Genomic DNA, 61,656 nt, shown 5'->3' on the forward strand with positions numbered 1-61,656 from the left:
ATTAAAACGGAACGTACATTGTGATCAAGTTTACTTCTCAATTGGGAAATCCCCTTAATGACGTCATCAGATCGTTTACAGCTTCTATAAACTAAACGTTTTCTTGTGTTCTCTCCATATTGTTAACATACCATCATTGTTGGATGCCAAGTGTTCTTCCCGTGTCGTCTCCGTACTGTGTAATATGTGACATGGTGTAGTTTCCTTAAGATCTATGTTTCATTGTAAATTATTTATGTGAAATCACTATAAAGGTTAAAGTGATGTGTTGTGTTGGACAATTGCGACGATTTTTTGATGTGTATAGTCTACATCGTTGCGTAATTTATGTTGGTGACTTTCTGTTGCTAGAAAAGTGAGTATTTATCTAGATTTAAAAATATATTTATACATACTATAAAAAGATTAAAGTAAATTGAAAATAAGAAGAATTCAACAAAAAACGAATCCATGTGGTTGTATGTTCTAACTACAATGTATGTTCCAATAGCTTTGAAGTAATATTTTTTTAAAATTAAATTGGTAGTATCATGATGTACGTAAAAGTTTTTAGATATTAAATATTTATTTTTATTACATCTTAACATACTGTATTATACTAACAATAAAAATAAATATAAAATAATAATAAATAAATATAAATACATTATTATACTAAACCAAACTAATGGTAAAACAAAATATTTAGAGACCACTACTAGCGACGTGATCTAAACATTATATATGTATATTTCGTATCGAAGGCCTCGGTCTAGCGGTTTCGCACAACGCTTTACTCCTCATGGTCGCGGATTCGATCCTTCACACGGTGCAAATATATATATTTATAAGTACGATTGTTTGTATCAGTTTGTGTGTTTTCTACGCATATTATGCATTTATATATTCTACGTATGTACGTACATACAATTAGAAAAATCACGGAATCTTACTACTTTTTATTTATTTTTGTTGAGTTCCCGATACTCCGTCAGTGTCATGATCATGGCGAAACGTAGACTTAATATAAATAAAAAAACATGGAAATATCCCCCTTTCATAATTCTACGTATAAATATTACGTACGTATTTGCAAAAAAAAATCAAGTATTTATATCAGTTGTCTAGTACCCATAACACAAGTTCTGCTTACCGTTGGACTAGATGGCGCTGTGTTAATTGTCCAGGGTTATTTATTTATTATATTTCGTATACTCAAAACTATTCATTTATTTAAGGTAACTATGTAGGTACTGTATTGTATTTCTCTACGTATATACAATTAGAGCTGCATCATTAATATGCAAATGAAATCAATCATTACAGAAATATAACTTTTAACCCATCCGTTGACAGGGAAATTAATAAATGAATTATTGTAGGAGCGATGCGGCCTCAATACTACCAATGTAATGTACATTGGTAGTATTGAGGCCGTATCGCTCATTAGGTCGATCTCCAGGAGATCCCCCCTGGTGACCAACGTAGATAATTCCAGGTGAAGTAGCTACGATGAACCCATCCAGCGCAGTTTCTATCAGCTAGGTACGATGGCTGGACATAAAATTTCTACAAATTTAGGAAAATCCAAATTGAGTATTGAATGATGCTGAACCATTATTTTTTAATAATGCATTTCGATTTTTTTATACATTTAAAATCTACGGAGAACTTTGGTACTCGCCCTGTTTCAGAGTTGTCTTCATAGACTAAAACAGGGATAAGAATCGAAGGATGTTTTTAAGTGCGATGATTTTTATCTCCTCATTTAACTAACTGCAAATATTTTAAGAAGGTCCGTTAGCATTTCTGGAACATTTCGTCAACAACATAAAAATAATTTGAGAGTATAGGCAAAATAGAATCGACTATACTGTAATTTCATGTCATGATCACTATTGTTCTTAACATTATCATCATCATTACATAGTATAAAACGAAGACGAAGTCGCTGTCTGTCCCTATGTATGCTTAAATCTTTAAAACTACGCAACTGATTTTGAAGCGATTTTTTTAATAGATAGAGTGATTCTAGATGATGGTTTATGTATATAATATATATACAGCCGGGCGAAGCCGGGGCGAGTAGCTAGTAATGAAATAAGATATTAACTTCAATTACAATTTCTATGGAGGTTTGTTTAATGAAAACGAATGACATAATAAGCATGTATGTATATTGTTTATTTACCTACATCTGTAGATGTCAAAAAGCAAGTCTGTCAAGCATGAAAATGTTAAAGAGACGATATGACCGAAAATAAGCAACATCCTGGCGACCCCCGAAGTAATGTTGCAAAATTTGGTGCATTCGATCCCGATAAGTACCTAGTTTTTGTGATTATTCATAATACGCTAAATTCCTTAGCAACTTTAAGGACATAGATAAATTTACTCTGACGGTGTTTTCAGATATGTTATTGACAGCGCCTCCTTTACTGTTCGCACAAATGAGGCTTTAACACCTGGATGCCCACCTTATCTTACACAGCAAACGATTGGGAAATTCCTACAACCCCTGACTAGAGAACTAGTCGAAGTTTCACCTAAGTAAATTACTTTTTACATACTCAGGTACCTTTATAAGCCGTTTAACTTTGCAATCTGTTTCCTACCTAGAAGCTCACAATTATAATTTAATAATAATCTACAAGCAAGGGAATGACACTAAATGTTAGAGGTTACTAAAAGTTACACAGTGCTTCAAATGAAATCTCCTTAAATTAATACATTCAAAATGCTATATTGGAACTATATTGGAACAACCAATTAGTTATTTTTTCGGACTACTCTAGGGCTGTTGACCTCAGCTGGCCATTACAGCTTCAACGGACGAGCAGATGGCACTCCAAACCTGCGGAAGGTTTTATGGAGCGGCTGAAGGCCAACTTCCATCTGACAGATAGGATTTTAGTCTGACGTTACCATTAGGGGTCCGAACCTAGGTTCAGGCCATCGTAATTTCGAACCTTGTTTGAATTGTTCACAAGGACTCAGTAAATAGTCTTTAATTCTTATGAATTATTTATCTCAATATTATTATTATACACAGACCAACTATCGATGAACTCCCAGATGCCGTAATTGACAATATGGTGCGAAAAGACAAAGCCTTCTGGGTTGACAGGCCGGGCACTAACGCATACACGCTTCATGATGCCTATTACAGTTATGACATGAGAGCGGAGATCGTTAAACCACGTAGGTTATATATGTATACATATACAAATAAATATTAGCTAATATCTGAATATAATTTTCTAAGTTTGATTTTTGAAGTTTTAAACGCTTTAATCATAAGAGTAATTATTTAGATTACATTTTAGATAGTATTTATTTCAATATGTAAGTTCAAGGTTTAAAATTAATATTGTCTAAAGAGTATATCTTCTGTCTAATGAGAACGTCTCGTATATTACGGTTAAAAGGATTACACCCCATGGAGTCCTGCGCTCGGCACCTTCGGTGCAATAAAGGTTTAATGAGGAACATTATTCTTTGTATACGTTACATTTTTATATCGGCTTTAATTTTATTTACCAGCTAGCCCGACGTATGTAGTTTTTCTCAATTATTAACATTATTGTAAATGTATTAGGGGTTACTTATAGGGTTAAAAACTATTCTATTATGTAATTTGGTCTGACTTGTAAACACGTAAACTCCTAACTTTTAGACATTTTATGAAACTTGTATATATGTATTAGGAATATGATATAGTATATTTTAATAAACTTTTTATTAATGTGGTCATAGCACACCAGGATGTGTTCCCCCGTTCTTACCAGTATGAACTTGACTGTGTAAAGTATCGTAGACTCCATACTTGTGATGGCCTTAAACAAACAGAAGGTGAAAAACAAGTAAGTTGAAATTTACACAGCTGTACTGAAACGTAGACTTTTATATAATAATATGATCATAAAAGAATATATTTTTTACTACATTATTAGAACTACAGAAATACAATTGCCCTCACATCGTCTAACCCGAGGTTCTGTTTCGCTCCTAAGTATGGCATTGCTCAGAAACATAAACGCGACTAGAAAAGTCAGTAGATATAGTTATACGTTATACTTATACGTTCGGTATTCTTCTACGCTAGTAATATTCATAGATACTATTAGCGGACAAGAATGAAACCTGCAGAAAGTAAAAGGTGACATGTGCGAGTTTGAAACTGAAATGAGGTCGTTAAAAATAAATAGCTATCAAGATGTATTGATATGTGTTGCAGCATTATTATACATATGCCTACAACTGGAAAGAAGTGTGATAAACGAGTGTTGATAATGGGAGAGTTTGCCACAAAAGTTTCAATAATCTATAATATATAAAGCTGCATTTTAAATATAAACACTGCTGCTGTTGTGATAGAATCTTATCAGAGATACAATAGTCCATATTTATTGACCGTTGATAAAACTTAATGCGGGTACATGGTAAGGTACATTTTCGTCCGGTATCTACGTAGTACTTGTTAGTAATAGTATTCTCTAAACATTTAGAAATTACTGAGTGCCCATTGCCGAGACTGTCATAGCTTAAATGTTGCTAGCTTGTCTCCGTTGCAACTAGCTTGGATTCAAGATCCCGGCCAAAAAAGATGGAGATATTATCCCGATCTGACAACCAAGCTTACAACAGAAGAAATTCGACTATCAATGAACGAGTAAGAATAATATAAACTATTATTACAATAAAAAACTATATTTTTTAAGTTTGTTTAATACATGGAAGACTGCTTATAATATTTGGATAAATAGAAAAAATAGTAAGGATCTTTATTTTTAGAAATATGCTATATATATATATTAGATATATATAAAATTTTTTATATGTATATATATATATATATATATATATATACATAAAAATTAATTGCTATTTGTTAGTCTCGCTAACGGCTGAACCGATTTGGCTATGTTTATGGCTGGCGTTTAGAAAGTAGCGGTGAAATATGAAAAAATTGCATGTAAAATAGTAAAAACAACAATTATATTTTCCCATACAAGCGGCTGATACCTGTCAAATAGGGTGCGTTCAGAAATTTAGTGCGTAACTTTGACTTATTTAATTTTGAGGCAGAACAGAGTTCGCAGGATCAGCTAGTACTAGCTGATTAAACTAAACTGATAAATAAACTCGTATAAATATTATAGCAAATTTTCTCTCAACTTCTTTTATTTATGGACTACCGTTACTTACACTACATATCCACGTCGCCTGTATTAATATAAATTATTCTAAAAGATACGATTTGACTTGCCATCATCTATGCATTTCCTGTAATGTTTCTCAAGTTGTCGCTTCAATACGTATGTACGTGATGTAGGTATTCTTTCTTCTTAATTACATCACTGCAAAGTTATCAAAAGCATCTCATCTGTGTCTGATGTGAAATCATACCAATGTATAAATAAAGCTAATAGATACTATATTGTATTTTAGCCAACCGGTTAATTTATTTTTGTTACAGAGTAGGACGTCCATTTCAAAGAGAAGCGTGCCAATGGTATAATGAAAATTATCCGTCTACAAACTATAATTGCATTCTACGGAAATTTTCCAAATAAATGTTCTATATTAAATCTGTTTTATTACTAAATCTTTGTTAGTCACCGTCACTACAGTAGTATGTGTTTATATCGCAGGTATTTCTTAAATCATTATTATGCCTTGTGGAATTCTGCGTATGCGGTCAAATAATCCATCTCGTGAAAGGATGCTTGTATGCTTGGTCTGGATTTATAACTGAGTAATTTATTTTGTTACTCAAGAATTTATTATACGAATATACTTTTGCCGTTTTTACTATTTTTTTAGTTTTATATTCACACAAATAAATATGTAATCCAGAAAAACATCTATATAAAAAAGTATATAAAAACATAAATAAGCAAGTAGTAGTATTCTCCTTCTTCTTATGTTGAGCCTGCATTGTGAATGATCGATAGAATAAAAAAGGACTACTAAGTACTTCTATTAAGTTTCTTTGAATAAAGATAATTTCTATTTAAACCTTTGTATTTACCAATTTTAATTTTTTATAGTAAATCACAGATCTCCATTTAGTCCCAAATTAACTTAACTAGTGAACTGATATAAACACATAGATATTTTTATGTAAATACATACATAATATACATATAAATCACCCAGATCAATACAAACAATCATACTTATGAATATAATTGTTTGTACCGTGCGAGGAGCGACCATCAGGGTGGCAGGTTCGAGTAAGTACTACCGTGCCGGTCTAAATATTATATACACAGTTATTCTACCCTTAAGGCATAAGTAATTCCTGAAGAGTGTGACAGCCCCGCTGAATTTTTTTGTCTCTGGTTATATCCCTTTATCCCTGCATAATGGGAAGCCATCTATACTTAACCGATTTCACATATCTGTCATCTATAGAAAGCTATTAGCAAGTAACATAGTCGATGTATTATTTTTATGACAAATAAGTGCAATGATTATATCCATTTTCATAATATGTTCGAAATCGAAATAAGGAAGAAATAAAAACTTTATCTATTATCTCATTACCTCTTTGACATCTATCACTCTTCTTTTGTTTACACTTATCAAAATCCCAAGTATGATAAATGATTTTTGAATAAAATTATAAAAATATAGATTCCCATCCCCAAATAAAAACAGCCATGGCAAAACAGGATGACGGTCTTTTTCTCCTAGAGGTACTTATTGACAAAATAGTATTTGTGAAGAGCCCTTGTTTCTCTGACAAAGATTTTAGAACATGTGTTAATATAGAATGCCCTTCAGTTGAACCTTTAGAAATATGTGACGATGATCCCAGTGCATGTATTGTGAAGAGTGGTGGACCTTTTGTTAAAACCTTCAACAATGGCAAATCATGTCTATTTTCTATGAAAGCATCTGACATTGACCATGCTATTGGAAAGTTTCCTATAAAAGTTTCAGTTTACAAATCGCTTCCATGCGGTTGTCTGCCCACTAAAATAATTATAGGGGAAGCAACAATTGATATGACAAAAGAATTTGTGCAAGCTCGAAAAAAGTTTCTCGATGATCCTACAAATGTCAGCTACCAAGCTTTAAAGGACTCTTTTCGTATTATTGGCACTGATGGTGCAGAAACTGGAGAAATCGTTATGTTTTTACGTATTTCGTGTTTTGGAAAGTTAATTATTACCAGATTTCAAGGAGGAGGAGTTCCTCCAAACTTAACAAGTCGGGGGAGCTCGGCTGTAATAGATCGATCTTGTACACTACGAAAAGATTTTCAAACTTCTCAAAATCCTTGCATTTGTGGAATTGCCCGAGAATCAAATAGTGGTGGAGTTGGAATTAATAGACAACCTTGCACCATAGATGGAGGAGGATTTGGCATTTGTCCACCAGGTATACTACTCATGTACATTGCATCAATTTTATGTAATCTATTTGCGGGTAAGGGTATCATAAATTATAATAATTTACAGCTCGAAATCCGTACAATAGTATGCCATGTGAGGATCCTGATGACCCCTGTTATTGCTCTGGCTCTGTAAAATCCGCTGGAAAACAGCAAATGATCTGTAAAAATACTGATCAATATTGTCTACATGTACCAAAAGGTAAATAAAATCTGCATATAATAAATTTACAAAAACTATAATAGTCTATTAGTGTACGATATCTTGGTGGTAGTTAAATAATTTCTTTTTAGTATAACTTTTTGTGTATATCGGTGCATATTAATATGAAATATCATTTTCACTTGGCAAAAATTGAATGCATGAGAATCAATTTCTTCATGGCCAGGTCGCAGTAAACAATTTGAAGAAATAGGCACAAATTTGGGTGGCAATGAACTTAAGATCAAAGTGCCAGCAAATGCATCGATCATCAAGAAGATTAGTCAAACTCATTGCGCAATGCAATGTCCATATACAAAAGGAACAGATGATGGTCCCTGTGAACCCCCCTGTGGAAGAAATCAAATTAGCCTGGAATTACCTAGTGAAGCTATTTGCTGCTATGGTAGTCAGCCAGCTGACACACAATTCACGTGTACAACAGAAGGATGCATTCAAGCCTCTAAACATGGCCAGCAAACCGCATTAGCACGCAGTGATACTAAACAACGCGAATTACCAAATAAAGAAGTTTTTGTATTGAAAGTAGCTAAAACTGCTATTCAAGGGGACAAGAAATGCAAATTAGAGTTAGAATTAGTTACTCCTAAAGGTCCAAATAAAAAGCCACCAGTGCAAAAAGCAAATACGAGAATACAATCTGATCTTGATTGTGATTGTTATCTCAGACTACTAAAGAAGTCAAAAGCAAAGAGGCGGCTCTGATTCTAAAATAGAAAATATTCTCTTTTGTATTTACACTTTCTAGTTTATTATTTATAAAAATATTGTATTATCATAATTTAACTAATTCCACTTTAAAAAGTAGATTATCACTATATTTTATTATAATACAATAAGCCTCATAAGGTCAACAACTTATACAGATTGCTGTCCAACGGGAAACAAGGTCATATTCCAAATGCCTTCTGACACCTGCGGTATGGGTCACAAACAGCGGGCACATTTTAACATCACGTCAAATGGTGTGGGAGATGTATCCAGAGATGATCCTAGTCAATTGATGTCGACAACTGCAGCAGATTACCCTGGAGTTGTATATGATTTTCCTCAACAAATAATAAAATTAAGAATCGGGAAGACTGTAGAAATGCCGGGCAGGAAATCAAAACTGGAGTACCAATTTATTACACCTGTTCTCACACATGATAAACAGATTCCAATTAGAGATACACGTGCTGCACAATGCACTTCATGTAGTTCTGATTGTTGTTCACCAAAATCCACGAATCGTAATATGTAGATTTTTTTACTGTTAATTAAATGTATAAATCGTTGTAATTGTTTTATTAATTAAAATTAAATTAGCTATTAAAGTGTGATATTTGTTTCTTATAATTTTATTTGTTAGGTAATATAAATTTTAGAAAATATTTTGTTATTAATGTATAATGTCAACTGGTCGTAGGTAAATTGCCGAGCTTGCCGTTTCATCAAGAAATAACAGAAGACCAAAAGCAGGATTTAAAGGCGATGAGTAAAACCTTGGACAACCAAATTAAAATAGAAGAATTTTTAATGTTAACAAATAAGCTTTCCAAAAAACCAACGGCAACTACAGTTAGTGATTATTTGAAAATGTCCGTAGAAAGTATGAATTTTTTATCTAATACGTGCGAGACAAATTTATCATCATCTGAAACGTGTTCTGTTACTTCGTTATATACATTACACTCTAAGCGACGCAGTGTGTCATTTTCTAATACTGTTAATTGTATTTCAAAATCACATCAGTCTTTTTCCTGTCCTCTGAAAGATGATGATAGTAAACATAAATACTACTTTGAAAAAGATTATTTTGGGGAGAAAGAGACCACAGTTTATATGACGCTTTTTGATGACTACTTGTGCCACCGTACGTCAGGTACACAAGCTACAGCTTCAGTCAATAAATGTCTACAAGTTAGTCATAAAAACAGAATAGATATTCGACCCAGCACAAACACAACAAATTCAAACTTATGTTCAACTTGTACTCTACCAACCATACCCAATGGAAACAAAATACTACATAGTAATAGACACGATTCCGAGGTATTTTTCTTTGAATGGAATAAGCACCCAGAATCGAATAAATCGGGGTTGGGAAGTTCTGGATTAAAAACAAAACTAAAAAGAATTTCAAAAGCCACTGTTGCTCCTGTCAGAAGTGAAAAACATACAATTAGAGAAACAGCTTCTATTCAAGCTCAGTCTAGTAATAGCTCTACGGCAGTCCAGACAAAAAAAGCAAGAGGTTCTTCAGCTGGCACATCTACAGGTAAATTAGTTTCTATCAGAGACAGTAAAATGGAAAAACCATGCCTTGCAGTTGGTGGTGTAACAAAAGGTGATATGATGGCAACAGTGTCACATATCAGAATTGGTCCTAAAGAACAATGTCCTATACATGGCACTGAACCATGTCTAGGGCCAAAATATATTATTGCTTCATCAGAAGAAGAACAAGCTCCAGTTAAAATAACGACAATGACTAATCCTCGTCGTGGAGTATTTGAACTAATTATTCGTAGGATAACTGGAGCACCATTAGCGAAAAATGAACTTATGTTAGAATGGACTCCACCACCATCCCGACCACCATCTTGTAGATCTCCATGCCATATCGTATCTTATTCACCGCCGAGAACTTATCGTTCATCAAAATGCAAAATGATTGTACGTCACCCTTCGTCATGCAGACCTAGGCATTATAAAAAGGGATACAAAAAGCCAAACGGACTGGTGCCTTGTCGATATGTGCCTTGTAAGAAATGTTGGAAGCCATCGTGCTGTAAAAAGTATTGTCGGCCTAGTAAAACCTGTTCGCCACTACCACGATGTAAACCCAGCCCACCATTACCTATTTGTAGAACTTGTGCACCGATTTATTATTGCAAGCCATGTTCACCATCACCTTGTTCAAAGCCTTGTCCACCATCACCATGTAGACCTTGCTCACCGTCACTTTGCTATGGATCATGTTCTCCTTCTCCATGTAAAAGTTCACCATGCCTACGACCATGCCATGTCGGTCGCAAACGTCCTCGAAAGACTCGCAGTCACCCTAAAATAAAAGCACATTCAAAACGCAAATCTCCATGTCGCAATCGTTCAAAAACCTGCCCCATGGTCAGGTGTCGTAGCATGCCTGGACCATGCAATGGTTGTTATGTTGCCTGCCCACCACGTAAAAGCTACTCCGTTTCTCCCTGCAAGCCGATCAAATGTTGTAAAAGCATTTCATCAGCTTCGTGTTGCTGTGAATGAAACTAGTTAACAATTATCCATATTATATAAGCCTAAAAATCACATTATAAATAATGATTTGTATTTGATACAATTTTTATATACTTCGATATTATCCAAAATTACTTTCTATATATCATCTTGAAAATATATTCTATACAGCATACGTGTATTAACACAGCACCTATTACAATCTATTGGCTTTATGGGTCCCTAAATAATAGATGACCACTTTTAGTTTACATTCCGGAACAAACAGGAAGAACTTCGTTTTTTAGAATTTGTATGCAATTCTGTATTACATTATTATTTTATTAACAACAATATTATAAGTAATAAGAAGTACCGAATAAAATGTTCCAATACTTTCATAGATTAATTTGTTTTCTTGTAAAACTTAAATAATTATCTATATTATTGAAATATATACTTTAAAACTTGTATATATTTCAATAATATAGATATGTATATATTTAAACTATTCTTATCGTATCCCAATATATTTTATTATAAAAATGTATAAAATGTAAAATGTATAAAAAATCTCTTAGACAACTAATTCGGTATCATCGGATTGACTAATCAGATGACAGTAAGATAGGTATATGTATATTAGCTAGGGCCAAATAGTAATAATAACTCTCATTACCAACAACCCTCTACGGTCCCAGCTAATTAGCTTTATATATTTTAACCTTACAGTATTTATACATTTACAGATATGATAATTTAGGCATTATATTTCTTAGGTATACTATCCAATGTCCATGGTCCATTTGCGTAGAATTATTGGAGATATGGGGCTAGCGGGTAAGGTAAGTGGACTGTATGGAATTGAAATAAAGGGGGCGCACAGTACGTACCTGCGACTGTAGAGCGGGTGTATTCTTGCACAGCTGCTGCACTCGATGAATACTAAGTTTAACACAGGCACGCACACAAAGTTACTTATTGTTAATGTCAATATTATATTAATTAATTTAAAGCGGAGCGGTTGGGACGAGATGTCACCATTCACGTTAGCAGACGAGGTCGTCGGGCGACCTCAGTTGACATACTGTGCGCGGGAAAGGGATTAAGATATAGGGAATAATACCATACCACTTGATATGTTTAATAAATGGCGCGAACAATTATTACCCACTTTCACTACGGAAATTATTAATTGTCCATACAGTATTTCATGTCTTATTCCACGCCCTTCGTGTTATTTTCATAATAAGTAAACTATGTTTGCTAAGGTATAATCTATCTCTGTACCGTAAATCATATAAATAGTTACTAAACTACCGTTTCAATGGTAAGATCCAGACAAAGTTAATATAAAATAGGCTGAGGACTAGAAAAATAACTAAAGCAAGAAAATGGTCTTCTCGTAGGTATCTGCGCGGGTACAATGTTTAACTAGGTATTAACATGAGTCGTACTAAAACATGGTTTTCAGTATGAACTACGTAGAGATTAACTTGACGGCAAGTTAATTGTTAGCAATTATATATAGTCCCGACTGATAATTGTCTGATATTATCCGCGAGATGTACAAATGTACCTATTTTATTGTAGCATGTACACAATAGCAGTCACAGAACATGCATCTATGATATTCAGATTATTATAATTATTTACCAATATACGCATTCGACTTTAAACCAATATTATATTTTTGCTCTTATATTTCACTAATCTATAGATTTGGTTTGGTTTTTTATATACTTATTGTAGGTGGTGGTTACATAGCTCGGTTAGTATATGACCTACTAACAATTAACTCAGGAGTACTAATTACGGTCAAGGACAAATATACATATGATAGCGCAAATTCAATACAATGACTATTTTCATTGTTAATTGATTAATTTAATTATATTTGGCCTATATTGATCAAATCACTGTTATTTAATATTTTACATAATGAAGTATTAAAATTAAGAATTATTATAAATATTGTAAATAGCGCCATCTAGTACTTATAGACCGCACTAAGTTGTTTGTCATAAGATAACCGTTACCCGTGCGAGAAGCACGGGTAACGGTTACGGGTCCCTACTACACTGCAATGACTACTGCTATAAATACGGAGGTCGGTACTTGAATAACTCCCCCTCCGATCGATCCCCCGTCCAATTCAAACGGGGATCGATATTACAACGGCCTGAGCCGAGGTTCGAATCCCTAGTGGTCCCCTCAGACTAAAGTCGTATCCGTCAGGCAGGAGTTGGCCTTCAGCCGCTCCATAAGTCCTTCCGCGGGTTTGGAGTGCCATCTGCACACGCCCCCTAACGTCCGGTGAAGCTGTAAAGGCCAGCTGCGGTCAACAGCATTAGAAGTCCGAAAAAAATAAAAATTTAAATATTTTTTCTGTGTTTTCTGTATTGCACCGAATACATCTCTGGAATTTGATAAAAGTGTTTTTTATTTATTATCGTAACAATGAGTCGTCTGGTATCAATACCCACTCTTACATATAGATAATTAATTCTCGCTTTCAGTAATATATTCAAGGAACTTTTGGCTGATGGCTTCTCGCTAAAGCCTAAAATATTTTAAGTCCGTGCTTGTAAATAAAAAGCCAGACATTTTTTAATTTCTTAAGTCTTTGGATGTGGTATTTTCTAAAATATTAGAATTGCCTAGAAAGCAAATTCTTCTGTAAACGTCAAAACTTATGTCATCACATGTCTCGTATTCAAATTAGAATGTAGTTGTTGTAATATATGATATTATCGTATTCAAAATTATAGTCCTATTAACTACAACTAGAAATGTCTGAAAATAGTGCAAAAAGTACCCAAGTGCAAGGTAAACCAAAACCAAAGAGGTCCAAATTCGGACTATGCCCTTGGCTTTGTAATCTGTTACCTTCAAACGTGCCCGAACCTGGTGCAGTACAAGGGATTCTACATCCCAGGAAAGATGTCTTTGTACTGAAGGTATGGACTGTCTGATGTTATTCAGATCGTTAATGGGAATTGTTTTAAATTTACTTTCATGTCTTTTTTCAATTCAATAGCAACTACATGTATTTACCCATAATGTTGCAACGACTTTAGCGCAGTCGATCATATTTTTTAGATCCTCCTTCGCACGGGATGATAAGCACGAATTACTAGAGAGTATATGGGCCTTAGTCTGGGGTGGTCTTAGTCCTGAAGTGACACCCCATTAACAAGTGGTACCTGCAGGTAGATAGGAGTCTCCCCGCGGTGCCTCTGGGGACAGCCAGTGTCTAGGCTGGCTAATCCTCTCACCATAATGACAATCCAAACCATATACCTCGCTCTGTACATTCACTTAAAACCAAAATTACATATGAATCCTTTTTTACATCTATTGCATGGTTTTTATAAGTATATATAGTTAATTTTATAACATTTAAAGTAAATTAATGAACGGAGAAAAAAAAACTTTATCTTTTATTTAGAAACTCACTAAGCTAGTGGCAATTTTATGTATTTTTGTATACATACTATAACTAAACGCATAGGAAAAACCAGACTTCATATAGGTACTTTTGACTCATTCAAGGATATATAAGCAATATTATGTAATTTAGGTAATTTATTACACATTCAAAAATTTCCAATAATAATAACTATTCAAGTGTTCTGTAAAATATATGTTTGATATATTATAATCTCAAATAATACAATACTTGCTCAAAGGTGGCGAAAATAGGAGCTACTGGTGACCGACGATGTAAAATGGAGCTCGAACTTGTTACTCCCAAAGGCCCGGAGAAGAATGCACCTTCTCGAATTGATACTAGAGAAACCCAATGTGACCCCGATCCTCAACCTTGTTGTTGCATGAAAAACAAGAGAAATAAAAAATAAACATGTCGTGATAGTAATAACCAATTCTGTATAATAATGGTGTTAATCAAAAATAAAAATAGGTATAGACAGTTATTGTTTTGTCATAATTTATAGAGTTGTTTACTATATTCTTGTGATACCAATAACGAACATTTATTTTAACAATCCCATTGTTTCCTGCTAGTAATTAAGTTATATATAGTAAAACGGAATTCACGCAATTCCATAAATACACACGACACAAGACTATATAAACCTATTTTATATTGGTACATAGCACATATTAAAATAAATTTTGAGATACAATTCTCCACATTACCTTTACTAGAATTATAAACTAAGTAGAATATTATTTCTGCTGTCTTTAAAATCTTCTTATATGGCTTTAAAATGTCGTCTATGATGCATAAGCACTTACGCATATAAAGAGTCTAAGAATACCATGAACAAGCCGATAAACTTAGTGATGAAACTCTTAGTACGTATCGTATCATAGCGTCTTGAATCTAAGTTGTACAAAAGGTCGAGAAGGATGGCCAGGTCGTCGTCGCGCTCCGTATAATTGAACACAATGATAGCTGTTTCATCAGTTTAATACTTACAAACGACTGCCACTTGAAGAGATTAGGTTGCTCTGGTAGGTCAACTAGCTACAATTGCATGTTGAATAGCTTGGATTTTTATAATTGTACTAATGTAATGTTTGTAATACAGTTGTGAATTATTGTACATATTGTTTGAAAAGAACAACACTCCAGTATCAATCGCTTTGTTCTGAATCTGCTTTCTAAATAGAAGTCGCAGAATATTAAAAAAATATTCATATATTCACAGAAAAATAATTTATAGCAAATACTTTTTAAATGCTTTTTCTCTGATCTATACAAATACAATCGTTCTGTCAGGTTCTGTCACTAGTAGCACTTCCTTTGGTGGCCTGTCTGTTACAGTTCGTACAAAATTATGAAATTCTTAGTAGGTTCCATCCACTATATTGCTATTTAAAATATATATTATATTGATATGGGTAAAACACGAAAACCTTATGAAGAAATTGGTGCAATATTTAATGGAAATGAGGTATTTATACATGAAATCTTTACTTACAAATTATATTATATATTAATTAATTAAATTAGAAAATTAAAAATATATTTTTATATAATTTTGTATTTTCTAATAGTTAATCCTTGACGACTTATACCTACTATATTCTTATTATATATAACTTAAACAGTATATATATTAGTATATATTATTACAGCAGTGAAGAAAGAATTCAGGATATAATTTTTTTTTATTCTTTTTATCTTATGTGTTTTTAGTTTTATATAGTAGATACTTTAGAATGTAATACTTTATCAACAATAATATTTTCATTATAATAGGTCAAAATCCGAGTGCCAAAGAGCACCATAAAACCCTCAAAGTTGACACCTGCCCAACTAAAGTTACAGCAACAGTGTACTTGTGAAGACGACGAATCCGTCTGTTCCGAGACTTGTGGATTTCCGGGCGGTAAAGGTAGTGGACAGGCAAATAGACTGAATTTCCAGGTTATATATCTACTCATTTTATATAAAAATAATATTTATTGCAATAAACTTAATAATAGCGCTTTCGAATAGTGATATTTATATATGAATAGTTATATTATTCTACCACTTATTCGGAACGGAAATTCACTACGTAAATAAATTGTTTGTATATAAAATGAAATATGAACAATATGTATATTGTTAAAGTACAATTTTCAATGAAACAATCTTTCTACAGTTGTCTGTAACTTTTGGAAGACAGTAATACCGTACCGTATTTTCTTGTCTTGCACACGCTTATTATTTCCTATATAAGTAGCTCTTATAGTAGGTTTATCGGATCAAGTAAAACCGTTTTATAAATCACACCAATATAATTAGTTATTTTAATATTCTAATTTTATAGATACCTGACGATATTTGCGAATCTCTAACAAATAGGACTGCATTAAACTCAGAATTGGTGTATAGTAATAAAGAAGCTCATGATACCATGTGTAATGTATGCAATGTTACGCCAAAAGATGCTCCTAAAGGAGTCCATGCTCAAAAACTATTACATCCAGACAAAGATGTTTTTATTTTAAAAATAGGCAAACAAACCGATGAGCCTAATCGTACTGGAAATATAGAGGTATGTATTATTAGAATTGAACTTACTTACTGGTAGAAGTGGAAATTTGGTCTGACCTAATTTTCTTCTCTTATATACTTTCCACTTTCTAGCATTCATCTACATTTACTTTTTCAAGTTTTTTATTATTGTATAAGGTATTAGGTTGCCTTGTATTTGGTGTGCCTTAATGTGATGATATCTCGAATAGCTAATGTTACTAAAGAATTAGTTTTCCTGTGCTTTTAGGTAGAATTAGTAACACCAAGAGCTCCCACCCAAATGAAACCAGCTACTCACTCATGCAAGCAGATACAATGTGAGGAAGAGAATATTCCTTGTTGTGTTCCGTGTAGAACTTGTCGAGGAATAGTTCCAAAGAAAAGAAAGGTCAGACGTCCCAAATTCTGCATGTGAAAAAGGAATAGAGTTATTAATTGAATTCTGCATTAATTGTTATTGTAAACAATACAATTAAATATTACTTAGTCTTCGAAAGTAAAAAGAAAAAATTGTAAAATAGTTTGCGTCATAAACATTAAAGATTATTATTTATTCCATGTAAAACCCCTATAGAACCAAATTATAAAAAAAATATTTTTTTTCAAAAAAGAAAACATTCTTCATAATAACATTTTTAGGTTTGGTACTGACTATATTAATATAATTCGAACTTTATTACCATATTGTATATTTCTGAATAATCTACTACTAGTATGTAATACAAGTACAATTATAATATAAATACAGAAACGGATACCAATACATACTTAATAGCTTCTTTCGAAGTCCAATTTTAATCTAGTGTTATCAAAGTACTAATAAAATGTTTGTAACATGTTACTGTAAATATTTGTTTGAGACATTGATTGGTCGAAGATCAATTAAATAATAGCTATATAATAATATGTTCCCTAACTAATTATATCACTTTAATATCAATTACATAACGGATAAGTATATATAAAGTAATATAATGACTGTGATAATTTGTTACGTCAGTTAATTCTAAAGAATTTAAATAGATAATGTCTATAATCTAAATAATATATGTATATAAAATGCCTATAAACATATTTATTTATATACATATATGTAATTTGATTCCTTTTGTTTGTTTAAGGTTATACTATTGGTATATGTTATATCTTGCAGTAATTACTGCCTTCTCACTACTCCTGGAACGTTTGCTCACATTGTCTCTTATTTGTTTTGATATTGTATTTTCGGTGTAGGTACAATACAGGATATATGTATATATAATATATCTCGTTTGGAAAGGATTCAAACTTGTAATCTGTTTGGATATTTATCTTGATATCATAAAATATGTCTCAAAAAACAACTTTTGTTTATACTTTCCATAAATTCAGTACATATGTCCTCTTATGACTTTGTCACCTATAGAATTGAATAGTTATTTTTCTGTTTACTCATTTTAGATTTAGACATCTTAGCTTGATGTGCTTCAGTTTCATAATAATAAATGTTTTACTAAAACCACAGATAATATGATATTACATACTAAAACCAATAAAAGGAGGTGTCAATGTTATTAATAAGCTTAGGATCATATTTTTAGTTAGAAGTATTTCGTTCAGCGCCTGTGAGCTTACTCATTAGACAAAACCTCATAACTTTATAGGAATACAGATTTAAGAAATGGAGTCATCAGATTGGACTATTATTTGAAAAAACAGATTACCAATATTATACATTACCTTTCCTTATTACACTTTAATTAAAAATAAATTATATGCCTAATAATTTTAACGCACTGTAAAAAAAACGCAGTTAGTACAATGATACAGTACGTACTAAATTTAGTACAGGAAAGAGGGTAATTAGTAATGACCTAATTGCAAGCAATGTACCATTTCAGAGCGGTTTTCTGCCGAAGCTTATCCGAAGGCTGAAAACTATCATGGTTAATGCTTGGTGTATTTGTCTCGAACAGCTAACAAATCTCATTGTAATTTTTCACTAGTTATCCGCCAGAGAATACCATGGTAGGGTCGCGTGCATCTTTATTAGGTACCCATTGTCATCAATTAATAAAAAATAGCCTATGTCGTTCTAATATACCTGAACTCTATAGGTATGCTATGAACTCTGCTCACCGTGAAAAATATACTACTTTAAATATTTTGTAATCCTACCACACTATTTCCAATTCTATGTTACGGGGCTACATTATTTTGGCCTTTAGCCAGTGTAATGATCTCCAAGACAAATTATTTTTGGAATAAAATTGTTTTAATAATAGACAGACTAAAGGGTTACTTCGTTACTGATTCTTTGCGTATTTTGTTTACAATGGGAATGACCCATCTAATGGTATATGACCATTGGATACAAATGACAACACACACATCTATAAATATACTGTGCCGACAGTGGCTACACCAAATGCATTATCACTTTCGAGAAATGATTTCAATTGGCAAGATAGCTATAACAAAGACTTAAATAATTATTAAAATTGTTTGTCAATTTTTAATATAAACGAGAACATATCCATCTGTTATTTTGTTTAGTGGAATAAAATACAAAATTATAACTAGTCAACAAAAAGTAGTTACCTTACCCTCTATAATATTTCTTTATTTTTCTCACTAAGATTCTCTGAAATAATGTCTCACAGGGTTTTCACTCCAATTGTAGAATATAAACTGTTATAATTGACTATGTTCCATCATATCAGCAGTTAATTTATTATTAACTGATATTGTTGACAAAATATATTTACCTATATGATAGAAAAATGTAGAGTCACAATATAGCGCCATTGCAACAGCACAGGCGCATTTCATATTGTTATTTCTAATTCAAGATTATTATTTACTGTTAAAGTGAGGGAGAAAATCCTGTTAATAATAAGGGCGGGGCTGGGCTGGGCAGTCCGAGAAACATGAGCGATGAAAACGTACGTCGGCGCCTTAAACCTACGCCCCGGTCTCAGTCCGGGAACTGCCCTCAGAATACACGGAATCCTAAAAAGTTCGCCTCTCGAATATAGATATTTTATCAAATTTATACATAATGCAAATTGTTGCATCACTTGTATATGCACTAACAAGGTTAACCTTTAAATTGAAACATAATGCATTCATTGGTGCTCCACTGCAGTCCAAATAGGTAAGTGGCTCGTTGATTTTGATTAATTTGGCCTACTGCTAATAAACTGCCAGTTTATTCCATCTGCGTTCAATAAGGGTCGTGACTTTGATCGCTTGACTCGACCTCCTTTTAGTACAGAATAAAATGAAATAACCTTTAGGCATTAACATAACGACTTCCCAAATGCAAACAACTTTATATATATAAAGTTGTTTGCATTTGGGAAGTCGATATCTAGGACCATATTATCTAATAATAATAAAAATATATAGTAAAACTATATAGTTTTACTATATTATATTGTATAATAATTTTATTTTATATACGAGTATATGCAATAGGCAAAAAGAAATCTATAGAAAAAGACTTGAAATACGGAGATATATTGGGAAAATGATTGACATTACAGAATGAAGTATAAACAAGAATATACTGTAAAAGAACTATAAATTCAAATACAAAATTAGAGTAAATACGTACATCTCCGATTAGCCAGATACATCATATTAAAAAATAGAAATGTCAATTGATATAATTTATAATTCGTACATTTCATAAATCCGCGAAATCAAGCAATAAGCCACACCTTGTTTGCGACAAGTGTGTTTTGCAGCTGTATAGATAGTAAATGACGTTGAAAGTATAGAAAATATTATTGTAAGGGTAACATTTGGTATGAGCACGTGGAGTTTGCCTCTACTGTCTACCTAGGTCGTTTAATTATTTATGCACAAGAACCGTTAAGTACTTATATAAAAATAAGTAATATATCCTCAACACTGTTATCCCATTGTTAACTGCCGATGTCCAGGTGAAAGTTACACTTGATATTCACACATTTGCTGAGTATATTTGTATCTTATATGGCAGGGTGCGTCTATCGATCCATCAAAGATTTTTATTGTTTTCATATTTTTTATTTTCGTAATCTCAATATCTTTAATATTTTAGGCAAAATGTACGTTTTTTATTTAGCAAAGATAGTACTTATATTATAAATATTTAAGAACTTCGCTATATTATTGGGAACTAACATATTATACGTTTTAGGTATGTGTAAAACATCATAATAAATTATTTCGGAATATTTGTATTAAAATAATATTTGAGCATGAATGATCAGCACAGTAATAATATATTTTTCGCGAGTGTGCTTTTTCCGCGTTCAATGTTAATAATAAAATGTACTATATATAATAATAAAATAATACGGAAATAGGCAAATCTAAAAAAAACACATAATAATGAAGAGCAAGACTTTAACAATAAAAATATCGTAAGAAGAGAAATAATTGAACTAAACTTAAAATTGAAGATTTATAAACGAAGACGCTAACTAAATTATTGTAAGTTAGAAGCATTGTCTAGTCGATATATAGACTGTTTTTAAAATCTCCGAGAAAGCTATAAACGGATTATAGAAACAAAGTTATAGATTCTTATTATATAACTGAAATAGCAAAACTGCCGATAGTCCACCTGTAACAAACCGCTACCTTGCACATGAATATTACGGACATCACGTCTTTATATTCACCTACCATGTAATTTCACTACTATATCACCTTCCGAAATACAGCTTACAATGTAAATTATCTGAAATACACAAATGTGAATAGGTATTATTTGAGCTTGCGTGTAACAGCTTAGACCACATCATCACTTAACATCAGGTGAGATTGCGGTCAAACGCGCTCAAATTATGATATAAAAAAAAAATGTCAGTGTAAAAGCTGGATTGGTAAATATAATAATATAAAAACTCGCGAAGGTTGTGGACTTATTGATTATTTATCGAAAGTCCTAAACAACGTTACGATTTTCAGAAGTCAATATTACGAGTATATTTTGTGAAGAGCGTATGACGTACGGTGCGTCAAGGCGTGACACCCTTTATAATGAGTAATACGCTATGGAGTTGCGTCAGCTCAACAAACGGTGAGCCACGCTGCGCCGTGCCGCGTCGCGTCGTTATCGGACGCCTAGTCGCGCTCTGCCATGGATATAAATAGATTTTGCATGTTTGCATACAAACTTTTGGAACTAACTATTTGGAAGTAACTAAAGCGTATACCAACTCGAATTCCAGCTATAATATTCGTGGAACTGTACAAAATTCCCCGAAAGTAAAGGTGGAATACAAATATAATCTTTCAAATTTAATTCGACTAGTTCTACTTTGCTTCATGGTGAATTTCATGAATTTATTATAGCTTGCCTTGAGTTAGTATACCATCGTTGATCTTTACCACTTCCTCTGTATATATACGTACGTAGTATATGTACATAGAAAATAGGTTTCACGACCTGTATATGTATAGAAAATAGGTCTTCATGACTCGGCACCTATGACATTCGTGCAAAAATTTGTTGTTGACTAACTTTTACAATCATAGAAGTAGTATGTCAATAAAAATAACCTTGACATGATATCAAACCTTAGCAAGAGATAGATAAATAATTAATGCTGATAAGAACAATGCAGTTATACTATAATCTCTACCAATTGTCTAATATTTTTGTTTATATATAAATATATATATATAAACAAGTTTTACTTTATGAAATTTTGTTTTTAATTAATAATTTACTTATACGCTAAGTAATAGTGTAAATATAAAAATGGGTTTGCTTATTTGATACAATTTAATTAATAATATCTACCTACAAGCATTTTAATATATCAGACACAATATTTAAAATGGAAAACAACATAGATAGATGTATCTGCTATACGCCCCAGGTTTTTAGCTGTAAGTGTGTAGAGAAGCAATCTATTCTATAACCACTACTAAATGCTCTCTAAACCAGGGCTTATTAATTCAGATGCGTGGATAGACGTCTAAAACTTAATAATAACAACCGGTTTATGAATGAATAACATTGATCTGTCACGATCAAGGATCTATTGTTCCAATTTATATATTTTTCTCTTCACAAGATAATAAACATAGTAATGTTCAACTTATGTACAATAATTGTAATATTTGATACAATATATGTATATAGTTACATAAAATAACCATTTAATTTGTAATAGTGTAATTTTATTTATTATTATAAATAATTATATACAATTGTAAATCCGATATATTTATGAGATTTTACTGTTTATAGTAGTGACCATTCTTTTACTTAACATATCGTTATGAATTTACACTATTATTTTGTTTTACATCACTGAATTAGTAAGCAATCCGACGGTCCACCTGACGGTTACAACTTGTAACCGTCGCCTATATACAAGAACAACCATGTTGTGATACTCATAAAAAATGCCATGCTTTGATATTCTACAGAAAATAGGAGTCATGCCATCATACTCATTACTAAGTAATTTTTAGTACCTGAAGTCCCAAACATGTGTAATAGAGGTAATACTCATACCCACACTATAACCTAGGAATCTATTGTAGAAAATTATTAAAACTAATAGATAAAAAGGCTCGAGTAATAATTTGAGTCTACAGTTAGAACGAACGAAATATAATTATTCAAAATGGTCCAAAGACAGTTTTTTATTAATTACAATTGAAGTAACGTATTCAGAACTAGTCTAAAAGTAATAACCTTTATAAATTATAAGATTAAACAAAATCATGTAGGTCAAGAACGGTGTTGATTACATGGAGTACTTACGCCAAGATAACCATATGTATTCAACGATACATTAGTTAATTAGTTGATGACACTCCTATTTAACTACAGTATCAGGTCATTTCTAAACCAAAACTTTGAGAATATTCGAAATTCGATTCACCGCACAACTCCACAATTGACTCTACATTACCCATATCATATCACAAATTTTATATCACAAAATGTTGATGACTCTACAATTCAATAGTAAATATTTTACTAATGTAAAACATATGTTTCACTATATTTATATATATATATATATAAATTACATAACTGTAATACTTGTAATGTAAAAACGTGCGATTCTTAGTATATATTTTGCATAATGAAGAGATTCTTTCCTCTGTCAGTAAAAACTGAGTCAGATAATTTCTACGGTATTTGTATATCTGTTCACATGATAAAGGTGCTCTACATATGTATTATTTATTTGCGAACGTAAGACTACTAATTAGGGAGAGTAATTTTTTTGATACATATACTAATTTGACGAGGTAAGGTGCGGTATTCACTAACTTTATTGTAATGTTTACATTGCTGATAGAAAATTGTTTTCATTAGATAATTAATTAAGATAATTTATAGATAATTATGAAATAACATATTATGTATTTGTGTACATAAGACAACTTTCTTTGAGTATGCCTTATATAGATATATGTATCTGATACTAGCTGTGCCCGCGGCTTCACCCGCGTAAAATTTAAAGGTATGTTATTCTGATGTATGAGCTATATTACTGTAATGTTTCATGAAAATCCGTTCAGTAGTTTTTGCGTGAGAGTAATAAACATTAATACAATATACAATAAAAACATATACATATGTATATTCAGTTAAGATATGTTATATCATTTATTCTCAATTTTTAAATTATTTTACACTTACCGGATGACAGGCGTCTTAGGGCATCCTCAGATGGGTTTGAGCGTCCCAGCATGTTTCAAACTAATCTTCATTCCTGTGCAGCGACTCTCTCTCTCTAGGTGTATATTGGCGTCTCGTACATCTTCCACCCTTTCTCCTATTTATTCTTCCTTTCACTTTCCCTAACATGGCAGTAAACAAGAAAAAGAAACCGTTGCAACATCGTATGCATGGCCACTTAAAGTGCATCTCGCTAACATTCGAGGTTTACACTCAAATATCAATTTCATTCACTATAATCATGAAACCACCTCATATACCTCATAAACTACATTGTTAACACACAAATCAAAAATCCAGCAGACTCATCCCAATTGCGCAAAATACTTATTAAATGCAATTTAGAGCGGTGTAGTAAAAAGCTAGTTTTTAATATATTATTAAATAACATTTTATCTATTACCTAGGTTTGCATAATTTATCTACATATAAATAAAATTGGAATGTCTGTTTGTAATATTCAAATAACCGTTTTAAAAACACCAAAATAATTTTTTTTACAATTTTTCTGTCTGTTTGTTCCGGCTAATCTCTGAAATGGCTGGACCGATTTTGACGGGACTTTCTTTGGCAGGTAGCTGTTGTAATAAGGAGTAACTTAGGCTACTTTATTTTATTAAAAGAAAGCTAAATTCCACGCGGACGAAGTCGCGAGTACATCTTTAATTTTAAGATTAGATTTATTTTTAAATATGTATCTATTGATAAAATATTGTTTATATATATCATGTTATAATAATTTTCATCCTTCTATAATAAAAGTACATGTATTGGGAAGGAACTGGCTTCTGTCATACGGCTAATGCTAGTTCAGAAGCCAGGACTACACATAAATACTGAAAGGATTGATATTGTCTGGAATGTGTACCTATTGTATAAATAATATTGTAACGATCCTTCTGAATTTAATAAAGATTATTATTATTATTATTATTAATCTAGTTATATAAAAAATACCTATAATGTACCTAAAATGCCGTCAGTAGCATTGTCAAAAGTAAACTCTTTTCCTGTACAATTTGTACCCGGCTTAAAATCATGAGTCAATTCTTTACATAATAAATTAGATAATCTATATGTCATAGGTATGTATACAGTTACATTCTACAGCATTCGCACTAAAATGATGCAACAAATTATTGTTATTTCACCTCATCATAAAACAGTAGACTTTAAGAAGTACTCAGCTATAGAGCTGAATAATTTGCTAAAAATTGTCAAATTCCTTTTCTTATCATTATTTTTGGAAAAATCTACTGATTCATTCATGGGCACTGCTATATAAATATCGCTGTATGTGCATGTGGCGCTGTCATGAACTATTTTTAGATGCCACATATTATTTTCAGTGTTTGAGTCAAATTGAAACCTGTTAAATATCTTCTAAGTTACGTCGTTGCTATAACGACGTGTTATCAGTCAACAAATCGAATTTGAATTACTAACTTTGTTATTAAATAAGTTAGTATAGTTATTGATAGTGCAAAACGTACTAGGTCACAAAAGCCACTCATGCATTATCTATTCTTCATGGTTGTCTGATATATCATATGCATTTTTAGTTAAGCTAACAACATAAAATGCTAATATTTTATGATGAGGCAATAAGGGCAGCGTATTGCTTTTAGCGTACAAGAAAGTCGCTGGCTCCGATAGCCGACTGCTCATTCTCATTATAACTTGCGTGCGGTGCGATCGTGTGCTGCCGCTAAATTTAAACACGTGGCTAGTCTTGAATCGGGCATTAAATCTAACCTAAAACTTCATCGGCAACATCATCAGCATCATAGTTTGTTAAGGTGAGTGAATTTAATTATGTTTTAGATGTTTAAGGTTTGGTAAAAATAAATGTATGACATATTTGTGTAATCGATCAAATCGTGTGAGCTTTGACGAACCACATGACAATATTACCACTAGTAGATACATCGCACTGTGTGTACCACATTCAATGGCTTTTTATATAATATATAATGAACGAGACATATTTTAATTTCGTATATTCTGCTTAACTGTATTTTTATACTACATAAACAATGCGGTTGTTTATATCGAGAGTAATGTTCGAGTTCATATAAAGTTAGAAAAGGCGGAAATATGATATCCAACATTTAAATAATAGAAATATAAAAGGAAATTAATGGCTGTGCTTGTGATATCCTTAAATAAATAAGTATATTTTATTCATGTCTTCATTACAAAAACATAACCAGCTTAACTTTAAATTCCCGAAAGAAGCCACACAGTTTAGTCTCTACCTGCGAACGAGTTCTACGTCTAAACAATGACTGAATTCTTCGAATTGCATTCAACAGACTTTTACAAATGTATTTCTGTGAAATTTTAAAGAACTTTACATTACTTTTACTTTAGGTATATTTTTTAACATAATGTTGAATGAAAGATGTGTTCTATAGAATCGTAATCAAGTAAATTGTTTTGGATTTTATATTACCTAAATGACACCGTGTTGAAGATACCGGATTTTTCTATGGTTTTAATATCGTGTAACATTAATGAAAAAATCTCCAAAATTGGTTTAAGCTATGGTTGATGTATATGTAAATGTACAAAATTTGTTAATAAATTAAGTGCAGTATTTTTACCCGGAATACCCAGTTACCTACACTACTAGAATGTTTAAGATAATTGAAATTAATACCTACTCACTTGTATATATAATAATTTATATTATGCAAAATAATCGATCACACAATGAAAGAAATATGTCTAAATATGAAGCGAAATTACTAGTAAAATAAATCAAATACCTATTGTATTCTTCCTAAAAAAATGTTAATAATACATGCAAAAATGATTTCTGATATTGTTCTAAATTAGTTAATACCAATTACTATTTGTAAAACAACATTCGTTATAACATAGATCACCAAAATAAAAACAACGTTAATATACAGCGTATAAATATACTGGCTTTGGTTTAAGTCTATTATCTTATTTTAACTATTTATTATATTATTACTACATATATTATACTAATTTGTGAGTGCAGCAGGCACTCAAAACCCGCGGAAGGACTTATGGAGCGGCTGAAGGCCTATTCCCGCCTGAAGCATACGATTTTAGTCTGAGGGTACAGCTAGGGTTTCGAACCTCGGTTCAGGCCGTCGTAATATCGATCCTCGTTTGAATTGGACAAGGGATCGATCGGAAGGGTGACCGGGGGCACTGGTGTGTAGCGCCCGACTGATTGAGTGAAATAGTGTGTTTGGAGTCGTCGTCTTCGCCAGCGAGGACGGTGTCGTGTGTGTGTGTAAAAGTGTGGTCGGGACGGAGGAAGGTTTATATGTATAATACATGTACACCCGTGGGAAACCGGGGCAGGTAGCTAGTAGTAATATATTAATAATAGCGGTACGATGGAAATAGCAAACAGATTTAGATGTATGAGTGAAAACTATAATATTATCTGATATTGTAATAACAAGATATCATTAAAACATTTGAAACTTCATAATCTTAAAGCAAAAATAAATTGTGTAACTCATATAATGAATAATAATCACTGTGTGTAATCGTTATCTATAAATTTTAATATGTTTTGTACTCTGATTTATAACAATTTTATGAATAAAAACAATATAATATCTTGGCAGTTGTCATATAAATTATATACTTAATATAGCAGTCAGCAATGAAGTATTACTTGACACTAGGTCGCTATTGTTTATGTACCCATCTGTACAAAGGTAGACAAAACATTATTGAAAACCAAGGTAAAGATAGACATTTTTTTAATACTTTAAATTGTTGTCATGTCAATGACTCGTAAACTATACCCGCCCATGGCGGCATGGTTTTAATAAATTAAATACCCTACATGGATAATGCATTTATTACAACTAGTAATGAGAGTAACCAGGGTGCTACCTGGGGATATTGAGTTTATTTGAATAAAGATTATTTCTATTTCATATAATTGCAATTTAAATGAAATAGAAATAATCTTTATTACCCCGAAAAAAATCTAATAAATTGTAGCTAATAACAAACTCGTTCAAGTCAGAAAAAAAATTAAATATAAACAGGCATTATAAAATCATTCGTTTAGTTTTGAAGCTAGACATCGACATTTACATACAAACTTATAAAATTCCTCTTTATGTGTCAGGGGTTAAAAAGTGATGACATATAAATATTTATGATATCCCATTATTTAACTACAACTGTCTAATTAGAGTTAATTTTTATTATCGAATACGTTATAATTGTCTGTGTTTGTTTGATATAGTCACAGTTAAAAGTAGCGAACTTGATAAAACAAAAATGGGTGGCTGAAAATAGTTATTGGCGATTTCGCGCCAATAACATATGTATTTATAAGTACGGATATCTCGCATTGGCAATGAAAATATTACAGAATAGCAATACTTTATATTATTTACTGAAAGTCAGTGGAGCCCGACACTTCGTTTTATAGATGTCAAGTATCGAAGATTATCAAATGTCAACAACGTAAAAACATATATTTGACGCTATTAATTCTTTTAGTAAATTAATTAATAATGAATGATTTTTGAAGTTTTGAAAATATTTACAAAGTTAATTATTTCAACACTATAGCTAATGGAATCGGAAAAAAACACTCCCTGCGATGTTCTCCATTTTCTGTTGACACATATTTTACATTTTTTAATTTCACTGTAATATTAACAGTCGTTTTTAAAAAAATAACACACAAATAAGCGTAAAAATTTCCCTTCGTCGCGTTTCTAGAATTTTATTGTAAAAATCATTAAGTTATGCAATCATTTTTAATCAAATCAATTCCTTATCTAATTTTCACTTTTGCGCTCTTTGCCACTACAATTTATTTACCATGAAGTTTAGGTGTATTTTCTCTAATTGTCCGTATGTTAACAACGGTGTAAGATTTTATTCATTTCCAGAGTAGACATTGCAAATATATATTAAAATTTATAGCCTGTGTTATACTATGGTATAAACTATATCACTGTAAAGTTTAATCTAAATCCGTTCAGTAGTATTTGCGTGAAAGAGTAACAAACCATCAATACTCACAAACTTTCGCGTTTATAATATTGATAAGTTAAGGTACCTTTTAAAAACTTACATAACGCTGCTCTAAATACGGTAATTGTTGTAATTTATAATCATTTCGATAATAATTAGTTAATGATGGTAGTTCTTAGTAATTTTGGGACACTATTAGCTAGAACACATTTTGTAATACACGACCTGCATGTCGTTGGTATTTATGAACTTGGAAAAACTGTGCAATAAAATAGGTTTTTTTATGTAAATAGACAAAAAAGTTGACGGCCGATCTAATAGTAGAGCCCTCACCTATTCAGTAACAGGTAAACGTTTTAATGCCTTTGTGTTTGGTGTCCCCAAGCTTCGAATTCTCTTCTAATCCCCAGGCCCGCAATATACATGAAAGTGTTTTTTTAAACTTAGTATTTTCGGCTCACCTGTAGTAATTATACATCTGAACTCAGTCAGCAGTTCTCATTATATTGTTAGTAAAACGAAAATAGAATACGGAATCTTTAGCATCGTAATGAAATGAGGATAGCTCTTCCCGGTTTTTTCTGATGCCAACAAGGATATATATTTCGTAGAGAATAATTTAGAAACAATGTCTCTACTTATATTATTCTTCTAAAATAAATTAATTTCCTTTTCAGTATATAGAATATAGAAAAAGAGACGTTGAAAAGTAGAGCTCTTATTTGTACGTACATTACATTATTACACTATAAATAATGATATAAAGGTCTTAACTATTGACTTCTAACCTACTTGGTAATAAATACAAATAACGTTTGTATTACGAGTAAATTTTTAGGACTGTTAACAAAATCAGTTTACTTTTGAATTAAATAAAATATTTGATTACTTCGTCCTTAAGAAGAATTTATGCGTATGGCGATCTCGGTGGTATAGTGGTTTAGCACATTGCTTTACTTCCGATGGTCACGGGTTCGATTTCTCGCAAGATGTAAACATTTGTATTTATGAGTATCATTGTTTATATATGTATATATTTACAAAAAATATATATAAGTATTTGCAGCAGTTGTCTGGTAGTCAGAATACAAGTTTTGTTGACTTGAGACTAGATGGCGCTGTGGGAATTGTCCTAGCTTATTATTATTATCATACAAACTTTGTACACTATACTCATATATATTTCCAAATTGGGTACTATTATTACTAAAACCACAGATAATATAATATTACATACTAACACTAACAACAAAGTATCTATGTAGATCTGAATTAATTAATTTAATATAACTTTTTTTTTAATTTGAACATATCCAACAAGGAATACGAAATACTGCTTTAATTAATCATTCACAATTTATTATTCAACTGGTCATTATTGTTAAATAATTGTGCGCACGTGTGTTGGCGTGTCGCTCGCTATGGTATTATTTTATAAACAAACTTTCTTTGTCTTTAATTATGTATTTCATTATAGATACTGATCAATAATCATTATCTTTCTAATAATCGATAAACTCTACCTTAAATTAATTTTAATGACTCAGTGTGTTTGCGAAAATAAATGAAAGAAGTATGTAGATGGGTCGTAAATTAAAAAGTACAATATCCAACATATCTACAATTGTATGTATAGTGCTACCTAATTATCTATATGTAAATTGTAAAAACCAGTGACCTTACACTGGTCAACCTTGAACAACTTATCTTCATATTGGCAAAGATCAACTAAAATATTTTTCACGAACCTCTATAGTGTACCTACTTAGTATATAATATTATATACAAATATATACTTATATATGAAACTAGATGACTTGGAGAATTTCGTGGCAGATACATTGTAATTGATAACGTGACAATTTTACATTGATGTAATTTTAACACATAAACAACCGCAAATAGAATCCTCAAGTGCGTAAAGCATTAAATTTTGAATATGAACTGCAAAGTGGAAGTGCAAAGACGACATATCATAATAAATAAAATTAAACTAACTTAAAAAAGAACACTTTAGGATAAAGTCTAAAGTAGCGTTATTATATTATACAAAATGAATTGAATATCTGAATAAATTATTGATATTTATATTTTTTTAATTATTACATTATTAGGTATATATTTTGTTAACCACCTCTACATTAATATAGTGAACACAAAATAACAATAAAATCGGTCATGGTCAAGTTTTGAGAGACTTAACAAACAGCAATAGATTTTCATACAACTATCTTTTGTACATATCATTGTGTACTATTTATCGATACGTATAGTTTAGTGGATTTGGGAGCTTGAAGCATTCATTCCAGCATGAACTGCAGTGGGCCCATGATGATGATGAATGTATGTATAAGATAATAATCCATAACATAGACTCGTAACACCGTTTCAACGACAGTGATCTTACTTGATCATACATCAAACATCATACATTACCTGTTTGCCATAACAATTTCAAACAAAATTATACGGCACAAGGTCGTATCCATAATAATATTGAATTTGTACATAAATAGATAATATACAGATGCAGTAAGACAACGATTTACTACTTTTACACTTGCATTGAAATTTTAAGTTACACTTAGAGATGTGAATAAATATTTATAAAAATTGCCGATGCCAATTGCCAATACTAAAAAAAATTCGATCTGTATTTTAGATTAAAATATTCCAACATAACGATGAATATAGGTCTATTTTTACATATGAGTAATTTTTTTTATGATGTTCTAATGTAACAAGAACAGCCGCATGCTTAGGTTTGTGGGCAAATGATCAATCGATATTTATTTAATTTATTATACCCTCAAAAATAATCAAATAAATCATAATCGAGTAATTATTTTTTAATTCTTACATAGATGATGTCACATCCAATACGTTCCCTCTTTTATTTACTAATGAAATTTTGTGAGTTATTAAATAACTTATTCATACGTATTTCGCGTTAACAACAAATGTTTTGTACGTAGTATAGTGAACAAACATTTCGTATAGGTTTAGTTAATAAACAAGCTGTTAACGTCATAACAAACGTTCTTTCGTTAAACTTGACTGTATTATTGTAGTAAAACAGCTGTTTCATCATTGTAATGTTGCGTAGGTTTACTAGAAAGTAAGTAAGTTTTATAGCTATATCGCATTTATATATGTTATGATTATATTGCATTAGATGAAATTTTAAACCACCATTTATACAAAATTGGCATTATTCTCTGAAAACCAAGATAAACCATTATACTAATCTCTTGTAGGTACCATTCCTGAGTATGCTACGTATGTGTTATTTGAAAATTAATAAGATGAAATCCGGACTAATTTTATGACTTCATTTCAACATCTGACTACACTGTATTGTAATGTTTGTAACACAGTTTAAAACGGCCCGCCATACGTCACCGTAGCTGCTCGCTTCTCTGTTTCTCACAAGGATTACCTACACTTTCTAATCTATTATTGTATGTACTGGTATATTCGAATAATAAATGTCAGAATCTCAAAGTCATTCACAATATATTTCTGTTCTTTGCAAATCTTATTCTTATTTTACTTATTCTGTATAAACTTTCTAACATGTAATCCTCTATTTTTTACGCTATTCAATTAACAAAATAGTTGACGCTATTCCCAATAACCGCCGCCTATATACATGAACGGCGCAACGGATACCACATCATGTAACGCCCGTGGTACTATATCTCAACGTCCCCATTACGTAGAATTATGATCGGACATCTTACAAATATTCATATTTATAATCTAATTGTTTAATTATTGAAAAGTATTAAAATTTATTATTATAATCGTACATAAAATATATATATATATATATATATAATATTCTATAATAAACAGTAACCTTACTACCTCGTTATAAATGTGTATTGATAAAAATGTAATATAATGTTTTATAGCTTTAGTACAAAGATATGTGTGAATAAATTATTTTATATCTACTTTATTCATAATAATGGTATAATTATTGATGTCATAATTATAATATTGTCTTTATTTGTAATATTTAATAAAAGATACTCATTGTTAATTGTCTATTAACACAAATAATGGCCTCTAGTAAGTAACTCGTTCACTGTATAGATAGCTGTTATAGAATAGTCTGCCTTTTGACACATATCCTCATTAGGCCACTACAGTTAACAAGTTAAGTAGGTACCTACGTAATTTCTTTAGCAGTGTCTTATTATATTTTATATTTTTAATGGATCCCATAACACTGAATTATATCTTTTTTTTATAATTGTTAAATGAAAAATAGTGTACATTGTTCTCTGTCGAAGGTAATATATTAACGTCATATGTTACACATTACGTCAGAGTGCATTTAAGTTTCGGATATTTTCTAAATCTTATTACCTATAAATCAATATATTTACACATACTGGTGTGTGTGCTAGGTACAGATAATATCTTAAATGTTTAAATCTGTGTATTTTAGACAGCTTTACAATTTTTCACACGATACTTTACAACACGATACTTCAACCACTTAGCAACTATTAAGCATACCAAACTCAGCGTTCCTTATTACGATTCTTCTTCTTAATTCTTACTTCAGGTGGGACAAATAAAAACAATGACAGTATCAACGTAATAGGACAACATTTTGGCATTCTTAAGATCATATTGCAGAGATCGTTAATATACATAAGGAATAAAGTAAGTGCTAATACACTTCCCGGGGACTCCACATGATACGTTCACATCTTTGTTCAATGTTCTATTCCTCCAGTTTTACCCTTTGTTTTCTATTATATAGGTACCTAATCTTTGAATATATGTAGAATGTTGTAAACCTAACACCTATCTTGTCCAATTTCATCACAAGGACGGGTATAGGTACAAAGGCCTTTTTCTGATCCATAACATAAGAACAAAAGATTGAGATTCGATTGGTAGCTAGTTGACAAATTTATCTAGATCGTTTTTTCTCACAGAAAACCTACAAACGTCTACAATAGGCTTCGTGTGTGGTGTAGTAATTCGAACTCTAACTGGCTTCAGCTTTCGCTGTATCAGTGCCTTGACTTATTAGTGTTATGCGATACGTACAACCTACATGGTTGAATGTTTATGTAGGCACTATTTAAATGTTTGCAACACCTTAGCAGTTATGCATACCGAACTAACTTATAATTATGTATTTTATTTCTGAAATTATTAAGACCGTATTTGAATAAATCATAAAAATATATGGTCTATACCAAACTTTTATTCTTAATTTTGTAAACCAGTTAACTCCTGATGTGTCCTTAATAATTATTACTTATTATTATTTAATTGTTATTATTAATACTTGGAATAGTTCTTTTAAAAAAAATTAAGACGTTTGGAGTATTAGACATTTCTTACATCACAATTGTTATATATCTATAAATAGACACTTATGGTATATATAACAAGCTTTATTGGTATTAATAGTCGGCACTAATAATGATTTCAAAGAGATAAACACAAGGTATATTTTGGAAATGACATAAATATCTGACGTTATCTAAAAAAAACTTATCATATCGATTGATAGCCGTGCCCAGTCCACGAGTTCAAGTTACGCCAATATTATTATCTACACCAACCCGTGATTTGAAATTATGGCGCCGGCACTTAGATATACGTACCGTATCGATGCCTAAAATACGTAGAAAACATAAGTACCATCACAAACGTACAAATGTGTGTTGCTAAAAAGCTTAGCACGAAAATTTCTTCTTAGTCCAATTTGTATTGTAATTTAAAAAAGAAAAGAATAATATTTAATAATTGGTTGGCCAGTTCATTGACCCAATTAGGCAAGTTAACGCATTACTGTCTTTCTATACCACTGAGCATATTTCATGAACATTGTTTACAATGAACAAACAAAATGGTTTTTAAATATTTTTTTTAATTTCAGAAATCAATAGTTTGACATATTGTTATTTTTTTATTGCGTCATTGTAATTAATAAAACTCGCTTTCCCTTGATTTCCAATGTCTTAAAAAAAAATGGAAAATTCTCTGAATCCTCGACATCAATCATAATTATAATCGCTATCTCCGCATCGAAAGGAATTACGTCTATTCCAATGTCAGAAGAAATAGATATATGTAATGATAAATTATATTTGATTACCTTTAAACTTTAATCATTGTTATCATTAACGACTCATTATCATATTAGCATAGGGTTTCTTCTCATTTTTTTTATTTTTCATTATATCATCCCCAAGCGCTTATTTTGAAGATTACTTTTATCGTTTCTAATGATATATAGCAAAGAAATTTTTATTATTATTACGGAGAAAATTCGTACACAACATACACATGAGGAAATCCTTTCGATTATAAATTTAATTATAGATTCGTGCGAAATTTGCAGATATATTACCAAAACATTCTAGACTCAAATAATACTAACAGTCGAAGAAAACTGAGCCTTTAAAGAACTATGTTATTAAGAATTTTACAGTAATAACTATTGTGGCATTTGCAATTTTTATCGCCTATACTTACTACACAACCTTGGTTGTTCTTGGTGTGTTCTCGACAACCAACCACCACAGAGGGTTCTAATTTGAATACGTACGTACTTATAAACTCAATTCTATAGACTAAATATACCTATTTACTATCCAAATATAAAATGAATTCTTAAGTATCGAACTGTTTGCCCTATATATATAATATTCATGAACTGGCAAGTAAATTGTTTGTACAATGGTTCAGTTAGCAACTTACAGGGGATATTTTTTCTAATTGTGGCTTAAATTCAAAATTTGAATATATAATACTTGCGCACTTACGTAAATTCTACCACTCATATATTATAACAACCTGAAGAACTGATCGAGTAACTGTGTTTGCACTTTTGATCGTATTGTTTTTTTTTGCAAGGGTTGCGTGATAAAATGCCTAATTGACTATAACGAAATCTCACAGCTATTTCAAACGTGATGTTAAATAAATAAATATTGCAACCATTTCGAACATCACGTTTTAATAATCGGTCGGTATTCATCAAGTCTTTACGATTATTGAAATAAATTCTTCTTTAATATTATTGGAAAGAATATTATATACACTGAGTATGATGGCCGTCCTCGCCATACTATATTAATAACCATGTGCCCTACTTCCGTTCCAAGATAGTTGATATAATAATCCATCATAATCCTGCCATCTTAAATATCATTATACTTTATTATACTCGTACAGTAGCACTTCGATAAAACACTTCAATGGTAATCAATAGACAAAAGATAAGGTGTCTTTTGTTATTATATTTAACGAAACACCGTTGATAAATACGAAATAACATTCGAATATGGGTAAAATGGAGCATATATTGTATGTCAAACCTCTAGTATGTAATACAACTATGATAACAGACACACTATACAAACAGACTGACAGATATATCAGAAATCTTAAAGCTGTTGTTTCCTGGCTATTACTCTAATAAAGATACATAATAGTTTCTTTAAAGTCTTTAATATACCGCTATAGAGTTCGGCCTATTAATTTTTTATTCTGTGTATATATAATATATATTTGAGAAACACGTTTATCACAATAATACAAGTAATATGTAAAATCTTTTGTATTAATAGTATCATAGGTTATAATCTATTACTAATATTTCATTTTTAGCAACAAAAATAATGTGTCAAGTTTCCATTAATACATGTAGATCATACGGCATAGTCCATAATTAGGAATAAGAGAATAAAATTATTACACACCTGATTATGAAAATGATTATTAATGCTATAGACATTATCTCTATACGAGGTATCAAATTGCTACTGGATTTCAATTGAAGTTTCAATTTATTATCTTACTGACAGAAACTCGCGACGTCATCTACGTTTTTCTCAGCAATTACAAATCCATTTGAGGCTGATATTTATGTATTTCATTTTTCATATCTTTGACATTGTTGTTCTCGTTTCACGATTGATTAATTCTAGTAGCAGAGAATATAATCTAAAAGAATGGTTTTATAAAACATAGATTTACATGGTATAAGAAAACGGGACTGATTTAAGACTCAAATTTTTCAAATCAATGTCGAAATCATTCATTGGACACTAATGAATGATTCCGACATTGATTTGGAAATTTGTCAAATGTAATTGTTTAGTCGTGAAAATGTAACAATAAAGACAGACACGTTTCTTATTAAATAACAGTTTTTTAACTTAGAAACATAACACTATATCTTATTAACTTCACGTCGATTGCTATAAACTATTAATAGCATAAGTCTGCTTTAGTTGATGAAAAGAATTGTTTTATTTAAATCCGTTACCATTACAATACAAGGCTATAAACATTAATATTCTATTTTATTCTATTGTCTTTGGTGCGGAGGTATTACGACTGTAGGTGAAGGGTACATAGAGAAATTTAAAGCTGTACATAAATCTAATCACATTTTTTATTGTGAGGAACAATAAAAAATACCGTTCGAACATTGTGCCAATGATACGAATACAAATTACTAAAACGTAAGTCATTTTATTAATAGTCTCAGAGGGCTGTTCATAACAAAACGAATTTATTATAAGATAACAGCAATTGTAATGTAAAAATACACTAAATACAATTCGTTTACAATAAAGTTTTAAAATGTCTACCGTCACCCGCATACTACGACGTGCGAAATAAGTAGTGGTTATTACCTATACAAACAAAATATTGAGTCGGACTCGTGTACCGAGAGTTCCGTATAAATAATATATATAGTTTTCAAACTTTTTAAACGGTCGTTTTTAATTGTATTATATTAGTACGTATTCTTATCTTCTGTATATAATAATTTTATAGTAATGTATCTCATGTACAAAATCTGTTATGATAGATACGTAACGTATGTTTGATAGACAGATACACAGTTAATCATGTTTCTCTATACAACAATCTTTTGAAATGTCAGAGCATCTATTTCTCTATTATTCTTTCTTACCTCTTTCATTTTATTTATATTAACGGTACATATGCGATATTAACAGATATATTTGACATGATCTCTTATAATAGTATCTACTTGATACTATTATAAGATTATTTTAAAATTTCATAAATACGCGAAATTGTATTCTGCGATAAAGGATAGTTAGGGTGGTAAGGTATTTTATTTATTTTTTATTAATATAATTGGCCTGGAGTCTGAAATAAAAATAATGCTGTGGTAGTTGGACAGAGAGTTTTACCTTTTTGGTTTGGTTCCCTAAAAATATAGGTATAATAAACTTCTTTATGGAATTTATTACCTATTTATTTCATCTAAGATCCATTTTATCTACATTATAATATAATCTACTGAATTGCGATTATAAAACCGTTGTGTGTCGAAAGTTGCCATTTTCGCATTGTAACTACCACCTTCAGAAAACAGTCATCGGACCGTGAAATCATTTTGTATCAAATATTTTGTTAGTTGCTTTAGACGTAGCAAAAAGTAGATAGGTACCTATTTCTAGATGCAAGTTTCCATTTAACGTTATACCCTAATTTTTATTACAATATACCTCTGTAATAAAAGAAAAATTTCAATGAATGAGATACAGCAGAGCGGACTGTATACAAGTATACCTACTTTCTTTGTTAGAAAAAGTACAAAATTATAATTGTTCTCCACTTTAATTACTATTACGTACTATGTTTAATGTTTTGGTGCATAATCATGCTATATAAATGATGAAGTTTTATGCATACTTGCACGCATATTGATTGAGTGGCCTACTATCACTGGAAGACGATCGTCAGCGTATATCTTGACTTGAATAACAAAACGGAACGGTTCAACAGAGGTGACTTGATACCATATTACAATTAGGTACACTGGTATTGTGTTACATACCTACCATTACTACATACATTGCTTCGATTTCAAACTTCCTTACTAAGCAATTTTACCAATGTATGTCATTTCCTTTTTTTTATTATTTTGTTCTATGAATATTTGTAATAGTTGAGGCTATTCTCATCGTGCTCGACATCTACAATATTTTTTGCGCATTTAGTTATACCGGTATTCATTGATGTCAATGACCGACGAAACAAGTTTTCAAATCGACTACTACGCCTCACTTTTTTGCAGTCGGCCTCATGGTATAATAATTTATCTTAATTTTTTTCTTTAAACAAAAGATATTACGAATGAATATTAAATACCGTATAACTGTACTGGTATCAGATAGTAAAGCTTCGTTGGTCAAATGATCTGGGTAGGTATCATCATCTTTCTGATTTGTATCATGCAGCTGTTCGTATATTAGAGTATTTAATTTATTCGTATACAGAGTACAACCAATAGATTATTAAAAACAGGGATATTTGCAATTCAGCAAGAAAGTTTTATATAGACATAATATTTTAAAATATTAGGATGGTATTCTTTCAGTACCTAATAGTTAACACTTTCATACGACTATAATAATAGTAATATAAATTTATTGAGTAAATATTATTGAAATTAACATACATTACAAATAATATAAATAAATAACCCTTTTATTTCCAAAATTAAGAATATTATATGCATATTTTTAATCATATAAATACGTATAATTATTAAATTTTTATTTATTCTAATCATTCTTATTCATACTCATTATATTATATTTATGTATAGTAAGTATTATTCGTTTTCTTATTTGGGTATCCATATAATTATTGGTTATTCATAGGCATTGGTAGCGTGTATGCATGTGTACAGAGTTGCATATACATAGGTACACATAGCCAGACCAACATAATAAAACAAATAAAACCAATATGCTACTATAAAATATTGAAAAAAATCTGCGTTTAGAATATTGCTGTAGAGGTAAAACAGTATTTGCTTTTCATGTTAATTTCATACTTACAATATCGTCCTCGACCTGAAATGAGACGTGTGGAATTCAGCAATGTCTTAGCGGGCTATAATTTTTTTATTAAATTAGCAAATTGAAGTCATTACAGGAATTTAGTACCTAATTATTTATTAACTTTATAAATTTTTGGTAAAGAGAACGAACCCATAAAATCAGCATAATGTTCTACTGTAATATGGTTTATCATTAGATTAGTATTTAAGTATACATAAGAACAGACAGCGACAACGACTTTGTTTAATACTATGCAGTGATGTACATATATACCTAATATGAGTGTAGATTTTAGATATTGAAGAGTGTCTGTTAATATGTTTGTTGTTTTTTTTACTATTAAACTGTGAATGGATCTTAATGATATTTGACGTAAAGATAAACTATATCACAAGGTCTTACAGATCACCTTTTATCTTACAAACAGACAAATACGCGGATAGCAGGGTGGTATGGTTGTATCCACTTCGTGTTCACTCTTTTTTTTGTAATTTTCCTGAACTATATTTTATCTTGGCATATCTGTAATATATTTAAGAAATATTACTATTATATTATTGAGATTCTGAAATTTACTCTTTATAAATGTATTTATAGACTATACATAATATTCAGTTATTGAATTAGAATTCAAAACATTTTTTCACTGTTAACGTAGAGTCAATCCATTATTATACATAACCAGCGGATGTTCTCGACTTCTAGAACGTAGATTGAATCTTTTATTAATAAAAAAAATCTTAAACAAATGTACTTAGACTTTTGTGCAAGTGAAAGTTCTATCAAAATCGGTCCAGCTACAGACAGATAATATATTTTCTAAACATTTTTTATGACTTTCCAGTATTTACTTTCGTGCGTATATGCGTTTAGTACGAACTGTCAATTTGAAATTAAAAATAGACATTTCGGTTCTAATTAATTGTATAGATCTATGGCACGAAGTATTTATCAAAAAATGCTAATTATATATATATAACTGTACAATAACTTCCTCTTCAACAATACAGTCGTGGTCATACATTATTTATTAGTTGGTATTTGTATATAAATAATTGTATTTACAGTGATATCACGAACAGTACACTACAGATGGCATACAATATCCACTATCCTTCAAACTGTCAATTGTTTTACTATTTATCTCTCTCAAGTGTATAATGACTTGTGATAAATATTAAGAATAAATGTTCCACTATATATATATGATATAAAACTTTAAAGTGTATGTTGACAATTGATAAATAGATACGTATTATAATCAATCAAATAGATATTTATAATAATAATCTCATGATGGCTTAATAGAAGATATTCAGCAAACATCTTAACTTGTATCACAAGATTACCGCCATCATCATCTACTATATCATCAAATACATATATTATGATAATATATATATGTATATATATACCTAGTACTGAAATTTTTCTAAACACAAATTAAAATATTATGTAAGTTACTAAAAAAGACTTTAAATAAAAGAAGGTGGCTAAGATATAATGTGTCCTACATAAAAGAATGCAATCTATAAATTCCCGTAAAGTAATAATTACGACTATCTATGTAATACTCAGTGTAATAAAATATTGCTTTGCTTCTTTACAGATTGCATATAAGCAGCAATTTCTTCACTACAAGGATATTAATAATACAAAAATGGTATACGTAAGTATTGATTTCTTTATGGTATTGATATTGTCTCAGAATCTACTATCTACAATATTAGATAAATGTTGTAAATGTTTCAACATTTCACATAGCTATTTAAGTTGTCCCTGCCAGTATACTACAATAAAGGGTCGTGGCTCGAGAAGCTTTCATAAAAGAAAAACAATTTTTTAAACAATATATCAGGCACATTTATCTTTTAGTTTATCAACGTTTAGACTCATCAATCACTTTAATTCTTCTCGGGATTTGCTTACTGTAAATTCTGTTATGTAGCTGTAAATTGCATAAACATCATTCAAAAAGATTCACATTTCACTTACGTAATAAATCATCACTATCTAAATGACACAAGACTTTCAAACTTTGAGGAATATTGTTAAAACCTCAAGTACACTGTAAATGCCGTATGGAAATTAATCTAAATCCATCTACAGGATTCAAACGGCGGCCTACCGGCCCCTCATGAAATGGAGAAATTCTTGGGGAAAGAAGAAGAAGAAAAGAGCAGAGAAAAAATTGTCAGCACGTAAGTTCTTCAAAATCTACTTTAACATAATTGTAATGCCATAGACATAAACCTAATGTCATACAGATAACCTAACATAAACCTAATATTAGCTAGCACATGCACAATGTAATTCATCTATAATTGTTTAACTGTTTTCAATTTAGAAGGCTAGGAATTCTAAAAATGTAGTGCCATGACAGATTTCTATTATTTTATTTTAACGAATTTGTTGTGGGTTCTTAAAACTGTTTCAATTGAGAGAAATTATCAATAAATATGAATAGAAATCTAGTCAAATCAGAGTAGTTACAGCTATTATAACTATTATAATTATGAGATAAAATTATTTTTTGCGTAGAACATATGAAATCAATATATTTTTTTAGAATTATTACTTAATTACACTACATTTAATATATCGTAATAGCCTTATTACTAGGATTGTATAGTATGAATTTTCAAATATATCTTACATATTCCCTGCTGTACCTAATTCAGTATTTTTTGTATTTACATAAGTAATTACAATACTTATACATGTTTATAATTTTTTTTCTTAGATATAACATGACAAAGGATGCAGAAATTGGAGAATTTGATCCCTTCAAGGAACGAAAATTGGAAAACCCTACTTCGTAAGTATAAATATTGTTCAGGGAGGGACATATGACTATATCGCCCGATTTTTATATTTAAATATTAGTACAGACTAACATAAGCTACACAGAGACAAGAATGCCAATAGTTAAGATTCAGATTAAAACATTTCGCTAACGATCATATTATATATCTATACGCACTATTTTGTATTATTTAAATTAATTAAAAACAATAAATTCATTTATCTCAAGAATGAATAAACGAAAACAAAGTCTATTAACAAATATTATTTTTATACATATCCATAATTCTAGACAATTGAAAGGAATTTATATTTATATAGGTTTCATTAATTTAATCTATGTAAATTAAACGTAAAAATGAATTACCCTCCCCCCTCCCACCACAGTTAGGATTCTAACTGTGGTGTGAGGAAATGATTATTTGTAATGAGGAATACTAACCACGGAATTGATGGCGATTCCTCATTAATTAGCAAGGTAGGGAGTCCGATCCTCAATTATCATGTTCAACTAGCCAGCGTATACCGTTAGCATAGGCGGGTCTATACGCTATACGCTAATCATCCATTACAAATATTTTGTGGATTGAAATTTCCATTTTGTTATTTAATTTAACTAGACAGAACAATTTTATACTAAAGTCACAACATAGCATCTGCGAATTCTAATTTTACCTTACGAAATATATTATAGATAGGCAACCGTGTTTTCAGATAATACGGCGAACATATCCAATTTAATTTCAAGGTATTATTTGTACCCAAAGCTAGAGCAAAATTACTATACGATATCCTGTTTGTAATTAACTTATTTATGACTCGCGAGATTAGGAGTAGATAGGTACATATCAAAATATTTGGAATATCTACCTTGAACAAAAATGTCTAGAGAATAACTCTGTTGAACGCTATAAAACTGCTTAGAACGATTTCTTTACATTAACCTTTTAGTCTATAAAAACTGTTCAACTTCTTCATTTCAATGTAATGATTTTTTACTCCTGTTAGTGAAAATGTACAATGAATATACATAGTATAGGTACCTGTTACAATTTTTTGCCTCAGTCATGAAGCCAGGAAGTTAAGTGTAAGAGAATTCGTAGAGTTGGCTTGTATGTAATTGTTGTTCTTTTACTAATAATATGTTCAAGATTATTCTTTTACATATAATATTATTTTACATTGAATAAAATGCATTTAAACCGCTAAATGCGACTAGTAGTGTGTATATTTATTGTTATTTTTTAACAATTCCAGAAACAATGATACCCTGACCCATCTTCTAAAGGCGTCTCTCGGTACTGGAATTCTGGCAATGCCCTTAGCATTCAAATGCGTGGGTCTTGTATCCGGAGTTTTCTTCACAATTCTTGTTGCTGTCGTCTGCACACACTGCTCCTATATACTTGTAAGTATATGCCAATTTATATTTTAATTGTTATTTTATGAAAGGTTATTCAAACAGTTGTTAATTGGCTATGACTGAAAGATCAATAAGGTACAAAACCATTAAATAATCAATAACTTGGATACTTATGTTAATTAGAACAGAAACAACATTGAGGCTTTTGCGTAGGTATAATAGATATTCAACTCTATACATGAATGATACTTTCTTATTATGGACGGTTGTTGTAGGAATTATTTAGATTTACCGATGGCAATTTTTAGTTCAATGCGTATTATATGTGTTAAAATAGCTTTACTTTACCGCTTTGCATTGGCAAAACGAAATCTATAACAACAAAAACCAAAATTTCACCAAAAAACATATCGTCGCGAAGTATTGTTACAATTTTCTGCGTGCTTTGCGATTTACTTTTTTATTTGCTACTAGCTGGGCGCCTATCCGCGATTTAGTACCAGTATCTAGTCGATTACAAACAAATTCTAAATTTTAAGTGAAGCTTACATTAGTGAAAACCATGCCTAAATCGTTAACCCATTTCTGAGATAAGCGCGCGTAAACGCTAAGACAATTTTTTTTTACAATCGTTGTTTTTGGTTCTGTAATGTTGATAAATTCTCCCAGTAATAGTTTGACTCATATATCTTCCATGCACATACAGCGAGAGTACAGAGAGAGTTGCTTATTTATTATACTACTAGCTGTGCCCGCGGTTTCACCCGCGTGAAATTTATAGATGTGTGTGAAGGCTCCATACCATACCATATAACCTAGACAGTAAGGCAGATGCCTTACTGCCTAGATTATTGGTATATATAATACAGTAGTTGGTAGATTTATTAATATTGAAATTGATTGAAATGAATAAAAGATTATAGTTAATAATCATCCTTTGCAGATCAAGTGTGCCCATGTATTATACAATAAGACGAAGAAAACTGCAATGACGTTCCCAGAAGTAGGTGAAGCCGCACTTGAAAATGGACCACAGAGTTTAAGAAGATTCGCTAATTCTTTTAGGTATAATATTATAATGAAATTTGTCTCTAAAATGAGTAACAAATACTCAATGTAAAGCTTGTTACACTATCAACAATTACACGATGCTGATTTTATTCCTAATTTTCAGAATATTTATACTTGTGAGTCTGTTCCTGACCTATTTCGGTACCTGCTCGGTTTACACCGTCATGATATCCAAGCATATATTAAAGGTATGAATCATATACAAAATAAACAATATTTTATTCATAAACGTAGAGGTTTTAAAAATATTAAGCATTAGTTAGTGATCTTAGATCTAAAATATTCTCAATTTTTAGTTTCTGACATTTCGTTATGTTGCACTCTGATTAATAAATGTATAAAAATGTCATATTTAATATTTTAGAAACAAGTTTAATATAATATGATTACCAATATAAAATAAAAGTGAGGATTTTATTATTTACCTAACCAATATAATTTCAGGTTGTGGCCTATTATATGGATACTCCAGAAAAAGATATTGAAATCAGAATATTCATAATAATACTTCTAATACCACTTATTCTGATGGCTTGGATCCGCAACTTAAAATATCTGGCACCGGTTTCAATGATCGCCAACATATTCATGGGAACTGGCCTCGGTATAACTTTCTATTACCTAGTGGGAACCGGTGAATTGGACGTGGATAATATAAAGAATATGCTTGTGAAACCACCAGCGCAATGGCCGGATTTCTTCTCGCTGAGTATATTCGCCATGGAAGCTATTGGCGTAATGATGCCATTAGAGAACGCTATGAAAACTCCCCAGGCTATGCTCGGCTTCTGTGGCGTTCTCAACAAAGGCATGTCCGGTGTAACCTTCGTGTATATTCTCCTTGGATTCCTCGGTTATCTCCGGTTTGGTGAAAATGTCCAAGATTCTATCACACTCAATCTGCAAGACAGTGACATGTAAGCTAATAATTTATTACTTATATTTATACATTTAATTTTTTTTAAAGGTTATACCTACTGTTTGGTGCTTACTCTTATACAACAATATTAATATATTCAGTATAAATTCAATTAAAATAAATAATTCAGTATAAATAAATCAAAAACCACCGATTAATAATGCCAATAGTAGTGCTTCAGTATATTATTTCCAAATTATCAACTGAATTCTTATCTTGTTTTCTTTTTATTGCAGTCCCGCGCAAATTGTCAACATCTCTATCGCTATTGCCGTTTATTGCACCTTTGGCCTTCAGTTCTTCGTCTGCATTGAAATAATGTGGAACAGCATCAAGGATAAGTTCACGAAACGGCCCGATCTCGCCGACTACATCATGAGAACGATAATGGTAACGGTATGCGTACTGCTAGCCGTCGCTGTACCCCAGATTGGTCCGTTTATGGGCGTCATTGGCGCTTTCTGCTTCTCTCTTCTTGGTCTTATAGCACCGGCATTCATAGAAGTTATAACCTACTGGGATATTGGATTCGGCCCTTGCAAGTTCTTAATCTGGAAGAACGTTCTAGTTTTCCTTTTCGGCATGTTTGCACTCGTATTCGGTACGAAAGATGCTGTTATAAATATAATAAATCAATATTAGCAGAAAATACAACCGGAATTAAATCAATGTTGGTGTACACCAACATGTGACATCTAAACAAGAATTAAGAGATCTTAGTTACTTATAATCCTGAAATTTTTAGTTAAAGTTTTGGAATGTTTCGGTATACTTTTGAATGGAGTGAAGTTTATTATAGACATAAAAATAGTAATAGTGCTATTTATTGCATTGTTACTAAACATTTATTCGGCATTATTGTCCCAAAGACATGCTGTAGGTTTTATACTTGTTTTTTTTCTTTTTAATTGCACTGTTTGTGTATGTGCTTGTATAAAATTTGAAGTAGAAATATTTCGATTACATTCCCAATTATGAACGTAATGTGAATTCGATGTACTAATGTTTAATCGGGTACCCGTGACTGGATTACATCATAAAATTTTTTCGTCCAAAACCCACGCTAAAATATTATAATTAGAACTAATGGGATGAAAAGGCATTGTGATGTCAAGAACAATTAGAATAAGTGTTTTTGTTTTAAATGACTTACAATTTATATATTTTATAAATTCTGTATCAGTACACGGTATGCTAATAACATAGTAAAAATATTATATATAGGTACATGATAATATTACCACAATACAAAAACAATATATCGCCTTAGAAATAAATTTGCCTTATTTTAAATACATGCCCATATCAGTATATGTGTGTGTATCCTTTTGACAGAAGATACATATATATTTAACAAATGTATTATGACAAATTATTTGGCCACTAGGTAGCCAGGAAATGGAAGTACATGATAAGTGATAAACAGTGACCAGTGACAATGTGTCTGATAAATGTACTTTTTATTATTATCATTGCTATATTATGTACTAAAGCTTTGAAACCGAGGCCTTATAATGTAATCGATATTCGATGTCGAATAACTCCGGTGCTGTATAATTAAATTATTATCTTAAATGAACAAAAAAAATGCAAAATATTTTACTACAATTCCGATATGTTATTCGAATAAGAAATAAATAAAAGGAGGTAATTAGTGTTATAAACTTTAAACAAGAATGTTTAAAAGAAAATTAAAATACAAAATATCTTTATTCATGTAGTAAACCTACATGAATAAAGATATTTTGAATTACAAACTCTAATGACATGTTAAAGCTACCGTCAGTGCTTAAATTTTTAATTATAAAGCATTTCATATTTACTTTCTCACAGTAGTCAAATATATTGTTAGTAAGCAACTAACATTACAACTACATTTATATCGGAATGAAAATAGGTACCCAGAGTACATAACTACTTAGTTAAAATTTATATTATGTATTGTCTTATTGCTATATTAAGTCTATGCTATTTATTGGTTTATATGTTATATAGGTACATATTTTTTTATTCTAATTCTCAAATGCTCAATGTCGGTAGACATGACAGTATAATATTTAATTTGTTATCGATGATGGCATGATGTTCCCACCTAATTTGATATATTGAGGTATGGGGATGAAATAAATATGTTAAATAAATTAAATTATAATAATACTGTAGGTATTTTTGAAAATACTGAATACGGTTGGATGCGGCTTCTTGTTGCATGCGTCCTCGCGTACCTCCCTGGGCATTAAAGGAATATTAGTAGTTTAGTAGTTCGCTGCTTGAGCAAACAATATAAGGAGGTGCTGCCTTTGTTGCGTATAGGCGATGTACCTATACTGTACGTTGTTAACAGACATGTAATGCATCTTTTCCTTTAGGTATACTATTGTACCTCGTGTGTGTGTGTGTTCTTTAACACGTATAAAAGTTTTATTTATATCTCTACTGATGTTCTAGATTCAAATCAAATTTAAAATAGATTTACGTACTGTTGTCCCTAAACCAATGAAAATGAAAATCTCAGTTAAATTTTTGGGTATAATACCAAAAGGATAGTAAAAGACCACCCTCGGTGTGCGAATCCGACTGGTGTGAGTGTTTCTTTTTTATTATTTATTTCTACTCTTTAGTGTTATTGTTTAACTGTTTTCTTATGGCTTTGATATTACAAGCATTTCTTTGTTGTTTTTTATGGTTAAGTTTTATTTCTTCTCTTTATCTATTTCTCGCTTGTATTCTATAAGTAACTATATTAAAGAAGCATCTTTTTAATATTCATTTCGTTAATATTCATTTAGTTATTATAATAATTTATTCATCATCAACTTTTTATACATATGTTTTAACTTGAACTGTTTTATTGTTTTCTTACCTACTATTTCTCTTAGTTTGTAAGAAAGTACAAAACACTATGATTGGTAAAGTTAGTTTGTGGAAGGTTTTAGTTTCAACGAATAAGGAGTTTAAGACAAATACGATGTAGCATGTTTAGTGGCCTGCGAGATTAAAACGGTCACAAAGACATTAATTTATAGGTATTTTATAAAATACCTATAAATGAATACCTATATAACTAGGTAGTTAGATACTAATTTGAATCTAGTATAACATATATTTTATGTTTATAAATATCAAATTAAAGAGGTTTTTTTTTAATATTTACAATGAAAATGAAGGAACTAGGCTATTATGCGTTAATAAAGTTATATAGTTTTATAATCTACACAATTTATTTCTTATTCGAATAACTGGTAAAGCCAGCGAAGATAACAATAGAGGGCCTCGAAATATCTTTTTACTAGTATATTGCTCTTATTTATATATCGCTCGTGTTTAAAATACAAGCAGTCTGATCATATATAAGCCAGATTGTAAGATGTACATAAATTAATATTTTATTACGATGTACAGGAATTTAAGTTGCTTATGTTTTCATCTTTCGGTAAGTGTTTTGACTTTGTCTGTGTATGTGAAGTCTTGTTCAGGGCGAGCAGAATGCATTGGCAACAGTACCTACAGTTCGCCTCGGATTTGCTTCCGGATGAAATCGAAACAATTATCTAAAGACTAAAATAATACTAAGTTAATTAAATTCATGTACATTTATAAATTAAATATTAGTAAGAAGTAAAACAAATTTCTGAAATAATATACACGTATTAAGTTGGTAGGTAGGTATACCTATTTGTTACTTGCCATTAAAGTCTTAATAAATTATTAATAATTTTTCCAATTGGTCGAATTGCCGAAATAACAAAAACGAGACTATACCTTAACTACGTAGGCCTTATGCATTTAGGTCTATAATAGATTTTATGTCTGCAATGTTCACTTAACACGTGTATCTAGTTTCTGAATAATTTTACAATTTCTTTAAGTGTCTGTCTTTAAAGTATGTATTTACATTAGAAAAATTGTTTCATTGAGCCGAACATGTAAGCTCTCATTGCATTTAGTGTTTATAAGTATAATTATTTGTAAGTGTATTTTTAATGATATACATTTTTAATATTATTGTACTAAAATAATAATTAAAAGAGATAAATTTGGCGAAGGTAAAGAAGTAGTAGGTAGTAAAAATAGAATGCTGTTTTATATATGAATGATAGCTTGTTACCTACGCCATGTCTATGTCTACAAATATATTTTTAATGTATTACCTAAACCTGTGCAAAATAGGGTAACTATTCTTTGTTTTTTTTTAAAAGCCAATCTAATAACTAGAACTTCTACTACTACTAATGATAGTTGTTTAGAAGAACAAACACTGCACTTATACCAATATAACCGTATAAAATAATATTTTAATTATTTAAATACATTATTTAAATGAAAACATGAATGTTTAAAATAAAATTCTAATTCAAAATATCTTTATTCATGTAGGTCTATTACAGACGCTTATTATATGTCAATGCTACCGTCAGTCCGGAATGATTTCGAGATGAGAAGAACTGACAAGAAACATAGCTCTTATTTTTTTCAAATATGTTGTACATATTTGCAATAATACAGATTCATTTTTAAAATCATATTTGGGAGAATACTATTACCACCAGCATATGTTGTTGCTAAAGCAAATAGTCTAATCAGTGTTCGTACCCGAACTGACCCGTCCCCACAAGCAACACCCGTTCACGAGCATGACGGATGAGCCAGCCATCATTGCATTCAAACATATCTAATACGGTATATACCTTGAGTGAGTGGATCAACCCCCATTTCAGGTATTGAGTAACCTTCGCATCTCTGCGTTTTATACATTACGCATTATTACGCAATAGTTTCTGTAATATTTAATACTACAAACCAAATTAAATAATTACCATAATAGCAAATATTAATTTTCCAAGAATTAAATACCTATTAAAAACCAATATAACACTGCATACAATATCTGTAACTACTATAAAAAAAAAATTTTATTTAAACCCACAAAATCAGTTTTCGAATTGTAAGCTTAGGTTATTGTTAGGTATTAAGAATTTTAGGCCTAATCAAATTTTGTTATTATACAAATTTCCCATTTTGTAATTTCTATTGAAAGAATAAATTGCAAATATTTTATGCTTATTGGCTTTGTAACGTTGGTCTTTAAAAGACTATCTTTAATATAAGTAATATTTTTTAAAAACTGTAAAGGGCTACGGTATAAAGCATTGTTTGTTAATTTTTATACTTTGTTACTAAATTATGTGTTTGACAGATTATTTTGATCAAGCGAACTGCTCATTGCTTCGACTATCTTTGTCAAACACTCAAATTTTTGGCAAGCAATGCTTGAAAATGTAGTAGCCCTATAAAAATGATGACATGCCTAAACAAAATTGATTTATTGTAATTGTATTTTTTATACTCCTTATATAGAAATAAACATTTATACCTATAACTGTTAACACGGGGTTCCTCGTGAAGTGCACTCTATTTCTTTCTACTTAAAACAGTGGCGGCGCTAGACCACGCGTGGACGTCGGCCAAATTAGAGTTCGCGAGGCCTCGAGGGTATATTTAAATCTAGTAAAGTACTAATCACTTTTTAATGTCTGAAAATAAATAAAAATGTATAACTAAATTTTAAATAATTAAAAACTTGGCGAGGCCCCCTCGTCGCTGACGCCTAACGCCGCCACTGCTTAAATAGAATATAATTTCAATTGGAATTGTTTAAATAAACGAGGTATTGTTATATCAAAGTTCCTAAGTTATAAAATAAACTAATAATACAGTACACCTATAGTTTTTTTATTACATTCAAAAACCGTCTTTCCTGTGTAATTCAGAGTATATATAAATATATCTATATATAAATCTATAATCTATATATAAATCAAATTTGATATTAAATTCACCTAAATGGGTAGTGAAATTATAAATATACTCGTATTATATATACTTAAAGAATAAATCCATGCGGCCTCTGTATTTATTCGGCTCTATTTTCATATATTTATTAGGTTTCGATGCTTCGGTAACGTAGTACCCACCTAGTACTTTAGTTCACCGCCTTACTACCGATGGTCGCGGGTTAAATTCCTCGCACGGTACAAACTTACAAAATTATATTTTTTTGCGACCAAAAATAACTATCACTAGTCTAATCGGTTAGTTCAGTGTTTTAGACGTGAGTATGCAAACAGACATCTTTTAAGAAATACACCTACCTACTCGCACTACCTATTACACATTATTAGATATTTGGAGTAATCTCCAGAATTCTACTGATCGGATTTTGGAAATTCATTCATTCGAATAGTCCATTTATTCAAGAAATGCTAGGTGTCATATATCCTCACGCTACGACCAATACGGGCAGATAAACAAAAAGAAAATAAGAAATCAATGAAACAAGGTATGACTGGAAATAATTAAACATATATTATTAGATAACAGTTCTTGCTGCTGCGGGAAGCCGACAGCGAACTTAAAAAAGTAAACAACTTATTACATTTTGATGCAAATGCCTGTTACGACATAAACGATTATATAATTCTTACATTAAAAAATCATATTAACTATAACCCGGACGATACTAATTATCAATGAATGCATTACAAATAGAAATTATAGCAATTTGTTAAAGAAAGACTTACGTTATATTGTATAAGATACATTTAGAAATACCTTTTTATTGTAATTAATTAAATGCATGTAGTGAATACGTATAGTGAACTCCTTAACATGTAATAGTAATGGTTTTGCTTTAAAAATATATTATTAGGACTACATATACTATATTTATTATGACTTCGCCATTGTGTCTTGGTACTGTTGAATATAGGCCTCTTTTACTAAATAACATATCTATATGACTGCATTTTGAATATTTTTTATTTATAAACAAAACTTAATTGATGCAGATTTTAATGAAGACCTGATTATAACGTCCGATTTAACGGCAGGCATAAAATTGGCGCAGTAGTAACCTCTCTTTAAAAATACATTAAAATTTAGTTAAGATATATACATATACCGCCTGTGAATTGCTTTATAACTTTAAACATTTTAGACTTTCTAGGAAAAATCAATTGGTTTAAAATCAGAGCCAGTCGGCAGTCAGTGATACGTTACGCCTCAAAATAAACCGCTGCAAGCGGCTATTACACCAAAGAATACGTCATACATGCGACCCTGAAGAAAATATAGTGGGAGACCTTAGCCAAAAGGCAAATAAACGTAAAAGGTTTAATTATCAGTTAGTTTAATTGTAATGTAATTAATATCTAAATGAAGGGTTTATCATTATTACAATCTAGACAATAATTTGGTGTTACCTACAGAGGTCTATATCCAACATTGCATGTGACATCCTATCCCATTAGATAAATAAAATTATTTGTCAAATCATACAATATGTTTACTCTTACAAAACGATTTCGATATATATAAAGCCCTTAACATCATTCGTTTAGAAAATAAATTGATGGATGAGAAAAATGAATATTTTCGAATCGGTGCCTGATAGTACTATATGTATTATATATTATACACACCATTAATAACAACACAGATTAAAAAAAGTATACATGCTAAGAACAATAACGTGACTATAAACCTACTGTTAATCTATCCAATTAATATATTTGCAGTGATCATATTATAAAGGTAACTAAAATCTTCAATTGTCATCGTTATTGTCCACTACAAATATGATAATTTCACATTCCAAGAACAAAATAGAATAGTGAATTGAAATTCAGCTGAGCATTGAGTAGAAAAAATATTTGCATTGTTGTTGCATTCAAAATATACATCAATTTAAATTACTTGATATATCCACATCTATGGATTTTAAATATTATATAGACGTACATATATCTAACGAACATTATGACACATTCCAAATGCAAAAAATAACATATATAGTAATATTATATATTATTACATATATACAATAATCGTACAATAAACTACATAACACCTTACCGGAATTCTCGTAAGAAATAGAAATACGCATTATTATTACCAATTTGGGTTGCTTAAATACTTACAGTATCAAGTTACTGCATATCTTATGACCAGATCTATAACAGGTTACTTATTTCCAATATTTCTATACTGAAATCTATTTTCTCTCATTATTAAGACATTTGTATTGTCTATTAAATTCTTACGACTGGTCAAATGAACAATTAAATTTATATACAATATGACAGCAACTACTACAATTGTATTACATTAACAGAAATCGTGCAGGCACTATTCTCACTGTAGTTCTAATATGAATATTGGATGTTTAGATTATACTTTTCTTATTATAGACCTAATAAATATGCTTATCTCTTACAAAATACAGAAACATTGTTATAAACATATCATAAGGCCGATATTTAGGCGAGGTCTTTTGAGCGCTCCAGGCGTAATGCATGAATTCGGCAAACATTTATTGCTTTAAAATCGGTTTATTATTACTGGTTTACAAAAATACATTTTCTATTAAATTATTACACAAAACTCTTTCCTATTAACCAAATATTTATACATCAAATACATTTCGTGAAAAATATATATCAATTAATTATTAAAAACACAGATGCTCAAAAATATTATTCAGATATACATACAAATACAAATGCTAGCAAATTGTCACAACAATCATTATTAAGCTATTTAATTATACGAGACATCTTGCCCTAAAAAATTGTACTATATTGCATTGACCATACGTCGACAACATTTAATTGAAGTTTTTAATGTTGAGTACATCATAACAGCCCCGGATCTAGTGCTGAGGGGGGCCCGGTAAAAAGACCCAAAGGTTGTATATGAATATTTTTATCAATATCTTCAAAGGACAATAGCAATATGCTATTGATATTGTTATAAAGTGATGATTCACAACATCAATGTGGCGAAATTTCTATTAAACAACTCATTCGTTGATTATTGGTTGCAAAAACAATTCAGGCTAGTGTTACGAAGACAAGCACATTGAAATAAAGCACCTCCTTTTAGGTAATCAGTTACAAAATTGCTAAGTACTGAAAATTAAGAGACGTAACAAGTGAGACGAAATTAAAGCTAGCAAATATATAAATCTCTGTCTCAAGGCATTTTAAGATATCACTATAAAAAGGGCATTGTAAGTGCGTAAATACGCGTTACCGAGTCGAGAAATTGTATATTATCTTAATTGAGGTAGATTTTTACAATTTTAGGCATTTGAATAGTGTTGAATCATAAATTAGCATAAAGGCTGCTAGATTCACCAGAAGACCCAAGTCTCTTATTTCCTACCTGGCCTTATTGTGTGCTATCCTAAACTAAAATACATCTATGTAGCATAGATAGGTCCATGTAGCATTCCTTCTAGAAGCTATTTATAATCTGTATGCCTTGCCCCATGAGTAGTGTAAAGATGGTGATAATAAAGGTAAAAAGTAACGTGGGCGAGTATGGCATTTTTGAATTTTCTACCTGCCTCACAAAAATAAAGATCCAGGGCTGCGTCACAATTGTAGTTCGAACAACAATCCTTTTTTTCTAAAAGAATGAACAATCGGTAAATTTGCTACTGCATGCAATTCTGCATTGCATTGCAGGGAATTCATCATATTCATTATTTTTAATTTAGCAATTATTACAATGGCTCGTAATTTAGAAATTATTTCCATGGCGAAAGTACTGTGTGGTGTCTGTATCTAGGTATACATAATTAAGCAACATTATCACTGACAATTCTCATTTGTACCAGACTAAAATCTATTTAATGTTATTACGAATCTTACTTACTCGTAATACCATAAAATACGTTTCACATTATGTAATTGCGAAGCGGACAACTTGTGTCTTCAACTCTCAAATGGTTCATTGAAAATTGAAAACTTGAAAACCCATCATTTTATTATCTGTTACAACAGACAATTGTTAGTAACATCATTACTTAATTAAACCCCAGCGTGTTTAACCGCCTCGTCCGAAACCAACGAGCTACTAAAGCATATGTGTACTAAAATCTGTACTAAACACACCATTTGTATTTTAATTAACATCTATACAAATTGACCACTAACAGTAATTTACAAATTCATAATTTGACTTCTATTGAGGTCTTATTAATTTAATAAATTCTTAATATACGTTACAAATTATTATGATTAATGACAAATATTTGCGTATAATAATGGAATTAGGAAAAACTCTTATAACAAATAAACATCCGACAGTTAAATAGCAAACATTTTTATAATAAGTTTTAATTTTACTGTCGAATAAATTGTCGACTATAATTTTGTTAGAAAACCTTTTATCCAAACCAATAGATTGAAAATTATATTCTAAAATTTGTAAAAATATTAGCCACGAAACCTATCGCATTAAAATTTATATCATTTAACGTATGGTTATAATTAGTAATGGCAATAAATTTAATAATAGCGATAAATCATTACAATTATACAAGTACTTATTAATATATGTGAACCCAAGCGGCGGGTTAATTAGTCTAATAAAATTAAACTCTGGAAGGTCGACATAAGGTTTAGTTTGATTAGACATCGTTCAGATCAAAATTATAATACCAAAATTATGAAGATAGAAAGAATATGAAATTTATTATTATTTCTTCAAGTACTACTACTAAGCAGTAGTAACAGCAATAATTATATCATTACAATATTTCTAAAGTAATTCTAATTTCATGAAAGTATTATTGCTTACCTTCTTCTGTCTCTAAGACAATTCTATTTTCCTTTGTAAGTATAGGTATCGAACTATTTTATAAATAAAAAAATATTATAAGTACGGAAAGGTCCCCAAGGCTATGAACACATAATGAACACTGTTGAATTACGAGAAACGCTAAATATTCAGAAAACTCTGTTGCAAATAATGCGCAAATCCTCTTCATTTAGTCCACAAAATACACAAAGAAATGGACGGACAAATAGAAGGAATAAAAAAATAAAGTATAAATTACAATAACTATATAGAGTAACTTGTACCAGAAACTAAAAGCATATCGTGAAATTAAAATAAAACATTAAATTAATAGTTTAACGAACGTTAATACTGTGTGGTGTCACAGAATAGAGAAACTGAGACCTGTACTAAAACTAAAAATGTCGTCAAAAAAGTATTTTGTATTATCGTGGCGTACAAACTCTTGAGCATTACAATTTCGAACTTGCCTTTGCTATTATCGCTCTATATCAGATATAATTTCGCAATGGTTGTGTGTGGCATATTTGACTCGAACAAACTAGACCTTACCTATGAACTACATATCATTAAATAAATAAAATATTACACCCCCAATTTTTTAGTTATAGCTTCAACACTAAAATATCAAATAATTATGAAATAATAGATATAAAAATGTAGTAATATACCACGCAATAAATTATCGAACATACCTACCCTTAATTTCGAAATGGCACAACGGATGTTGTAAATAAAATTTGTAACGGGATCTCTTGATGATTTATTTACTGTTGCTAAATATTTTCGACGTCGCCGATTTTATATTTACTCCATGCAGTATGGTAGGCATGTGTACCATGGAGTCGTTCTCGTGCCGCCGTGGCGTGCGGTCGCACTTTCCCACACAAAGTGATGAAAAAAATGATTTTGCATAAATAGTTTTGTGCATCGTGTGTACATTTTACTGTATAGTGACGTTATAAGCAGGATATATATGTTAATCATCATCCAAACAGATGAAGGTCATAAAACTGGTGCTACATACACAATCAAAAGCGGTAATTTCCGAAGATGGACGTCAGCGTTGTAAGGACTTTGTAGTCACCTGCTCCCAGACTCCTGCCAAACACCAGGGACGGCTCATGGTCCGCTAGATGGTGGCTCAAGTCGAACTTCTGAATACGAGGTCACTGAGATGTTACTGCTGCTTACTGCCTGTCCATACTGGACGCAGGTGCTCTACAGTGATAGGAGCTACCGCTGCGGATAGGAGGAGCATATGGCTCTTTCTTGTATCGCGGCGGATCGATGCCTCCACTAAGCAGTGCCAACGAGGACTGCGCTACGGCTTGCGCTAGCGAGGATCGTTCTACTTTCTGACGCAACATACACTGAACTAAAGTTGGACGGAAAAATCCTGCCAAGAGTTAAAATTCTTGGGTTCTGTCATTACCGGGGATAATACTCGTAATTACAGCTGACATTAATCAAAGAACAACGTCTAAGAAAAATCAAAGTCAATAAAACAACTCTTAGACCAATTCTAGTATACGGTAGTGAAGCGTAAGCAAAACCTACACACTACTGAAATGCGTGCAACGTGCTTCGTTAGGCAGATGGGGATAAAGTCTGAAACAAGTATGTAAGGGGCAGCTTCGGAGCACCTGTTACCGAAAACCTAAAAGAATATATATTTAAGTGGTAAGGATATATTTTACGCAAACCCTAAAACAGTGTAGTAAAGCCTTTAGCATTTCCATGGCTACAATTAAAGATGGCGAGGGAGGCTACTAACTACCTGGCGGTATAGTAAAATTGTGACGGTCAAATGATAGTACCTACTTATCACTGAAATTCATGGCGCTTCAAGATTAGGAAAGCCATCCCCGCGTAATGGGAAGATGAAGAAGAGAAAAATATACTATAAGTTTAAAGACTGCTTAGAGACGTACATGAGTAAAATTTCTTACATTTGAATGCAGCTTAACAAGCTAAGAAATTACCTAAAAAACATTTTTACAATACATTGTTTGATAAATATTCTAATGATCAAGAAACTGTTAATGCAGTCTAATATTAAGTTGTCTTAGTATTGGACTGCATTAACAGTTTCTTGAGAGAAGTCTGCACTGATAAGAGTCTGCAGTTATTTTGAAAAATTTCACCAAATGTCAGAGATATACAAGTACTAAGGAATTACTAGAAGTAATCCTTAGAATTAAAATAAAAATTAATTTGGACTTTTAGTACTGGTTCATATATTAATTTTTAGTAGCTAACTACTATGAACAAATTGTTAAGTGATTTATTTTCCCAAAGGTTGTTCCACGACGATGTCGAAAGAAGCACTATTCAAACTTTCTCTAACTAGAATTTACACGGTTACACCAAAACCATATTCATAACATTCTCATTATTATTCTCCATATAGGCCAGTCTTTGTTACGCTATACTGATGCCTGTTTGGCAGATCTCATAAAATATCAAGCAACTACATGGAGACATGGTGGCGTTTGTTGATTCCTATTTTAAATGTATCTCCATTACTTATGTATTAACATTACACATCTTACGTCTAATTTCTCACTTAAAAGTTTCAAATGACATTATTGCGATTCTCACTGCATGTTCAGTATTTTAGAACAATAAAGTGTAATAGACACTTTAGTCGAGCTCCTGCGACCTTCAATAATTATAATTGATAGTTATATATCTACTCTTTATATTGTATAAAATCAACCCAATTTACCACGTGTTATTAGTACAATATTTCTCAGGTATAACAAGTTCCTATTATAACATTAATACAATCAACTAGCAAGCGACTAAGTTTCTATTTAAAGAACATACATTACAAGTTTTATATTTTTAGTATATGTATATGAGCAATGTATTAATTTTAATGTCAGTCCTAATTAAGATTTTCAATGAGGTTCAAAATATTTCATATTATTATCAACTATCGTTTTATCAATCATTATATTTATCAATTAAACTTGTATGTAGCATTATTATTGACACTATTTAATCTATAATTTAAAATAAAATGCGATCTATTTCATCTTTCATAGTACTCCTGTAAAAAACTAAGTAAATTAATAAAAATCGAATCTAATCATGAATTAATGACTCAATATTTAGTTACAGATTATACAGAAGGGTTAAAAAAAAGGTTTAATTCCGAAAATTTACTAAAATAATGCTTCCATTCCGAACATCAAAACTCCCGTCACCTTTTGTGACATTTCTATTATCTATCTTTTATCTAAGGTACCATTTGAAAACTGTTAAATATGAACGTACTATACGTATGCAGGGATTTAGTAAATAAATATTGCTAGAAATATAAGAGGACAGAAGTTGCGATATATATGCAGATGTAGATAACAGATATTTTTTTTCATATGATAAGTTGTTTAAAATTAACCTACTGTAATTTTAAACAACTTATCATATAAAAAACGAATGAGATTCTAATTTCGTTAGTATCAAATCCAGAATAGTTAAACTGTTACAGTAATAAAAAATATATATTTACTTCGAGTAAAACCATTATATCTATATGCACTTCGATCGAAAGTCGATTTAAAGTCTCTCATTGTTATAAAAATGTATTTCGTATTAAAAATATTTATTTATGAATGTTGAAATAGATCATAGAAAAAAATTCTCTTTAGAAGATCGGCGGACAGTCGTCATAATTATTAATTATAATTACTTTATAAATATCATCAACTCTACAGAGAAGTTCTATGTATCAAAAGCTACAAACTACTTGTTTAAGATTTTCATGCCCCAGAAGTATAATTGTACATATTACTAATATAATTCGAATAATATTAGTGTATCTGTGCGTTTATTAAGTGTAATTACTGACGAATAACATGCCTTAAACACAATTAAATGTATTATAATGACTCCATCAAAGAACGGCGGCTGTCCAAAATAAATTTACGAAAATACTTCTTACAACCACGTTATTTATTCATTAAATATAGACGTAACTTAGAATTTGTAAATATACAGCAACACTAAAATACATACAATTTAGTACTTATGCGTCAACAACTTTTAATTTATTAACTTTATAATGTGATATTGCATTCCCATTTTGTGGAGACGGTATCCAAGGCACGTATATTTATAACATTAAACGATTTTTTCCCCTTTAAATAATAGAATACTGTAGACATGTCTTTTCAGATCGAATAAGAAATAAAATATGAATAGTTCAAGCTCTTAAAACTACAAAGTAAAAGTAAAGCTAGTAAATAGATTTAACCAAAGCAAACGCAAGTTATAAAAAGTCTTTTCGTACGCTTTCATGAGCAATAAATCTTAAAATTAAATGCGGAAACATTAATCTTATTAGTTCACCCATTACAATAAGTCTAGCGTAAGAAAGACATAACTCAAGTAAATACACAATATCCTAATGTCATAGATTTTATACTATATGCAATTTTAGACCTATATACACTGATACGCAAAGTACATGGCATCAAAT

At 30.7% G+C, this 61,656-nt stretch overlaps 5 protein-coding genes across 6 annotated transcripts; all 5 read left to right on the forward strand.

Annotated features, from left to right (window-relative positions):
* The first annotated feature begins 2,189 nt into the window (after positions 1-2,189).
* On the forward strand, positions 2,190-5,555 carry LOC131855123 (uncharacterized). 2 transcript variants are annotated; one of them, XM_059206363.1, is made up of 6 exons: positions 2,190-2,303; positions 2,392-2,529; positions 3,032-3,180; positions 3,736-3,842; positions 4,488-4,651; positions 5,459-5,555. In XM_059206363.1, the coding sequence occupies exons 1-6, from the start codon at positions 2,230-2,232 to the stop codon at positions 5,553-5,555; spliced, it is 729 nt and encodes a 242-aa protein (XP_059062346.1). In that variant the 5' UTR covers positions 2,190-2,229. The 2 variants fall into 2 exon arrangements, with proteins under 2 accessions (XP_059062346.1, XP_059062347.1); XM_059206364.1 differs by having other exon boundaries at positions 4,538-4,651.
* A 994-nt stretch (positions 5,556-6,549) lies between these two features.
* LOC131855116 (uncharacterized) lies at positions 6,550-11,180 on the forward strand. The gene is made up of 3 exons (XM_059206352.1): positions 6,550-7,371; positions 7,452-7,586; positions 9,016-11,180. Exons 1-3 carry the CDS (start codon positions 6,648-6,650, stop codon positions 10,854-10,856), a joined length of 2,700 nt encoding a protein of 899 aa, XP_059062335.1. The 5' UTR covers positions 6,550-6,647; the 3' UTR covers positions 10,857-11,180.
* Positions 11,181-13,520: 2,340 nt separating this feature from the next.
* LOC131855127 (uncharacterized) lies at positions 13,521-14,726 on the forward strand. Its single transcript, XM_059206371.1, has 2 exons — positions 13,521-13,765; positions 14,498-14,726. The coding sequence occupies exons 1-2, from the start codon at positions 13,598-13,600 to the stop codon at positions 14,666-14,668; spliced, it is 339 nt and encodes a 112-aa protein (XP_059062354.1). The 5' UTR covers positions 13,521-13,597; the 3' UTR covers positions 14,669-14,726.
* An 840-nt stretch (positions 14,727-15,566) lies between these two features.
* LOC131855125 (uncharacterized) lies at positions 15,567-18,492 on the forward strand. The gene is made up of 4 exons (XM_059206366.1): positions 15,567-15,730; positions 16,039-16,206; positions 16,595-16,822; positions 17,051-18,492. The coding sequence occupies exons 1-4, from the start codon at positions 15,674-15,676 to the stop codon at positions 17,216-17,218; spliced, it is 621 nt and encodes a 206-aa protein (XP_059062349.1). The 5' UTR covers positions 15,567-15,673; the 3' UTR covers positions 17,219-18,492.
* A 7,677-nt stretch (positions 18,493-26,169) lies between these two features.
* On the forward strand, positions 26,170-47,873 carry LOC131855118 (proton-coupled amino acid transporter-like protein pathetic). The gene is made up of 9 exons (XM_059206355.1): positions 26,170-26,289; positions 41,972-42,031; positions 42,472-42,563; positions 43,106-43,180; positions 44,425-44,575; positions 45,474-45,595; positions 45,705-45,789; positions 46,046-46,518; positions 46,757-47,873. The coding sequence occupies exons 2-9, from the start codon at positions 42,023-42,025 to the stop codon at positions 47,160-47,162; spliced, it is 1,413 nt and encodes a 470-aa protein (XP_059062338.1). The 5' UTR covers positions 26,170-26,289; positions 41,972-42,022; the 3' UTR covers positions 47,163-47,873.
* Positions 47,874-61,656: the final 13,783 nt, after the last annotated feature.

This window comes from Achroia grisella, unplaced genomic scaffold (assembly GCF_030625045.1).
Source record: "Achroia grisella isolate CSIRO2021 unplaced genomic scaffold, CSIRO_AGI_Agris_v1 utg1304, whole genome shotgun sequence".
Taxonomy (NCBI): domain Eukaryota; kingdom Metazoa; phylum Arthropoda; class Insecta; order Lepidoptera; family Pyralidae; genus Achroia; species Achroia grisella.

What these genes read in the sequence shown, in the direction of transcription:
- LOC131855123 (XM_059206363.1), top strand. Translation starts at nt 2,230, where the DNA reads ATGACCGAAAATAAGCAACATCCTGGCGACCCCCGAAGTAATGTTGCA. An exon ending in AGCGGAGATCGTTAAACCAC is followed by an intron (nt 3,181 to 3,735) that starts GTAGGTTATATA and finishes ATGTGGTCATAG; the next exon opens with CACACCAGGATGTGTTCCCC. An exon ending in AAACAGAAGGTGAAAAACAA is followed by an intron (nt 3,843 to 4,487) that starts GTAAGTTGAAAT and finishes CTAAACATTTAG; the next exon opens with AAATTACTGAGTGCCCATTG.
- LOC131855127 (XM_059206371.1), top strand. Translation starts at nt 13,598, where the DNA reads ATGTCTGAAAATAGTGCAAAAAGTACCCAAGTGCAAGGTAAACCAAAA. An exon ending in AAGATGTCTTTGTACTGAAG is followed by an intron (nt 13,766 to 14,497) that starts GTATGGACTGTC and finishes ACTTGCTCAAAG; the next exon opens with GTGGCGAAAATAGGAGCTAC.
- LOC131855118 (XM_059206355.1), top strand. An exon ending in AGATTCGCTAATTCTTTTAG is followed by an intron (nt 45,596 to 45,704) that starts GTATAATATTAT and finishes CCTAATTTTCAG; the next exon opens with AATATTTATACTTGTGAGTC. An exon ending in AATCTGCAAGACAGTGACAT is followed by an intron (nt 46,519 to 46,756) that starts GTAAGCTAATAA and finishes TTTTTATTGCAG; the next exon opens with TCCCGCGCAAATTGTCAACA.
- LOC131855125 (XM_059206366.1), top strand. Translation starts at nt 15,674, where the DNA reads ATGGGTAAAACACGAAAACCTTATGAAGAAATTGGTGCAATATTTAAT. An exon ending in CAATATTTAATGGAAATGAG is followed by an intron (nt 15,731 to 16,038) that starts GTATTTATACAT and finishes TCATTATAATAG; the next exon opens with GTCAAAATCCGAGTGCCAAA. An exon ending in CAAATAGACTGAATTTCCAG is followed by an intron (nt 16,207 to 16,594) that starts GTTATATATCTA and finishes CTAATTTTATAG; the next exon opens with ATACCTGACGATATTTGCGA.
- LOC131855116 (XM_059206352.1), top strand. Translation starts at nt 6,648, where the DNA reads ATGGCAAAACAGGATGACGGTCTTTTTCTCCTAGAGGTACTTATTGAC. An exon ending in ATTTGGCATTTGTCCACCAG is followed by an intron (nt 7,372 to 7,451) that starts GTATACTACTCA and finishes AATAATTTACAG; the next exon opens with CTCGAAATCCGTACAATAGT. An exon ending in TTGTCTACATGTACCAAAAG is followed by an intron (nt 7,587 to 9,015) that starts GTAAATAAAATC and finishes AACTGGTCGTAG; the next exon opens with GTAAATTGCCGAGCTTGCCG.